At 48.4% G+C, this 71812-nt stretch overlaps 2 protein-coding genes and 1 long non-coding RNA gene across 3 annotated transcripts in view; 1 reads left to right on the plus strand and 2 right to left on the minus strand.

Annotated features, from left to right (window-relative positions):
• The first annotated feature begins 27040 nt into the window (after window positions 1-27040).
• Window positions 27041-34510, plus strand: utp11 (UTP11 small subunit processome component). Its single transcript, XM_049004837.1, has 8 exons — window positions 27041-27231; window positions 27405-27466; window positions 30151-30253; window positions 31229-31345; window positions 31538-31631; window positions 31762-31892; window positions 33698-33808; window positions 33975-34510. Exons 1-8 carry the CDS (start codon window positions 27172-27174, stop codon window positions 34056-34058), a joined length of 762 nt encoding a protein of 253 aa, XP_048860794.1. The 5' UTR covers window positions 27041-27171; the 3' UTR covers window positions 34059-34510.
• Window positions 34511-47523: 13013 nt separating this feature from the next.
• Window positions 47524-71812, minus strand: part of LOC125727862 (uncharacterized) — a 27068-nt gene continuing 2779 nt past the window's right edge. The window contains exon 3 of the long non-coding RNA XR_007388873.1: window positions 47524-49185. This is a non-coding gene — a long non-coding RNA (uncharacterized LOC125727862). The remainder of the gene's footprint in view (window positions 49186-71812) is intronic.
• Window positions 55594-59975, minus strand: pou3f1 (POU class 3 homeobox 1). The gene has a single exon (XM_049004839.1). It carries the CDS (start codon window positions 58966-58968, stop codon window positions 57838-57840), a length of 1131 nt encoding a protein of 376 aa, XP_048860796.1. The 5' UTR covers window positions 58969-59975; the 3' UTR covers window positions 55594-57837.

Consider the following 71812-nt stretch of genomic DNA (forward strand, 5'->3'; position numbering starts at 1 on the left):
GCCGCAAAGCCATCACTCTGTTTGGGTTTGGGGTGGAAGGCAGTGAAAACACAAATATGCTGGGTCACTGGCACTAACTCCAGTGGAAATAGGCTTTAAGTCCACAAAGCCCCGGCCTTCGTTCCACTCTGAAAGCTGTAGATGACGCCGACGGAGTTTGAGAACCTCAGCAGCCATATTAGGCTTTGAGTCTGAGCCTCTCTGCCACCGGACGGTTAACGCGCCTGAGGACCACGGACACCCAGTGCTCATCATGACAAGTCATCACTGGGGTAAACACTGCATCCTGTTTTCTTCACTGGGCACTCGTCCCCCGGTGCATGCTGGAAAACAGGAAGACCTAGTAGATACCAAATAACGAACCTTACTTTTTGAAATAGAATCCATGGTTATTTCATGTTTATATATTTTCCTATGGAAATATGGTAAGAACTTCTGTAACTGACAGGGAGCCCCCCCTCTCGCCAGCCTATACCTTCAAGCAGCAACAGAGGGACAGCACTGACTTTTGGTGCCCCCCCCTTGGTCTCCCCCCTTCCTGTTTGATAAAGTCAGAGGGAGGAGAGGGGGTGGCAGTAGCCCCCCTCCCAAGGTCAAGCAGACGGACGATGAGCCACAGTTTCCTGCTGAACTCAAGGCAAGGCCACCTCCCCCCACCAGCTCTGGACCCCTTCCATATAGCACCCCCCCCCTCCCCAGAGCTAGAAACGTGGTATTGATGGTTTGTCCCACAACTGAGGGCAGAACCACACAGCAACCTTCACATGTGGGTTTCTTACTTCTGCCTGTTTTTTTGGGAAAGCAGTTGAAGTCACGGTATCTTTTACACAACAAACAGCTTAATCAATGTAAACAATGCAATAAACCACTATTTACTTTTTTTTTCAGACCCTTTTATCCAAAGCGATGTATCCTTTTATGAGATACCGACTCCGGTCTCGGTCATCAAGTGGGAGGCCCCCCCAGCATGCTGCCCATGCCTGAACTGAACATCATATCTCCCGTGACTGCACATTTTCGCTACCCCCCCCCCCGATCCTCTTTGCTACTGCTTCTGGAAGTGTCAGTAACAATGGTCTTCCTTCCGAGTGTGTGACCTGCTGTGTTTGTCTATCCCTGTTCACCCCCCCTCCCCCCCCCCCCCCCCAAAACAAACACCTCATCAATTATGCAGCACCGGCAGGGCTTAACTCCATTGTGTCTGATTTTTTTTTAGCAAACGAAGTATGTATTAATAACCTCAGATGGCCCAGGGGTGTGCGTGCGAGTGTGCAGGGACCCCGACTCCACCTTCAGCTGGGTGCGCAGGTGTGATTCCAGATGCCCCCCCATTACCAGCAAGCCAATATTGACACTTCATGCCACCAAGCACTGCGCCCCCATTTAAGTGGTACGGGTGGAACAAGAGCTTGATGAGACGGTTCCCAGAATGCTGAAGTTCCCATCGGAAGCCAGGGGCCCTAAGGTTCTGTGTGGAAAAGCTGTGGCGGACACACACACACACACACACACACACCACACACACACGCACACACACATACACACACACACGCACACACACACACACACACACCCACACACAGGGGCTCCTCCTGTGTTGTTCTGTTGCTCTCTTTTCCCAGCATACATCAAGCAGATAGATTGAACTGAACACCAGATCTTGTGCTAAATCAAAGCCTTCAAATAAACACCCTCCACCACTTTGTCACCGCTCTGCAGTCTGGACCACCTTCCAGGTCCTGAAAGTCCTCTGTTTGATGCAAAGGACGCTAAAAAACAAGCCAAAGGACAGTCGAGTTTAACATTTTGGCCATCTTCCTCAAAAAGAGGAAGGTGTGAAACAGAAAACAGAGATTTCCTTTTATGGTCAGAGTTGGGCGACATGTCCCTCCTCCTCGTGGTGGCCAAGCTGGACTGTCGGGGTCGTGGGACGGTGCCCGCATCTGGAACCCGCTGAATTCTGTATCAGCCCGCCTCCGCGGACTCTGCCGATAAAATCGGCAAAGTCCCCCATTTGACAGGGGCTGGACGGCGCCCGTGAAACAAGTCAGGCGTGTGGGCGGGTGACCTGGTATCAACACGGGAAGAGGAGCGGCAATTGAGCATGAGGAAGGAAAAATAAGACTTGTTAAAAGGAGACGAAGGCCTGAAGACTTCCACAAGGACCTCTCCGGCCTGCAGTCACCCGGCCACCGCATAAGTACGTCCTGCATGCAGCCTCACCCCGGAAAGCAAGGACTTCACGGCTCTGTGGTTACACACTAACTGCAGATCCAGCTCCGCAGAGAGTTCCAGGAGTGTGCAATGCCATGCGACCCACTGTGGGAAGCGGGTCACACGTCAACAAGACGAGGAAACAAAGGGCAACTGATACTGTAAGAAGGTCCACCCCTCAAAAATCGCCCTTAGAAAGCTCTGCTGCTTCAGCCCTGGGGGGTGGGCTTCCTCCAAACACCCCTGATGGAAGTTCTGTGACCTCCCTCCAGGTTCCTGCTCCTGCTACGAGGAAGTGGCCCCACCATACCTCAGGGGCCACTGTATGGCCGCGTTCCTCCCCACACGCTTTAATGTTCAGGAAGCTCGGCAGAAGCTGGCGAGGAACATCCACAAAGCGCCTTTCCACCGCCGACGACCTCCGAGAGCAAAGCGACATTCCTAAGTTCAGGAAACAGACACGAATAGCTAGCTGGGGGGGGGGGGGGTGAGGGGTGCCATGTAATTCCAGAATATATCCCAAGTCCAGCTCCTCCTCCTTCTTCATTAGTCTAGGGCCTGCTCAGTGGATGCTGTTGTCATGCCCTAAGTGAGCACAGTTGGACCGTGGTTGTTTCCCGACCACACACACTGTCAGAGGGTATAGTAGGGTCATATACAGGGGCGGGGCCATGGGGGAACTGGCCCTAGCTGAAAGCTAATTGGCTACTAGAGTGCCCCTTCCCTGTCACTGTTTCAAAACATATCATTGGCTAATGATAAGGTTAGCTTTTCTGTATGAATTATGGCCTCTCTTTTGCCCCCCACCTTAAGGGAAACCCTAAAACCACCCCAGGGTAAACCATCTGTATCCTTCTCTAGAGAAAAAAAAAGCCCAAGTCATGACCTGCAGACCTGGGTGATTTTCATAGGATTTCCTTCAGCCTGAATGACAGCAAAGTCTTCTTCATGAAACAATCATGTCTATATCTACTGGCAAGGCTTAGTGCTCTATGCTTGCTTTGTGATTTTTCAGGCTCCAGCTGCAAGGCTAGTAAATGTTTTACACTAGATTCCCAGCAGGAAAAAAACACTGCATACAAGGAAGGGTCTGAAAATTCCTGTTAAACTGTCCCAGATTTAGGTGCAGGTACAAGACAATTGCCCCTTGTACCAAAGTCCCACATGAAGATACTGGCTGGTGTGAACACACTGGTCATGGTTTAGCCCTCTGGCAGTGGAACTGAATGACTGTGTGGAAAATCAGAAAGACCAGGCAGCAATACCTAAGCGACACTGGCGTGAAGACTCACACCAGGAAGGGTCACTGCCTCCACGTATTTGAGCAAGGACTCGAGTCTGAGTCCCGCATAAATGATCCAGCCGGCAGAGTCACGAAGAATCAGATGCACAGCTCTCTTCCGGTCATTTGCTCTCATTCATTGGCCCCCTGAATACACTGCACACCGGTGCTTGCAGTAAGAGGAGCACCGACATAGTTGAGGCTGCATTCTCATGCAGCTGAAACTGCTAGCTTAGCAGTAATGGGGAGGGACTGGCCAGAGACATCAGCTTGTGTAATTTCAGGCCTTGGAATTCAAGGCTCCTCCATGAACAGGTGATGTTAGCGCCCCAGGCCTCTCATGCGGGTAAGCACATAAGTATGGCCCTACGGGAGGGAACTACCCGCCCCAAAACAAGGGAATGGTAAACATCAAGGGGTGCCAATTCTACTTTGTAATTTTCAAGAGCGCGTAGGTGGGGTGTAGTGGAGTTAAGTGACCATGTGGGTTGTTTATAACGTAGCGGTCGACTCCTCCCAGGGCTGCGTCTTTCGTAGCTAATGTGACAGTTCCTCCCTCAAGAGCCCTGAGGTGACGTTGCATCAGGGTCGCTGAAATGCCGCCAGATGTCATAACGATGCGTCCAAATGCATGCAAATTCATTCCAATGGAATGTGGGGTGTAGAATAGATTAAGAAGAAACATTTCACTGACCCTCCCAGCCTGTACTTGCTGGCCATTATCCCCAAGATGCTCTTAGCCATTCTGGTATTATTCAAAGCCGGGACCCGAAGCTATCTGCTGTTCCAGGAGGCACTGGGGAGCCTTGGATCGCTGGACCTTAAGGACCCCCTGGAAAGCCTGGTCCAGTGACAGACTGCAATCTGTTCTCCATCACGCCAACTCATCAGTGGGGCCCCCGTCTATACCCCCTCCCCAATGGAAATTCAACAAAGATGACTCAGGAATGCCCCCCACCAGTCCTTCCTCCCCCTGCACCAGGTTGACTCTGGTAAGCATTAAGTGGTGCAGCGTCAAGGACAGGAAGGAGAGGAAGCAGGATGGCAAAGTTTACATGGCGAGAGGCTGAGCCGACGTCTGCACTCGTGACTATAGCCAACATGTGATGGCTCCACTAAGAGGAAGGAAATGCTGTTTATATGGATGTAAAAGCACGGCAGTCTGCTTCAATAAAGCGAACGAAAAAGCTACTTATCGTTAATGTTAAATGAAAAACACAGTCGCTCGCTGACTTCTGCGAAGTGAAGCTCCATTTGACCTCTGAAGGGGTACTTAACATCAGCCTAGCTCAGGTCTTCTAACCAGCGCCCTCTGAGAAGCGTCCCACCTTCACGTTACATTACCACGGCTATGATTTATGCCCACTGGCAAACTTTGATGTGCTAAAAGGCAGCAGAGAAGATAAGATCGTGCTCCTCATGTGGCAATGGATGATGGGATCGCTAAAGGTATAGGTGTGGCTGAAAGTCGCAGGAAGATGACATCGTCATCACGGGGTTGCTGTGGCATTTGGTATAGATGACCATGCAACTCGGCTGCTTCCTGTTGGCACCAAAACAGAGGGTTTGATAGGCAAAAAAAGAATACATTGTCTGCATATAGGGGTGTGTGTGTGTGTGTCCCCACTATCAGGGCTTCTGTCAGTGCGAGGTGCCATTATGAGTGGTGAGCAGTCATATATTAAACTGCAGTAATTCATGAACCAGACGCTTTTATGAATTGTTCTACCTAAGGCGTGTTTGTGTGTGTAAATGTACATTTGTTTATTTAGCAGTTGACACCCTGTAGCGCAAAAAAAAAATGATCCCCATGTTAAATATAGACTCCATGTCAGTCCTCTTCTCTTTGGCCGAGCTCTGCATTCCTCACAAGCTGCACTAAAAAATTACACTTGTCTCCGACACACTCCAAGCAGACAAGAATTCAGCACCCGCGTGAAGCGGAAATCGATCGGGATTTATTGTTTTATCACCACCGGTACTGCGAAGATGCATGACCTTGAATATACTTTTTTCCCTTTTTTGGAAAGACAAAAAAAAAAAAAAAAAACATACACTTGAGTTTCACATCTGGTTTGCATTCACAGAAGTATGCACATCGCTCTCGTAGGCCAGAGGAGGGTTTGGAGAGTAACTGCTGCCTGGAAAATACTTAACGGGGAAGGCCTAGACTCGGCAACAGCGGAGAATCCCAGAGAGAGGGGACGCGTGACCAGGAGAGGTATGAGGAGGAGAGCTGGCGAGAGGGAGCCGGGTTTGGGGACAAAGGAGAACGGGATGTAAATAATTACACAGAAGAGTCACGGATGGGAGACATGGACACAGAGGGGAGGGAGGGGGAATGAGGATGAAGAGGAGGGACTCGATGAGAAGGTACCTAAAGATCAAGATGTGGTGAAGGAGAGAAAGAGAGGAGGAAGACATAGAGAAAAGTGTGCTTAGGAGATGCTGAGGGGGGGGGGTAGCCAAGTGTGTGCTGGGCCCAGGGGGTTTCAGGGGGCCACGGTATAACAGAGAGAGAGTATATTATTTCTCTCTGTGAAAACAAACATGACTATAATCCCAAGAGTCTCACTGCCCATTTCCCACTGACCATGGCACGCAGACTCATGACCAAATATGGCCTTACCGGTCACTGCGCCACCCCCCCCCTCCAATGACATCATCTACTCCATCCACGTTACATTCTCCTCATTCGCGTTCTGTGATGTTCTAGATTGGCCGCATGTGGTGGTGATCGTGAGTGACCCTATGGGGGAAGCTTCAGTTTCAAAATTCATAGGTGTGACATGTTCATTCCGGATCGACGACACATTCTGCAGGTGAGCGGCTGATGCGTGTCATAACCTACAAGAAAAAAAAAAAACTCTCTTGCAAGTTACGCAAACAGAAGCTGAGAGCGAAAGGGACCGGAGATGACTCAGGCAGCATATCACCCCAGAAGTCTAACCGCTTCCCAGAATTGCGCAAGCCGTGCCTTTTGTATTTCTCAGTCTTGGCTTACAGCCTTCTCAGTCCGTCTCCGTCTTCTGTTTGAGAATGCGGCTTCTGAGTGAGCAGGAGATCCATCTCCTGCCAGGATGTTCGATCTTTTCCACTGTTCCATCTTGAAGTGTGAACTATGCCAGGTCCAGTCCAGTGCACGGGCTGCTGTGAGTTTCGGTCGCGTGTTCAAAGCCGTAGGGTACGATGCCCCAATGAAAGGATCCCGCATCACATTCTGCATTTCCTGGGATCAGACCATGAGATCTTCCAACTGGCCATTTGATTGTCTGTCCAGATCAAAACGGACTCTCTGACATCCACATGTGTCTGCAGCTGGGTTGTGGAAATTGGGGGAGGAGGCAGAGCTGGGTGGTTCTGCGATATTTTGGTTTGTGCACGGGTCGACCCTGGATGGGTTCTGCAGACATGGCGGTTTGGCAGTCCCAGTCCGATCCCACCCTGCTGCTCATCTTGTGGGAATCAGTCTGCCATAATGCAGGAGAACTAAGGGGGGGGGGGGGTGGCTCCAGCACCCGGCACATACCATGTGGCAGCAGGGAGTCTCTTCGGCACCCTAGATTATGAAGCAAGACCACTCATGGAGGGCGATGTCAGCAAGCCTCCCCCCCACAGCATTACACTACTGCAGAAGATCAGGGATATGAACGGCACCCAGATCCCAGTTCAGACAGTAGCCTTGTAGTCTTTTCTCACCAATCCCTCACTTGTTGCATCCCTCTCTTCTGCTGCCATAATGCTGATCAGTGGACAAACCCAGATAAGATCAATGTTTAAGCTCCATCTCTACCCCCACCCGTCTCTCGCCTTTTTCAGTGATCAGAACAAACTCCACGCAGTACTGCAGCCAAAATCAAGACCATCATTGTTTTTGCAGTGGGTTTAATGTGTCTTAGTCGCTCAGACCAGGCCGTTAGAGTTTACTCAGTGATCTGACCTTGCTGGGAAGAGCCTCAGTGATGTATGCTCTGGCCTGGAGGCTGTCTAATCCCCCTCCATGCTTTCTCTGCCAGAGTATGGGTCCGAGGCAGATTTTTGAGCACAGCACCAGACACAACAGTTCCCTGAAACGGGCCTGTTTGCTCTTTTCAGCCAAGGTCTCTAGACTGGCCGGCTCCAAGAACACCCGGATGGTCTCTGGGAGGGTGTCGCACATAGGTGTGGGATGGGGGGGTTGCCTAGAACCTGTAAAGCTCTGAAAAGGGGCCAGGCAGTTCATTCTTTGTCGGGAACGAGGAACACCATGTTAAGCCCCCAAATTCCTCAGCTATTTGATGACCTGCAGTTCCCCCAGAACCTCTGACTCAGCACATTCCTAAGCAAGGTTGCATCCTGTGTCAACTTCGTGTCCCTGCCCAAATCGTTCTGGCAACACGTAATTTTAGACAAAGAAAAAAAATAACTACGGTGAACTCTAGAGCCTCACTCCACCTGGCGGGTGGCACCTCTGTGGTCATGGAGAGCAGCCCGGTCCGTTCGAATGGGCACTCCAGCTATCCATGTGTATGAGATGGTCTTTCTGAAATGTGGTGATCCAATACCACAGAAAAAAAACCAGCAGCTGGAAACGCTAAGGAAGACTCACCATTACAGTGTAACTCAAAGCAATTACTACCCCTCACACTCACATGGACTGTGGATATCATGCTGGACCTATCAAATAAACACACCCGTCGACCAGGAAACAGGAACGTGCATGTCCCACATTACAGGGCCCAAAACACCACGGCTCCATTCTGAGCTTGTCGCTCATTATGGCAGCCAGCGAGGAATTGCCTGCTATCCTGACGATATGTAATTCACGGAGGGTGGAAGACAAAGACGAGGATAAACTGAACAGTAGACTCTGCAGAGGCAGTAAATTCCCCTCGATAAACACATTACTTCCTTATTTCCATCTGTACCATTCCTCGTGATCCTCACCCAGAAACAGGTTTGGACCCTGCCATCGTTCTTAGCCTTTGGCAGGAAGGTGCCGTTAACAAAATGCATTATGTAAGTGCGCGAACATAGGGGGTCTGCCAGATGGGAAACGATGGGAGCATGTGGTATATATATATATATTTTTTTTTTTTTTACTTATCTCCAAACATTGCCCTTGTTCCTTGGTTCCATAAAACACTATGTCTTCCCTGGCTTGACCCCACAAGCTTGGTTGTAGCATTTTCGCAGGTGGCACCATCCTTCCCGCCACCCATTAAATACACCATATCATGGGAACACCACCCAAAATGTTCTCAGTAGGATCCCAGTCGTAACAATGGGTGGATGGCCAGCCTCCTAAAACATGCGAACCCTCCTTGCCTGTGGGTTCAGATCTCTAATTTAGCCGTGGGGCATCCTGGGTAGGACTGCCATGCTGTCCAGGGCGCCCAGTGCCCCATATCCTTGGCTTCCTGGGGTTGACTCCAGACATGCCTCAACCCCCCACTGGATTAGCATCTCTGGAAAATGATGCAGCAGTCAGGCCCTTTTAAAAAGGTCAAAGCCTATAAAACAAACCAACAGAGCTTCGTGGATGACAGGTTACTAGACAAACCCGCTATTATCTGCAAGTATTACAGCGTGTTTATGGCGCTACATTAATTGCCGGTTTTGCTGACATGCAGTGTAATTCAAACCCAGGCTTTAACCGATTGAACCCAGTGCACTATAAGACAACGATTGCCACCTGATGACGGACACTAGAGGGCTGCAGAGTGGGACGTGACAGGGTTAGGGTGATGGCCAGACTATCTTGGATTCTACTGCACAAGGATCGCCAATTTCCAGCGTCGATGATCTAATGAGTCCTTTTCCTGTGTCCCAGTGCCTGCTCAGAGGTCGAGCGCGGATTCATTTCCTGCTGGACAGTGACCCGCACGACCATGATGGAGGATTCAGAGTCAGGGAGGAGACGCGCCAAATTACTCACATATTTGCCGTTTTCATCCTCTCCTGGCCCATGGGGGAAAAGACGCACACACACACACACACTATCCTCTGCTAGTTAACAGAGGGCCAATATGACAGACGGAAATATTTAGAACAATGTGAGAGAGACTGCAGGAGGGGAAAATGAACTTAGAAAACCGACCGAGGCAGGCAACCTACCAGACAGGGGATGAGAGAGTTTGTACCATGAGTGTAGGCTTTGTTTCAGCACTGGTAGGGAGCAAATCAGGCCCGAGCCCCCCACCCCCATAATCACACACAGACACGTCCCTACTGTCCATGACCCAATCTATGCCCGTGGTTTGCACGTTGCGAAACCCTCATATTAGCCATTGCTCGTTTGGAGTGTCTCAGCTCATTTGAAGGGTTAGTTAACTACTGAAACCACAGGGTTAAGGGTCATCCACAGAAGTATGATGGCATTTCATTCACGAGCAATTCGACCAGCATCCACACAGTAACATGGTACATGCTGCAAAACCAGCAACCTGGTCAGCCCTCATGCCACAACTGGTTACTCTTCCAGAATTTCACAACAAGTAGTTAAGCTTCTAAAAACTAATATTTATCCTCTGTGTTCATCTACAGGCACCAAGTTGTATTATGCAAGCATCTCCATCCACCTATCTGCCGATTAACTCCCCAAAAACAACCAGTGCCTTACACTCCTGACAGGCCCTCCTGTTCATTTGCTTGACACTACTGAATGTCCAAAGTGTAATTAATTCATCTGGGGGGGTTTTACAGGTGAAGCGGAGCAGGTCTTACCCACCAAACTTTCATTTTCTAATTAAATAATGTGTGGAATAAGATGGATTTGACCCAAAGGGTAAAGAGTTTCTCAAGAAAGACTTTCATAGTAAGTGATGACATCTTCACAGTCTGGACCACTTGCAACCAATCCAACTGATATTCAACAGATCTTATTAACCGGAACAGAGAAGGATGATTTGCTATTATTAATGACACAATAATTGCTCACATTAAACTACGGTTTAATGCCACTCCTGTACCATATGACCCTCCCTTTTGTGGATATGATTATAGATGCAAAGATGATTATACAGGCAATTTTCAGTAACCACTTCCCCCCACCCTGAAATCTGCATGTGGCCAATGCAGCAAGGTTTCAAGATGTGCTGGGATGGTCTAGGTCATCTTGTGAGTGAACGAATATGTTCTTCTGTCATAGACAGAGGCAGACAGGGAGACTCGTGGTAGAATGATTCCCCCCCCCAAACGTCAATGGAGTTTCCACTCTGGAGTCGAACCCCCCACCCCCAGGAGAGAGGATGTCCCCTTTTGAACCACGTTGCTTTTTCCCCTCAGAAAGGCCATAAAATTTTTAAGCGTCGCCCTTCTCTAGCTGTATGGAGCAGAGGAACGGGATAGACGTCCTTCACGGTGAAGTAAGGGCCGCCTCGCAGCGTGCCGGCATCATGAAGCGGGGCCTTGTTGCATTTACTTCGCTTTAATTTAGCTTTCTCACATCGGATGCGGTCGCCAGTACCCGCGTCCCCCCCCCCCATTTTTTTTGATGACAGAATTGCTAACATATGGCAAGGATGACGGAAACATTCAAGCACCGCACAGCTGGTTTATAGAAGGCAGAACCCAAGTTGGGACTCTCAATTGCCCGAGATACATGAGATGGACAGTCACCATGGACGCCTTATCTCTCGGCCGGGCTGATGCTATGCATTCTTGCAAGTGGGGGTGAGTGGGGGCAGCAGTAAAATGAGCTGCAGAAATGCTGTGTGTATATCTACGAGTATATGAGCTCTCTCATTCACATGTGCTTTTTGGAGGACATCGGAATTTTCCATGGGCTTCTGCGGGCCGCAGATGGTCGCACTGCGCAGCCACTCAGAACCCAGCGATGGAATTTAAGTCAAAAGATGAGGGGTCGGGCTTAGGGTCAGGGGTCTCCTCTAGGTCAGTAGCTTTAACTCATGAGGTCATCGTCTCAGCACGCCGTAAATGCGGGAAGCGACTCTCCGCCGCCGCATCCGTTTCAGACTCAGTCTTCCCGGCCTCTGGTCCTTCCATCCATGTGCTTGTTTCACCAGAAAATGAGGGACTTTGCATTCGCAGTCTGGGGGATGCTAGGTATTCTCCTGCACCGTGGCACAGGTCTGCCTTGCCGACCATCAGTGCATTTCAGCAATGTCCTTTAGATGGGCCCATGTAATGACACCGAGGTCGGGACAAAGCAGATACCGGCTGTGCCTTTTTTTTACCTCTTCTCTTCGGAGACAGACAGCCTGTCGCCTCGCTAAAAATCACACTAGTTACACCCCATGCGTCCCCTCTCTTCTGGAGCTGATGAAACACAGGATCACGGATCACGAAGACTCAAATCGCCAAATGAAACCTTTTTGGGACTTTGTAGCAGCGCAATCCTAATTACGGGAAAACCACCGAAACAACAACAGCGACGATGACCTTGCTCCAGCCAACCTCATAAACGATTAGTCTAATACATTATAATTGTGGTCTGACCTGCCTTCATGTTTTCTGAGTGATTATTAGAACTGTTTGTGCTTACAGGGGACTTCAAATGAACATGTTTCCTTAGAAATGACAGTGTCAGAGGTACTTACGATGAATTGAATATTTAACTACTTTGATTACTTAATAGTCAATCCAATTTCAATTAAGTAACAGAATATCAGATGGATGTTAATTAAGTTAAATATTAATTTGCCATACAGCCATGGACACAATATCTTCTCCAGAATGTCTGTTGTTGATAGTTACTAGGTAACAGACTTAAGACTTAATTAATAATGAGGTTTGTTTATAATGAGGAGGGGGCTGAACCCATTTAGATGGCCCTGCACGCGTTCTGACAGGGTCCCTATCCCATTGCAGAGACTGAAAATGCTAACCAAAAACAGCGTGACAAATGCCGCCTCTGTGCCCAGACCCCTGCTGACATTGTCGAGCCCCCGCTAGTTAACCTAGTTTATACTCCGCTCTCTGGGTTGTGTTGTTCCTGTCTGTGTTCCCAGCCTGGCCTGGACTAATCAACGCTTCAGTCTTTGGTCCAAACTGGGGTACGAGTCACTGACGCAAATTTCAGTCAGTAAGCTGTTTTAGTGCCATCGTCCCACCGGCAGCTAGGGTGGCAATGCTGTTGGGGTCTTTGTTAATGGCCCTCCACTCTCCCAATGTCACGTTGAGGCTCATCCAAGTTCCCCATTATAAACCATCTCCATCGAGACAGAATCCCTTTTATAACAAATGAAGCGCGTGTCTTCCGTTTAAGGGACTGTGTTGGCGAGCCTTGTCACCTGTGTCACCCCCCCGACACCTGTCCTAAGAGCTGACACATGACCAGCCTCAGATTCAAGTGTTATCACCGTCAATCCCCCCCCCCTCCTCTCCCTACATACTTGTCTTGCCTCTGCTTGCTAGAGGACGTCTTTGCCCGAATCCCGATATGATGACGCACGCCTGATCTCTGGCCGGCTCTGTCATGCAGCATCGCATTTGTGAGCGTTCACTGAAATAATGCCGACGTTTAAAATGCAACACTCAGTCGGAGGTAGGCAAGCGTTACACAAACAGCCTCAGGTCCCTCTCCCCTCGTCTGCCTCGGCTTGCCGCACGAGCCTATGTGTCCCGCATCATTACCCATGGCCAGTCTCCCCCGCAGGCCTGCGCTTACCTGCCCACGGTGATGTCACACTGCACAGGTGATCCACATAATTAAGCTTCCGTACTAGCAGAATCAAACTGCTGACGTCAGCCAGACATTCTGGAAAAGCGCGTTTGCCAGCCGGCAGACTGAGAGCAGGGCAGCCTCCCTATGCTCAGATGGTCTCCACCCATCACGGGACACCAGAATGATCAAAAAGCATTGTTTTTTTTTTAACTACAATTGTGGTAAACAGCACTGATCATGTTACCAAGCAAGTCAGTGAGACGCCAAACAAAAACCTGGGAGCTGAGGGACACGTATCCCACAATCCTTCAGTGCCATCTGTTACCTCTTCAGGGTGATTTGTATGTTCGTGTCACCCTGACTGCTGCAGTTTAACCGTCACTTCACTGCCGAAACTTAGTCTGAAGCCCTGCCCAGCACTATGTATGAACAATTACAGCACAAAACTAACTGGGAATGCACTTTTGCCTCGTGTGGGCTTTCCTGGATTTTTCAGGAGCGTGCTTCGGGGAAAACATCTTCTAGCATTTTTTAGCAGGACAGCCATTCTTGTAGGCGTGTGCGCGCACACACACACACAGAAACACACACACACACACACACAGATGTCGAGAGGGAGGCGCCGTGCCAGCGATCCCATCCAGCAGCTGGGAAGCGTAAATCTCAAACGCTTCAGCGAGACGCAGAGATGGCACAGACAGCCCTACAAGTGATACAGTCATCTAGTTTTACTGCCTGCGATAACTCAGGGTGATGGGGCACGTGCGTTTCTGTGCAGCTCCATCCGTGCATGGCACGGGCACCAGGGGCGGGGTGAGGCATGGTGATTGTTAAATTTCGCTAGAAACTGAGCTTCTCTTTGCTTCGTTGCTGAACACGCATGGTGGAGTTGCGACACAGCTATGTGTTCACTGAGCGGAGATCAGGGTCTGATAACGACGCGCATTTCTGAGGAAGAATGTCAAATGGTCGCCGTGGTGATCATGGGTCGCCGTGGTGATGACGGGTTGCCAGGCCTCCATAGCCAGATATTATACCTGTGATTCCGGCTGCCCTGAGTTTTTATAATGGATTCAGGTGGTATTCATATCGGCCAGCGTTCTTCTGGCATGGCGGATAACTTTCACCTCTCTGCATCTGCCTTGCCTCTTTCTGGACATATAGGGCTGTAATTCCGCCACTTTGGTAATGGAATGTAACCCCAGTTTGTCTTCCCGGCTCCCAGTATGGATTCCATGCAGTTATGTTTCCGTTTTGGCAGTTTATTTGTCTTTGCGATTCAGCAGAATCTTCATGACTAAGTGATTCGGGTGTGGGGGCCCACGGAAATGCCTTTTGTTGAGCTTTTGATCCGGCTGAAGTTCTCTGTAAAATCACTCCTTCTTCCCGATAGCTGTGACCCGAAAGACCCCATGAAACTACGCTGGTTGAAAAACATCCCTTGGACCGTAGAAAGCTACATTCCCATCGCTGCTGACGACCCAATAAGCTATGCAGTTAATTTGCGTTTTGTTAACCATCCATCCATCCATCCATTTTCCAAACCGCTTATCCTATTGGGTCGCGGGGGGTCCGGAGCCTATCCCGGAAACAATGGGCACGAGGCAGGGAACAACCCAGGATGGGGGGCCAGCCCATCGCAGGGCACACTCACGCACCATGCTCTCACACATGCACACCTACGGGCAATTCAGCAACTCCAATTAGCCTCAGCATGTTTTTGGACTGTGGGGGGAAACCGGAGTACCCGGAGGAAACCCCACGACGACATGGGGAGAACATGCAAACTCCACACACATGTGACCCAGGCGGAGACTCGAACCCGGGTCCCAGAGGTGTGAGGCAACAGTGCTAACCACTGCACCACCATGCCGCCCCCGTTTTGTTAACCATTGGTTTTAAAATATATTTATTGTGCGTCAGATGGCATGAGCCCGGAATCGAAGGAGGAGGGGGAGGGGGGTGTATGGCGAGGAGAGACGTTCCAACACGTTCATGTAGCAAAGCAGATGGGGCAGGCAATCTACTCGATGCCGATACTGAACGGGTCGCGTCCGATCCTGTGCAGGCCTCCCATTTGCCTGTGGATATTTGCGTTGGATGTTCCCCTCTGACAACAAACAGCTTGAAAGAAAAAACACACGTGCTGTACCTGCCGTCTATGTGACGGGAGGATTAGCGTGAAAGTCGCGGGCGGGAATGTGTGCCGTCGTGTTGCATCCGCTGACTGGAGAACTGGAACCAGTAAACAAGTGGAACCCACCTGGTTCAGTGTCATGGAAAAGGTGACCCAAACGCACCCCCCCCATCCCCTCGGCTAATGGGAGTGCAGACGTTAACGTCACCCGCAAGCCGGACATGGATGACGGTGCAGTGAGGACACCACACCCCCACGGCAAGCGGAGTTACCAAGATGCTCTCCGATCTACTACACACAGATGGAGACAGAGGTGGAGACAGACTGGTGCACATATAAACCAGATTACATACCATTAACCAGTACGAACCCAGCAACACCCATTTCATATCTTTCTTTCTCTCTGGCCTTTCTAAAGGCTTGTGGTCAATCATCCCCCCTGAGCACCATCAGCTGTTGTAAAGCCCCGGACGCCCCCATGTGTCTTTGTGGGGAGGGGGGACTGGGACTGCCCTCAATGTGGCCTTTGTCAGCCCGAAGCTACGTGTAACCAACAACAAAGGGCTATAGCGGGCAGAAGGCCTGGGTAATGTAACCCCGACTGCTTGGGGGGGGGGGGGGGGGGGGCAGAGGGCGGGGCTTAAAAGGACAAAACATCAAACTGGAGGAGCTGCAAAAACAAGGGGGAGAGGGTGTGAGACACCTGGCCACTGTGGGGAGGGGCACCGCGGTCCCGGGGGGGGGGGGCTTGGTAATTCGAGTGAGAGCCGTGGTTTCAGAAACGGCACACAAAGGCAGAGGAGAAACAGCGCCCCTCTGACAAAAGCCGGAGCACCTGGCCAGGCTCCGGAGCAGGAAGTGGCCTGCCGTTTCCCACAATTCCTGCGTAAGCCACATGGCCTTCGCTCTATTTAGAGAGATCAGAGTTCAATATGCACGTGGGCGGGGGGGGGGGGTGGGTGTGTATAGGGTGAGGAAAAACAAAGCAAGCCAACCCACAGCCCCACCCTGTGCACTGGGTGCATCCAGGCCTCATAACAACACAACCCAGGCGTAACAGTCCAGTTATCTTTCCGTCCTTCTCCGGGTCCATGAGCAGCAGCTGGAATCCGTAAGGCTTTCCGAGCCCCCAACGCACTCCCAGATTGTGAATGGAGTGTTACTCCGGAATGTTACCGGAGTGTGCCAGAGTGTTACCAGAATGTTACCGAAGTATACCGCTAGTATTAGCCTGTGCCCGTCACAGTGTCATGGCGAGTACATCCGCGTGAGTTCCGTTTTCGTCCAGTGCTTTCATCAGCCAATCAGCCACAAGGGAGGCAGCCTGAGGATCAGCTCCATACGTTGGTGGGGGGGTGGGGGAACAGTGGAATTAGCAGGTTAGGCTGTCTACACAGTAAGGTTGGGGAATGTAGTGTGGGGGTGTTCTCATTCCTCACCACCTGCCAAGATCAGGCCGCGACCCCCACCAACACGTGCTGCAGGGGCATAAAGATCCAGTTGCTCCCCCCTCCTCCAGGAATGAGTTTCCATCAAAACACAACTTGGCCCAAGGATGGGGGGTACGGCGAGGAGAGACAAACAAACATATGCATTGTCTGCTCCTGAGCCTTTCAAGGTCAATCGCTAACATTTTTAAACACTTCCATTTATTGCATCTTTTCTTAGCCATCCAAAACAGGCATTTAAAGGGGCCCTGGGGCAACAGGCTAACAAAGACAGCAAATTACGTGGACTGGGGCATGTAATTAACATGATAAACCGGACTGGGGTATGCTGAGGCACACAATTTACCAGGCTGAGGCACGCGGTTTACTGGACTGAGGCATACGGAGGCACGCGATCTACCGGGCTGAGGCAGGCGGTTTACTGGACTGAGGCATGATGAGGCACGCGATCTACCGGGCTGAGGCACGCGGTTTACTGGACTGAGGCATGATGAGGCACTCGATCTACCGGGCTGAGGCACGCGGTTTACTGGACTGAGGCATGATGAGGCACGCGATCTACCGGGCTGAGGCACGCGGTTTACTGGACTGAGGCATGATGAGGCACATGATCTACCGGGCTGAGGCACGCGGTTTACTGGACTGAGGCATGATGAGGCACGCGATCTACCGGGCTGAGGCACGCGGTTTACTGGACTGAGGCATGATGAGGCACTCGATCTACCGGGCTGAGGCACGCGGTTTACTGGACTGAGGCATGATGAGGCACGTGATCTACCGGGCTGAGGCACGCGGTTTACTGGACTGAGGCATGATGAGGCACGCGATCTACCGGGCTGAGGCACGCGGTTTACTGGACTGAGGCATGATGAGGCACGCGATCTACCGGGCTGAGGCACGTGGTTTACTGGACTGAGGCATGATGAGGCACGCGATCTACCGGGCTGAGGCACGCGGTTTACTGGACTGAGGCATGATGAGGCACGCGATCTACCGGGCTGAGGCACGTGGTTTACTGGACTGAGGCACGGCCAGACATGCAATTTACTGGGCTGAGGCACGCAGTTTACTGGACTGAGGCATACGGAGGCACGCGATCTACCGGGCTGAGGCACGCGGTTTACTGGACTGAGGCATGATGAGGCACGTGATCTACCGGGCTGAGGCACGTGGTTTACTGGACTGAGGCATGATGAGGCACGTGATCTACCGGGCTGAGGCACGTGTTTTACTGGACTGAGGCACAGCCAGACACGCGATTTACTCGGCTGAGGCACGCAGTTTACTGGACAGAGGCATGGCCAGACATGCAATTTACTGGGCTGAGGCACGCAGTTTACTGGACATAGGCATGGCCAGACACGCAATTTACTGAGCTGAGGCATGTGGTTTACTAGACTTAGGCATGCGGTTTACTGGACGGAGGGGCGTGATTTACTGAGCTGAGGCACGAGATTTACTGGACTGAGGCATGCTGAGGCACGTGATTTACTGAGCTGAGGCACGTGATTTACTGAGCTGAGGCACGAGATTTACTGAGCTGAGGCACGTGATTTACTGAGCTGAGGCACGTGATTTACTGAGCTGAGGCACGCGATTTACTGGACTGAGGCGCGTGATTTACTGGACTGAGGCACGTGATTTACTGGGCTGAGGTACACAGTTTACTGGACTGAGGCATGCTGAGGCACGCGATTTACTGGTCTGAGGCACGTGATTTACTGGGCTGAGGCACGCAGTTTACTGGGCTGAGGCACGCAGTTTACTGAGCTGAGGCATGGCCAGACATGCGAATTACCGGACTGAGGTGCATGATTTACTGGATTGAGGTGTGTTGAGGCACGTGATTTACCGGACTGAGTCATGCGATTTACCAGATTGAGGTGCATGATTTACCGGACTGACGCGGGTTGAGGTACATGATTTACCGGATTGAGGTACATGATTTACTGCACTAAGGTGCACAATTTACTGGACTGAGGAAGTTAGACAAGGAAAAGGAAGAGGAAAAAATAACTGCATTTTGTGGTCCTTGGAGGCTAAAGCCGCTTTACGACTACAGAGCCTGTGGAGACAATGGATCCAGCTGCAGTGGGGGGGGGGGGCCAGGCTAACAGCGTGATGCTGTTGGAGGACCTGGCCGCTGTGCTCTGTGAGCGGTGCAGGCAGGTTTCTCTGTGTCTCCATTGCTCTGCTGATGGCTAGCAACCATCTCCCCTCCAATGTGGAAATTTTTCTAGCACTGCTTCACTGATGCTACAAGAAATGCTGTCAGTACTGGGGGACTACCAGGCACACAAACTTAAGTGGCAGAGAAAATGTAAACATCTGCTTCAGTAGCCTTCCAATGCAATTATTTAATCCCTGATGCACTTTACACCACTTTTTCTTTGGGTGGGGGGGGGGGGGTAGCTTCTCAGCACCAGCTGGCCTGTCCCACCCCACAAATACGGAAAAACAGGTTCCTCAGTTAAATGACCGCTTCCTTTGCAATTGTGCCAACCTCAGTAATCACACAGTCCCCAGGTGCCGCGATGTACAGACTGGAAAGTATGGAGACTAGAGCAGGGAAGAGTCTACAGGACAAAGAGAGGCAGGCTGGGAGAAGACACCTCTCCCATAACAGAAATAACCCCTTTCCTGTTGTCCCAGGCCAGCTGCCGGCCGTGTGGCTGTCTCTGCACAGAGCCACAGCGTGTAATTACTGGGGTGCTAAGTGTTAAGGATGCTTGTTTTGCTCCCTGTCATCACCAAGCATGTTGTTTTGGTGAGAAAACGGTCCCAGGCTCTCTCCCAGTAAATGAAAGCATTTAAACAACCCCCCCCCCCCCCAAAAAAAAACCCAGGGTGAGAAAGTACAGATGAGAAACAAAATCCTGCCTCAAAAGACAATGCCTCGGGTGGATGGAGATTTAAGCGCAGACAGGGTCATATTCCGTCCTAAATCATGGGGGCGGTGTGTGGCGGCTCCCTGCCGAGCCTTATCTGCAGTACAGTTTACCTGCCGCTCCTTCTTTAGCAAGACAACGCAGCAGTGTTACAGTTACAGCAAGCGGGATCGACACCGGTGCGGCTTTGGGTTACGCTTCACAAAAAGTTCTGCAGTGCATATGGCAATAAGACCCATGAACACGACCGGACACATCACAGGAGTGGCAAATATATGGTGATCATGGAGCTACTTTTTACACTTATACACGATAATAATAATTAGAGGTCTATTCCGGGTGCCTGCAGTTAATCCTTCTACATTTTGATGCATTATCCTTCGCCAGAAATGCAGTAAGGTACAGAAACCACAAACCTTCCATTCATCACAAACCTTTGCTGCCCGAAAGTTTTTCATGCGTAATTATGCCATAGTTAAACACCTACAACATATAAGCGTGTCACATGACCATGGAGACAAAGACACTGAAAAACAATACATTAGGAACAAGGAGATTTAAAAGAAAAGTGGAATAGCTAGGATGAGAAGCGTGGGAAGCTCAGACGTGCGCCGCTTAAACGGGAGCTTTCTGCACCCACCTCCTGAGATCTTCAGCTTCTGGTCGGGACCCTCCTCCAGCTGTCGCGCTGATCACCACCCCCCAAACGGCAGCTGCGATGCGGCGTGTGGCAGCTCCTCGGCTCCAAAAAATGAGAAAAGACGGAAGACTCTTGATATACGGAGCAAAGTGCGCTGCACCGCTGAAGAAGCCGGAGACGCAAGATCCCTCCCCACATCCAAACTCCCCCTTCCACTCCACCTCCTCTCTCTCTCTCTCTCTCTCTCTCTCTCTCTCTCTCTCTCTCTCTCTCTCTCTGTAGACTCTTTTTTTTAAATCTCACCCATCACACTTCTGCAGCCATGGGTAAAGTGTGATTGCTTATTTGCATTAAATTAGTAAAAACAAATCCCATATTCACCTGCCTCCGGACAAATCCCCTTAAAAAGGAAAGAAGTCATCAGTTTTTTTTATGCGTAGGGAGTGATCGTCTAACTTCGCGAAAACATCGCAGTTCGTTTTAAAACGTAACACCAAGAAAAAACATACACAATAAGCAAAGCTATTAAAACAAAAATGGCATTTTTAAATCGAGAGTATTGCGTGTTATGTTCATGCTTTTTTAAACAAACTGGAGCTTTGAGATGTTCATGCTTTTTTAAACAAACTGGAGCTTTGAGATGGTCTCGTGGTGGTGGTTCTGATTAATTATGGACGAATTCGACGGGTGGTGTAATGTAGAAAGTCTAATAGAAAACAGTTGAACCTCAGGGTTTACTGTCTTTGATTATCAATCTTAAATGGTATTTAATTTGCGTTTAATTACTATTAATTAGTCATTTTTAATTAATCTTGTGTCAGTGGTGGGGTTAGGGATACAGATACCGTGTCTACCGTATATAGATCCCTCTAAAGATCTAAGCCAGATGAAGTGGAGATTGATGGCATAGGCATGCTTACTATTACTGCATTGCTGCATTAATTCGGAAAATGTTTTGCTTCTGCCAGTAGATACAGAAAATTGCTGGGGCGGAGATAAGGTGCCCTTGGGGGATGTTGACCGAATACAGGAACAGTGAGGTATTGTGGTATGTGTAAAGAGTAAACAGCGCTACACGTGGGATTAAAGGACATTAATGTCCCAAGTGAGCCGGTGTCCTGCAGGTGACAGAAGGTCAGCTTGGGCAGAGGAAAATCAAATGAAAAGAGTAGTTACTTCACACTCGTGAAAGTCAGCTGAACACTGAACGCCAAGCCCGCAGATGCTGGAGACCTTTCGTTAGCCTAATTACTGACCTGCGTCTTCAATCAGGTATTTCCTTGCTATCGTAAGACACCCTTTGCCTATTAAATAGGACACGCGTTTCCCTGTGTCCCCCACCCCTGCAGATCACGATAATTCCCAGACGTCGCCGCCTGTATACCTGGCTTTGACAGCGATCGTTTGCGCTAATTCCTCTTTTACGCACGTTGTCTGGTGGGTGTCAAAACGAAATATGGGCAGAAAGAGGCTCTATTCGAGGAGAGAGGGGAACGTGGGACGGTCTCATGAATGCCGACTTACATTGCAAGGGGACAATCACAATCGGGTCTCTGGTTCTGAGAACAAGGGGCAGGGGTTGCATTCCTAACGATCTCACTCCCAGAGCAGTTCTGGATGCCCAATTCCAGCCCAAGGGCATGGCAGCACTGAGGTCGCCGGTGACCCCCTGGCTGTTGGGACAGTGGTCAGCAATCCCCCCTTCCCACAGAAACCAGACTGAAACTTTATTTGTTGGGCCCAGTTCCTGAGCGGCGGGGTTGCAACGTAGTGTTTAAGTTCGCTATTTGTTTGGTGGCTGTTTCTGCAGGGATTTTTTTTTGGGAGCAGCTGGGTATAGTCATCTGGATGTGTAGCCTAACTAATACTAATAAGGGCAAGAGTTAAGTTAAAGGCACAGTGTGGAGAGGACATGTCAGAAAACCAGAGAGGATCAGTAGAAATGAAGGCTTTTTCAGGGTTAATCTGTCAAGGCTACTGAGGAATTCAGAAACTTGTGACTAGATTGTATAAACACTGGCAAACACCGTGGCCCATTAAATGGGCTGTAACGGGTTAACAGGAAAACTGCAGACGTAAATGCTATCTTCAGGAGGCTAATGAATACATCCCAGAATCCACCGGATTGTTAATACTCTCCCTGTCTGTGTGAGTCGTGGTTAATTATTGAGTTCAAGCTGGACCCATGCTTAACCTATGGTTGTGTCAGTGGCAAGTTCTTAAGTAAATCCAGGAACGCTTTAGAAACGTAAAGTCTGAGGAGCTGAGCTTCTCCTTCTCCCACTTCCACGACTCGCCAGGGCTTCGGACATCCTCTGTGTTTTATGATGTATGGCAGGATCCACACTGGTGCAGTCTGAACAGCTGCTGGCCGGAATGTGTGGTCACCAACCGCCCCCCACCCCCACCCACACCCCAACCCCCCAAAACATGAGTATTTGACTTTCGGCTGAAAACCGCATTCAGGTTCCCATTTCAAGAATCGCTCCGCCTATGTGCACTTTGACAAAGCAGGTAAAGACACATCTACTGGAAGAACAGGCCAGTGTGCGGAAGCTCGCAGGTTCTCGTCTCGCCCTCGCTGCCTCCCGCAGTCCTGCTTGCCCGGGGCACGTATCTGCATACCTCTGCTGCTTATTAATGTTATGCATCTCTAATTCGTCTGTTGCATGTGTGCTGATGTAATGGAGGGCAAACTCAGCGGAGGCGTGTAATTGGGGGGAGGGGCACACACAACAATCTTCCCCTGCCTAGGTGTAGTTAGCCCCCTCTTCCTGTTATTTGCTGGTTACTTGCTGTTTCCAATAAAACAGGCAATTTCATATTCTACAGCACGGGCTCACGCAGGGAAAATAAGTGGGGAGATTGTTGTTAATTACTTCTAATTTGCATTTTACTGCTTTTTGTGGTTGGAGATTCCGCCGTAGGGGAGCTCAGCTCCCTGCAGTTATTAGCAGTGGGTGAGAGGGAATTAACGACAGCCTGGCGAGTCTATCCATGCTGGTCTGGGCTCACTGGCTGGTACGTGGCCCAACCCAGCTCCACTCCTAGACATGCTTCCCCAAAAATGAAAAAGCACCATCTCATCACATCTTCTCGCTCTGCCTGCATCTCACCTCGCCATGGCGTCACCCCCCTCAGCCTCCATCTAGCCTCCCTATCCTGTCTCTTTACTCCGCCTCCCTGGCCTGCCTCCCCACTCTTCCTTGATAACATACCTCTACCTTCTGCCCCATTCTCCCCCTTCCCTCCCATTCGCCCTGGAAGCCTCTCTTCTCCTTTGACATGGTGCTGAAACTCTGCCTGAATGTGACATCTGAAGTCCATATGGGATTGATCTAATGACAACTTTGCCCCCCCCCCCCCCCCCCTAAAAGGGTTATAAGAACCCCCCCCCCCCTTACTCCAAAGCCAAAATGACCTCATTTTGATTTACTGGAATCGCTTCCTGCAGTTGGTCTGAGCTATGCTGCTCTGGAACACAAACCTTCTCCTCATGCTCCTGCCAGACAGTGATTCCTGTGCAGTTCATCTGTGGAGCAATCAGTTGGCACGTTCAGTTGTTAGCAGAAACGTTGGTGGTTTGAGCCCACCTGTATGTGATAAAGCCACTGCAAGCTGGACAACGCACCATGGAAGCTGCAGAACTGACTCTGCTCCCGGTTCCCACGGTACGCGTTTGTGACGCTGATGTCAGCTTTTTGCTTTGCTTATGAGCCCGTGCCAGTCCGGACCAGGCTGAGAAATCCATGAAAACCAAAAGCTGTCAAACCTGGGGATGAAAAGACAGGCACAGCCAGAGGCGTAGCTACAAGACAGGCAAGGCAGGCAATGTTCTGGGGCCCCCGAGCCTGCGGGGGGCCCCCGAGGGCAGAAGATTACATAGTACGTTGCAACAACGGATACGCTTTATTTGCATTTTCTGTTTTTCACCAACTTGAAAATCAAGGATTTGTGTTCACTAAATTCTCTTTGTTGATATCATTAATATAAACTTCACACTAAATATAATGCCGGTAAATTATACCAGGCCGGGGGAAGGGGAGTTGGAGCCCCAGGAATTACCTCAAGGCATATCCACATTTGCTGAATAAATGTGGCAGGACCTTCAGTTTGCTTTCTTGCCGTTACAAATGGGAAGAATCTGACAGTATGACACTTTAATACTCGTGTAACTAGCATTCTTTTCAAGAGTTCCCACTGGTATTGGCCTGTAGCGATCCTGCTATCTACTTCCACCAAACGTCGTGGAACGGATGAAGTAAAGGTCATGGAAAAGCCCAACAAGTCGACAACAACAAGGAGACAAATGTCAATGACTTAATGAGCTGGTGTGGAAACACTGATTCCAGTCTGGCTTTCGTCATGCACTAAGTATTCAGTGCTGCTGCAGACTCGCATATATATATAAAATGAATTCTCTTTGTGGTCACAAGAAGCGACGGGGCCACAGACTTCTGGCGAGGGTGGGCTTCTTTTCCTCGCTGGAGCCGTATTTTCCACGACTCCGAAGGCACCGGAGCCTGGGCAGGATTAGGGATGCGGTGTCGCCCGAGGCCTCTTCTCATTCCTGGATTAGGCCAGATGGAAAGGCCGGCGAGGGCGGCGTGTGATGCAGCGGACCGAAGGTCGCAGTGGCAGGCCTGCGCTGCCAAATCACTTCGCTCTTCTGATTTGTTTTGGGCCGCAGCATGGACAAGGTCGGACGACAAGTCCTCACCAAAGCAGCAGAGATTGGCTCTCAGTTTTAGCCGTTACCCTACTTACCACCCTGCGTGAGTGTACTGCCTGCGCATTTCATACCTCCACTCCCGGTGCTGCATTTTGGCTTAGATGCTGTAGCGCCCACTGCATGCTCTGTGCCTGTGATGTTTCTTCCCAGTCGTGCGTCTCGTTGTGAAAAACCGCCAAGATTAGTGCGGGGAAGACAGACAAGAAAAATAATTCGGGAAGTTGCAAGACTTGTCATTGGATTAAAGCAGAGATAGTGTCTGTCATTGCGGGGGGAGGGGCATGCGGGTGCCGGGCACGACGGGGTCGGCAGGCAGATGGTCTGGCTGAGCCACAGCTGCATACAGAAAAAAAGATCATATTTAGACAATTTAGAAAACCAGGATTAATTATCTGTTAGTGTTAACCAGTCTCTCTGGCAGCTAAGCTTCTCGTCACAGCATCCGAAGTGATTCGGACCAGCTGCACCGTGGCAAAAAAGGATAAACGGAATATGCATCTTGTATCTGATACAGATCTCCTTCCTATGCTGGCCGTATCCCGCTTACCTGAACCTGACTGGAGACCTGAAAAACAGGGCACTTCATGCATTAATGTTGAATAAATAGGATTGTTTAAGCATTTACATCTTTGTAAAAAAAATTAAATTGTTACTGCCTGTAAACTCTGGATGTTCAATGTTATATAATACAGATACAGTAAATACAGATGTAAACTGAAGTACTCTTTGAAGAACTTTGTTGGTTTTATTATTATTTTGTTGTAGTTGTAGTAGTAAAATAAAATGTAGCCACCAAGCTAAAATGAAGCTAACCCTTCTCTCTTTCATGTAAATAACATTTGTTCTTTAGTGAAACAGATGGCTTATGTTATCATACTTGTGTTATGATTATATCAAGCTTGACGGAACAAATCCGCCTTCCTGTTAAACTACCGTGAGCTCACCGGTGAAAATTGCAGAAATTTAAACGATATCGCCACCTGCTGTCCGTCTGCAGCCAAGGCCTTTGTAATGACTGAAATCAGAAACGACGGAAACGACATCCAAGTAGGACGCTCTGATGGGACACCTGCTGGAGCCTTTCGGCGAGCCCCCATGGCGTAGCTTTGCTGTGCCGGCACTGCAGAGGGCGCCAGACCAAGTGAAATTGATTTTTTAATTGGCACCCCCTCACTTAAGGTATGTTCACACTAAAGAAACAATGAAAAGCGCAAGGTGTTGTACTGCGTTTTCATCTCGCGTTTGTCCATGTTCTTGTGTCTTTTTGACGCCGCGTTGTATTAGCCGTTTCTATGATTGTCTCTATTGTTTGTGGGTAAAAAAGGGAATAAAAAACACATACAAACATTTTTGAACCTAGAATGAACGTGGCTATAATGGAGCCACACCCTGAGCCAGCAATAAACAGTTTGCAATAAGGCAGAATACCATATACGAAACATGAGTCAATAAGTGTCATACAACATGCGTATTAAGCAGAAAACCAGACAGAAAGCGATTACAAGAAAAGGTAAAGGCAGACATCGCACCCATTATCTGCTTATCGTAGCTGTCCATCACACATATAATTCAGTATGTATACATTAATGTAAGATATACATCGACAGTGGGTCGACACGGCTGGTAGCCCTTGAATCTATTGCACTAAACGATACATCCTCTGACGACCTACTACGTCTCGGTTAGTGTATATTTACTATGGACTTCGGACGTTTATAAGATCGGACGTAACTCGACAGGACGTAAGTCGACAGATACCTGTAATGAGATCAATATCTAATAGACAGGTGGATGCGTGGGTCTGAGGTGGTCCCCAGACTCCCTCTTTTGGCTGAATCTAGACACCACAATACAAGATGACTCACACTAGTATATTTTCATGATGTACAATGTACTATTAACCGCGCAGAACAGGGCAAGGCCACCTAATCGGGTTGACCGGCACTACAACCCACTAAAGTGTGTAAAGCTAGCCTGAACTTTAACAAAGGGGTATACTGATAATCAAAACACATTTTAAACATCCTAGAATATCACAAGCAACCACATAAATTCAAAGCTATTTGTACGCATGCGCGCGGGGGTCGCTTCTTGATTACGTCAAAACGTCGCCATCCGTCCATACGTATTTGACGTATACACATTAGACTCCCTACACGTTGAAGCTGTTGCGGCTGCTTCGATATTCAGTCAAACTTGCATCGGTTTGTGTAGGGTTGAACAATGTCTTCATTTAGAAAAGCGCTAAAATCTCAACAACGGAACCACAAAGAACGGTCTCAGGTAAGCTTAACTAACAGCTAAGTTAGTCGTGTGGTTTTTCTAGGTCGCACAGAACGCTTTACAGCCATATCTGCTTTTCGGAATTAGCATTGCATTTTCTCTTATTTCGTTGTATATATTTTATATTTCGTTTTGTCTGACTCAAGTTCTTTCCTTTTCCATGTGTTGACCAGCCCGGTTTCAGAAAACACTTCGGTATTTTGGAGAAGAAAAAAGATTACAGACTTAGGGCAGAGTAAGTAGCTCCCTTTTTGTATTATGAGGCCCAACACTTGTATTTTTTTGTATTATCTTTTATTGTGGTATCGATAGCTGTTGAAGCATTTGTACAAGTATTATCGACTGCAACGTGGGGTGCCAGAAACAGTGCTGGGGCGGTCCTTCATTCAAAGAATTGCTTTGATTGGCTGTGTGCTTGTTGGGACGCGCCCACTCCGAATTACCTTTAAAACTCGGGTGCGTTTCCTCGTTAACGGGGTGTCTTATTTACGATTACTTGAAAGATATACCTTACTAAAGTCCTTTTACGTTTCCACGTGAGGTTGCTTAGGGGACAGCTTCTCACGTGGGACGTTAGTAAGCGCTATGCTTGGCGAGATGGAGCTGAATTGGTCGTCGATGGCTGAAGAATCGATTATTTTCTCCATACAGCCAGTGCTTGATTATGTCATTAGAGAAAGAAATAAAACACTGCATTAATCAGAACTGTTCAGAGAGGTGTGAGTACTCTGACACTATATTTTGAAAGCTACTGTGTGGGGTCTATAAGCATCCCAGTGACTGAGAATGATTATTGGAAAGATGGAGTGTAGCTATGAAGTGCAAATGTGGAAGAATGAACACAGCTATGCAAAGTTGCAAAAAACCAATGTGCCCCAAAATAAATGGTAGGGAGAAAATGTGTAGGAGATGGGTAGCGATGGCATGGCTCCCTGTATGTCAGTTTATGTTTTAGCACGACTACACGCTGAATCACTACCATAGTTCAGCCTTACTCGCTACCATATCTTCCTATATATTGACTCCAATTCGTAATTATTTGTCAGCTGAGGTCATTATGGGAAATATTTAGAAGGTAACTACATGTTTAGGAAAGTGCGACATTATGGTGCAGCATTAAAAATAAAATACCTGCGCTGTACTTGTATTCACGTTAACAACTTCCAGCTTCACATTTGGACATACAGATGCTACTTACGAATGAGTTGCGTTCCGAACGGCCGTCCGTAACTTGAAATGTTCGTAAGTCGTTATTCAGCATCATTGTAAGGGTATATGTGAGTACAAAGAACTAGGATGCTGGGAGTACACACGCTACGCTGCTGCGCGGCGGGGAAAGCGGCCAGAAGTCGTACGAGGCGGAATTGGTGTGCAGAAAATTTGATGTTGCGGACAGGAAACGGGAGCCCAAGGAACACAATTTAGACTTACTGTCCTCTTCGTTCGTGAGTTGAAAGTTCATAAGTAGAGGATCGTCTGTACATGCACGTTCTTGGGGGAAACAAACGCACAAAGGTTCTGCATTTACTGCATTTCTTGGGTACCGAACCAAAAGACCCGTAGCGAAAATTTTCGTTACGAATACATGTACCGTTATACTCTTACTTGATATGATGGCTGAAATCATACATATGAGTGTTTATTGCCTACATGTGAAATGAATGATTCCATGACTGCAAATTCATTAAAGTGGCAGTTCACCCCAAAACTGAGAGAGAACATTTTAGAGGTTTTAGTTCTGTCTTTCATCTAGGTTGTTCTGCTGGAAGTTGCCTAGTTTTGAAGATATTGGCCATAGAATATAAATATAGTATAATTGGAGTGAATGGCATTCTTTCTGTGCTAATTAAAGTACAAAAAATACATTTGAAAAAATCCAACAGCAAAGTCTCTTACCAAAATTATTCATGATAATCCACCGGCTTTGTAGTGAGTAGGTTAACCAATGGTATCACTACACGGAAGATACGAGCAGGCTGGCAGTTATACCGACTGAATATGCAATATCAAACCTTTATTGGGAAATCAGTGTTATCACTCTGATAGCTGCTCTTTGTCACTTTGGCACACTTCTCAGATCAGGAATGAAATTCTCATTACCACTAGTACAATTATCACGTCATCAAGTCAATTATTTTGCTGAAATTGTAAATGCTTTAACATAGTCATGTAAATGATTATGTACAATCATCCGCCGATTCCTGCATTTTCAGTTGTATGTGTCATGCTGATCAAAATGTATTATACTGGAACCGCCACTTGAATAGTCTTACAACTAAAAACATCTGGGCGTTAGTTCATTGTATAAGTCGTTACATGCAAAATGGTTGAACCAGTTGCCATAATCTGTCAGTCATATTTCTTTTTTTTTTCTTTTTCCTTTTTTTTTATATAAATGTGTTCTGAATTGATGAACTGCGCTCAGTGGAATCACCACTTTCACCAGTAGGGGAACTTTTAAAGTGTTAGATCGACCACTGATCAGCCAGTTCTCTAAAATAGCTCAGAGATGCATCTCATGAACCTTTAGTTGGCAAGGGTATATTGACAGAGCACAACACAGTGTTACGTTGTCGTTCTTCCATTGTAAAATTAACAAGGAAATGAACAGGGTAAACAGTCAGTATGCATTTGATATCAGGCTTTTACAAGCTGTTTTGATGCTAGTTCAGCTGGTTTTGGTGTATATCCTCACCTGTTACTGGCTTATTTAGAAACACTAACGTATTTATGGTGACTCTGGAAGATCCCTTAGCTTCCTTTTCCTCTGCTGTGAATTGACTACAAGCGACTCCTGCATGTATAATGAATACAGCCACGCGGAGATCGGCACGCTGTGGATTATCAGCAGCGTATCGTGTTTGGCAGCCTGGTTGGGTGAGCTGTGCCGACGATCTGTGCTCTGTTTTGGGAACCCAGTGACTACCACAAGAAACAGAACACGCTGCTGGCTCTCCGCAAGAAGGCGCAGCGGAAGAATCCGGATGAGTTCTATTTCAACATGATCAATTCACGGCTGCAGGTGGGTGGCAGGGTCTGGAAGGGCGGGCCGCTGACTGCGTGGATAGTCAGCTGTATATATGACTGCTGGCAGTTTCCTCCACGATGCAGGTAGTTCTGGGGCCATGATGTCTGTAGCTAGAGCCAGCCCCGACTGTTGGGATATACAGTGTGTAGTTTGTTATTTACCAACCTGCTAGTGGTCCTGGGGGTGGGACTCGCCGATGAATGGCAGTGGGGGGTGTAGTAGTTTAGATGATAGACTTCTTGGAGCCCCGACCGATACAAGATTTTCCAACACCTACACCGATTTTGATATTTGAGAATTTAAAAATCCGGTAATGATATATGATGGTTTTGTCCTCTCTGTATTTTCTTCTTTTTTTCCCCCCAGAAACACATAATGCATGTTGGGGCAAGTCTTTGTTATGTAGAGACGTCCTCATGACGATAACATGTAGTTTGCAAATAAATGTTTGTCATAAATAACATTTGAACAAACTAACGTCAAACAAATAAGTTTTGGTGAATGAGTTAAATGTAGAAAAATAAAAATGTTTTGCTGATTCGGGCATTGCTGTGGGCCCTCTGGTGGGCAAAGTGTGCACCAACAACACTGGTAACGGCTGAAGTCTTAGGCCTCATTGTTTTTTGATTGTCAATTTTCGGCTGATAATATCGGCCTGCCAGTTTGTCAGTCTGGGGGTCGAGGCCCTTCTCCAGTATCTGTGTGCCGTTGAATGATCTACGTAGTGTACATTTAGTACGAATGCTCAAATGTACAATTGGTTTGAATTATAACTAACATGGTAAGAATCAGGTGATAATTCCATGTTCACCCATGTTGAATGGAGACCCGTTTGTTTCCACGTCCCACCATCTGGGGAGGGTGGCATTGAGTAGGTTGGGGGGGGGGGTGATGATTTTGAGAATTTTCAGGCAGTGAGATTTCATTGTGTTCATCCATGACCTTTCACCTTCTGCTATGAACCAATAGGATGGCGTTCACACAAAGAAGCCGAAAAATGACGACACGATGACGGAGGAGCAGAAGATGATGATGAGGACTCAGGACATTGGCTACGTGAGGATGAAGAGGGTCGCCGAGGCTAAGGTAGCCATGTCGCTGCAGAGATATTCGCTTCTGCGTTTGAGACACGTGATTGGTTTGTGCGTTGAGGCTCGTTAGTCCCAAGCCGCTCCCTGCCCAACTCGTTAATCGTTTACGCAAACCGATATTTGACAGCTGAGTTGGTGAGAAGCCTGCTGCTGACCTATAACATAATGCATTCTATCCCCCTCCAAGAAAATCGAAAGGCTGAGATCAGAGCTTCACCTCCTGGACGCCGAGGGCAAAATGAAGAACAAGCACACGTTTTTTGTGGACACTAAAAAAGAAGGTGAGAGGATCTGCGCTCGCTTGCCGTTCATGGGCGTTCGGAGGCCGCGGGGTGGGCGACGCGCCGCTGGCTGTGTGGCCGCTGTGACGCTGGAGACGTCTCTCCTTTGCTGCTCTTTGGCTCCCCCTAGTGGACAACTTTGACCTGGCAACACACCTGGACACGGCCCCTGAGTTGGTGAGTCGAGTCTTCAACCGGCCCACTATGGAGACGCTGGAGACCAAGTCCATCCAGGGGGCCACGAATCCCAAACAAATCGAGGTAAGCTCTGCAAGGGCACACCCCCCCCCCCCCCCCCCCCGCCCCCAGTGCCTGACTGGAAAGGCCACAGTGGTCCGAGGTTCAATTCCATTTTATCACGAGGGGCATTTAGTGTCCTTCATTATAGGACTTGCAATAAGACCTCTTAATTATTTTAATCAGAGAAAGAATGAGTTCAGCTGAGTGTTCTGTTGGCAAGAGCACCTTTACCTTCTCAAGCACCAGGATTACACGTGCGTTCGGTCTTGTTAACAAATGATTCAATCAGGACAGCAGCCGAGGTGAGCCCTGCCCTGGGTCGGAGGGGGGTCTGAGGCTATGTCCGCACTAACGCGTTAACATTTCTTACAGGAGTTTCTGAAAGGAAAAGATCTGCGTTCGCACTACCGTTATCACTAGTGTTGAAAAAAAATGTCTGTGTTCACACTACTCCGTGTAAAAGGCAAATGATAGCTTTTAATTAGCGTTAGCATTTGTGTAATTCTCTATTTGTATATAAAAGTGGTTGTTAATGCATGTATCTCTGACAGTCTTAATTTACACATTTGACTAAAGCTTTACGTATTTTTAGACGTGGAGCACTTTGTGTCATTTGCACGTTTTTTTTTTTTTTTTTTTGTCCATCCAAATTTTTTTTTTATAATCCTAGAAGTGGCGAAATATATTTAGGATCATTTGTTTTCACTCTGATTAGTAATAAAGTTCAGTTTTTATAAACACTCGACTTGATTAATCTCATACACATCTATGTGTTTAAGTGAATGCATGTGTTTTATTTAGCAAAAGCAAAATATCACAGCACTGTAGAGTCGCAAACACAAAGCTGTACATAAAAAGAATCATCACAGCAACGACACGGCCTTTAGTCTCTACATGCCTCACTCTCTTCCCTTAGGGTGCACTGCGCACTTGTCTTACTTTAATGTTCGGTGGTTTGGTGTCTTTATCATAAGCTAGAGCTGCACTTAAACTTGGCTCCGGTCGCGTTTTGAGCTTCACAATAGTTGTAAGCAGCATACAATGTACACAAAACACAATTTAGCTGCACACATGGAAGCAGAACAACATGCCAGGGAGCGAGAGGAGAGACCTGTACATCCTCCACGTTAGTGGCTTACTTCCACGAAAACAAAGGCAAAGCAAATCTTCGTTCCCGTGAAGAATAACCAATTAGGAACAGAGGCTTCGAAACGAAGAGAGCGAATCAGGAAAGGGTCACGAGCCAAGCACAAACCAATCGGAGCTCGCCGATTTAGGCGGAACAAAATTTTTACGTTCATGAGCGTCTACACTAATGCGTTTACAGAAAGATCAGTTGTCGGACACCTATGAAAACTTTCTCCCACTTCTGGGGAAAGAAAGATCTGCCTTAGTGAGGACGGAATGTTAAATTGTAAGAAAATGTTTGCATTCCTAAATGAAAATGTATTAGTACCCTAATTGGCACGTAGACTCCATTGACTGAAACGTAGGCCTAGAACTCTTACATAAATGTCAATAAAAAAGTAAACGTATGAAATATGTATATTTATGCCTCATATATTACTAACTCTTCCAGCCGATTTGCGTAGTGCATTCAGTGTGGATGTAAATGCTGTAAACGCGCAGTGGCGCAGGTGATTGGCCGGCATGTTTCTGATGCGTTATGGGCGTGGTCCTGCTCAGGACGGTCTATGGGGTGGTCTGTGGGACTGTGGTCTGTGGGACTGTCGCAGAGTCTCCTCCTGACCTAAGCACAGGTAACAGGCCTTGGCAGGGTCTTCCTCTGCTGCATGATTAATTTCTTTTTAAACTCCCCCACCTAGAAACTGGCCAGGCAGAGGCGACACCAGTACAAGATGCTGGCCCAGCGCATGGCAAGAGAGAAGGAGATGTTTGTTATTGAACAGAAGATCCAGACCCGGAAGGATTTGCAGGTAAGCTGGACCCCACCCAGCAGTCGGGGATGAGGACACATCCCGTCCAACAGGTGGCTGTGGGCTCAGTGCTGAATATTACACCTACCTCTGTGGCATGTGGCGTGCAGAATGGCTGGTACTGTCTAACCTGACCCACCGGCCTCATCTCTGGATTCCTCTCCAGGAGAAGAGCAAGAAAATAAAGGTGTGCAAGGAGACCAAACAGACCCCAGCAATCTACAAATTTGATACCAAGAGGAAGCGCTGAAGTCTGACAGTGACCACCCTTCCCCCCCCCCCCCCCCACATGATGGGTGACCTCAGAGTTCCGGTTCTTCTGGAATAGTGTCACCTTGGTTGTGATTTGGCTGCTCAAGAAAGAACAATTTCCGACAGATGATATCTGAAGATTTTTGTATTTATAAGATGCAAGAAAAATGCTTAGTAAGGCCTGGATTATGTATTAAACATTTTTGAATTTAAACTCTGTGGCCTTTTTTTTGTCGTGCTGTGCTTATGAGCCAGCAGGGGGCGCTGGTGGGCTTTGCAGTGATTCACAGTGGGGATCGTGCACTTGCAAGGAATCTGTTATTTGACAAGTAATCGGATGCTATCTGGATTTATTAGTTCCCATTGTCTGCTCTCTGTTGAGAAGTGGGTTAATTGCAGTTGTGAGATTTGCAATCGAAATAATTGATAATAAATTTCAGTCTAATTACAGTTTCATAGTGCTTATTTTTTATGTCAATTGGTTATAAATTGTCTATCGGTGGGATACTTAATACAAGCCATTATAATATTCATGTTAAAATTTCATATTCATGTTCTCATACATCTATAATCTCTCAGTACTTCTTGGTACGATGGTGGCTATGAATCTACAATTACTATTCAGACTTTTAATGTTTGCAATTAAACCGGTAATGATGAAGCTCTCCAATGCTGTCTTTGCTCGGATTGGCTCATTTTGCCGATATAAACTTTACTGTATCTTCTTTCTCAAAGTTATCAGACCCCTTTAAACAAACTATTTTTGTTCTTTAGGAACTGAAAAGACCTGTTTTTCGTCAGGACCGGTGTAAATGAACAGGGCATTGTGTCAAAATAGGCTGGATTCTCTTCAAAGCCGAAAGTTCTGGAAAGACCGGGACTAACGCCCCATGTACGTGTCGGTTTCTGCGGCTCTCGCCCAGCGCGGGGGGGCAGAGCCAGCAGATTCTCTTACACGATGCCTGTGCTAATGCACGTAATTGTAAATGCAAAATAGGCCGTGCGTTTTGGCAAAACAAAACGGGCGCTGTGGCAGGAGTGTGAAACCCTAACCGTGCTGCGTCCCGATTTTACACCCACAGGCAGGAGTGAAACCGCTGTGAACGTCTGGGCTGACGTTCGGGTATCTGAGAGTGAGAGCGAACCCCGTCACCTCACACACACAAAAGCACGTGTCCTGTCAGGATGGAGATGTGAGGAATTTGTTTTGTCCTTAATCCTCGGCTGAATGTATGCCTGGTACGACGGGAGTGTTTTGTGGGGTGTTAGCCAGGCTATTTTGGGGTTAAATTATAGGTGACATTTTGGTCTGTAGAAGTGTCTTATGAATGGACAGACAGGCTGAGGGAACAAGGTAATGTGGGTGATATCTGTTATCTGTCTGTCTGTGTGTGTGTGTGTGTGTGTGTGTGTGTGTGAGGGGCGGGTTTGAATAGATCACATTTGGGACCTAAATGTCCCCAAAGTCCTTTTTTAGGTCCCCCTTTGGATAATCTTGCATTTTGTTTGGTTACTTATGGTTAAGGTTAGAGCTGGGTGGGGGTTAAGGGTGTTGTAACTGGGATTAGGGCTTTTCCCATAGAAAAGAATGGAAGGTTCCCATTTTGATGAGTACACCAACATGTGTGTGTGTGTGTGTGTGTGTGTGTGTGTGTGTTTATACATGTGTGTGTGTGTGTCTGTGTGTGTGTGTGTGTGTGGCCCCTCCTGGCACATGTCTTCCCTCCCGTCCTGATTGATTACACTGACAGCAGCCGCTTCATAAAGGAGCCCATCCGTCAAGCCCTGAAGGACCTGGGGGAGGAGTGGGTACTGGTGGGGGGTGGGCAGGCGCCCGGGGAGAGCTGTCTGCGGGGCCCCTCCCAGGGCGAGATTCTCCACCTGCAGGGAAGCAAAAGGTACCTCACTCCGGAAGGCCCTCTTTTTTAATTAAGGGAGTCGGATTATCATTTGGGATTTGACATATTAATTAGGGTGCAAACATTAGGTGAAAACAAGTGTAAATGTAATTAGCTGGGCAAAAGCTGAACTGCTTAGAATTCATTATTGCGTTGCGATTAATTACCGCGCGGCACACAGCGCCGTTATGGCTGGTGACCTGAATGATGCCGGTTCGAGTCCAGAGAGGGTACCTGCTGTTGTGCCTTAGAACAGGGTACTTAAATGCTTCAGAAAAAATGAAATTGGCAGTACACCTGCATGTACTCATATCATACATCTGTCTTCCAAATGCATGTACTAGTTCGGGTTGCATGGGGGTGTGGCTCACTCGGATGGGACATGTCCAATTAAGAAATTCTGTTTCTGTTAAATAGGGTTAAAAGGGAGATGTTTTTGCCTGGATTTCAGTAGCTCGGATCTGATTGGTGATTTTCCCCCAGTGCCAAACAACCCATGCTGGGCTGGTGGCCTGTGATCCTGATCGCTGATTTCTGCGTCAGAGCTGTAGTGCCCTCTGAGGTGGGTGGGTGGGTCACAAAGCCGGGCCTCCAGGACCCTTGCAGGATACAGTCAGCTCACTGTTCTGTGTGGAGCCCCCCCCAAGTCCGGGGGTGGCGGAGGAGCGGGTGGTAGCAATGTGGATGGAGCCGTCCTGCAGATTTTCAAGATACCGGCCAGAATTCTTCTGTGCTGTCCCTCCTTTTCTTGCCGTCCCAGGGACGCTAAAGGCTTCCTCTGCACCCCTGACCCCCCTCCCCCCCCCCCAAGGGGTCCCTTGCCTGTGATGCCCTTTCCTACGGACTTTTGGCTGGACCCACAGATGAATGTTTGGCCCCGTCGTTGCCCCTCGTGGGGAAAAGAGTCCCATTGTGAGGATGTACACATCTCTGTCATTGATATAAGTGAAGTCGTCCGTTGTTAAGCAGGCCTGCGATTGCTGCCTCAGTAAATAGTTTGCATTTGTGGAGCAACGTTTGCATGAAGGTGTTTTATACATTTGTTATACGTTTGTTATACGTTTGTTATACGTTTATTATACGTTTGTTATATGTTTGTTTGTTCACTTCTGGGGTCTGGTGGTGCGTTAAAGGAGTCTGTAGAAGTATGGTGTGAAATTACAGCATTTCACCCCAGCTTTGGGGTAAAATGAGATCTCAGTGAGGTCAGCTGGGTCAGTTTTGCTTAGGTGTGGCTCAGGGTCCAAGGCAAGATGGAACTTTGTCAGTAAAGCTGGAATAGACCATCCCCCCTCCCTCAAACCAATCCGGGGGAGCCAGAGAGTCAAAATCCAAACTTTACTCAAACCCTTCTGCTGCTTATTCAAAGATACACCAGGAAATCATCTTCAAACCGACAGCCCCCCCCCCCCCAAGCCAACACTGCACTTTCCCCCAAGAGGAATAAATCGTGTGTGTGGATGTAGTCGGAACAAGCTTACCGCTCCTGCGTGAAACACGCGTGTTCCGGTCGGTTGCTAAACACTTCGGCGAGCTCGACTTTGATCAGTCTCGCTCGCAGATACGGAGCGGCTCGCCTCGCCTTTTTGCCCGTGCGCGGTAAAGTCAGGAGCATAGGGATTCACAGGGGGCCCCAGAGGCCCTGGGAGTCGGGCGCTTTGCATCGACACAAAGCGGTGACTCCGGATCCCCCGGCAGGTAATGAAGAGCGTGACCTGATGTCTGCTGGAGCCGTCCGAGTGCATAGGCTGATCTGCATGTGTGTGCCTGAAGGATTCCCCCACCCCCCACCCCCGCCGCTTCAATTAGAGGGGTAGGCGAGGCGAAGACTAGCAAAGGGTGAGTTCATTGGGCTTAGATCCGTCCCTTAACTTTAATGTTTTGTCATTCCGCTTTGAAGCTGGAAGCGGGAGGAGGTGAGCTGGGTTTGTTTCTGCACCAACAGAGAAGCAACTGAAGGAAGATCTTTACATGCCTGACAGCGGGCATGGGGGGGGGGGGCAGGGTGGGGGCGGGGTGCATGTGCTACAAGGTAAGATCGCACAGCTCTCTTAAATTGCCACTAATGAGGCACGACGCTGGCGGGTGAGAGGCACTCGAATTGATTAAATTTGCATGGGAGCCTAAATCATGGTTCACCCCCACCCCTCAGGAGTAGAACAGCCCCCTCCTTGGCTGGATTAAGGGGGGGGGAGTGCATCTGCCTGCATGTCATCAGTCCATCAATCGCCCCCCCCCCCATGTTTATTATGGTTTAACTGCGGCACATGTCTTGTCTCCATGTTTGCACGTCACTTCCTGCGTCTGATCATGCCGCATGGCCGGTACCAGCCTCCCTCCACCGGGCCCGGCTGTTCCCCACGTGCGATGATTTCCTTCTCCAAAAATGCGGCTCTGGTCCCGATCTCCCACGCCGGCATCTCCCTCAATGGGCCCCTTATTCGGGATAGGCTAGCCTTTATCCTCCCGTTGACAGCTGTGGTTGCCGGAGCCTCCCCCAGCGCCGGTTCTGTTCTGCGGCGCGGGTGGAACGGGGCTGTTGGTGCTGCCCCGGCTGATTGGCTGTAATCAGGTCTGGGGACTAATCAGCGCTTTTTGCCACGCAGCCGTGATGAACTGCTGGGGATTGCGGACGTGGAGCCCAGGCGCAGATCACAGCAGGGCCACCGGGCGGCGCCCCTCACCCGGCGCCGTCTGACCCCACCCCAGGGTGACAGTCCGTCTCATATCAGTTAAAGCACATGAAGTGGAACACCCCCCCCCCTCGCTTTGGATCTGCACATACTGAAGTCCCTTTTCCTCCTCAGAACAGATGTCACATGACACTGGCCACCGTGTGCCTCCCCCCTGAGCCGGGGGGGTGACGGGTGCCACCCCGGCAGCACTGCACACCACCAGCAGATTCTTATTATTTTTTAATTTTTTTTTTCTTTAACATGGCGGGGCTTGGGTGCTTCATCAGTCGTGTCCCTACAAGGGTTCATACAAATTAATTAACCTAATTAAAGGCTCTGATTGCAGGCGTGATTTCGGAGGCGGGGGGGGGGGGGGGGGGCAGTCAGGGGCTGGGGCTATAATGAGCTGGGAGGTATGGGAGAGATGCCAAGTGCTGTGCTTTTTTTTAATGAACCCCCCACCCCACCCCCCCGGTGTCCCTCTTTCTTCCTCCCCTCCTCTTCCTCCCCATGTCCCTCGCTGCTCCTGTTTGCCGCGATTCTCATGTCCTCCATCACGTTCCGCTTTATTATACATCATCACTGAGAGTGTAGCCCCCACTCCGCGATCTTCCTCATCCCGCGTCTCTTGTTCCCTACGACTAACTTTTCCTTTCCTTTCTCTTCCAGGTGATCGTTCTCCCATTTCCCATTCACTTCCTTGGTAAGTCCGAATGTCGGACTTAATTATTAACCAATTAACAGTGGACTTTTTTCTTTACCCCAGTCTTTTCTTGCTACATTCTCCTGCTGATGTTGAGATGGTTTAATCTCTCTATCAACAGAGCTGCTGCAAATGAAGCCTACAGTCAGGCAGGTGTATGTGTGTGTTTGTGTGTGAGAGAGAGAGAGAGAGAGAGAGAGAGAGAGAGAGGCAGACAGACTGTCTGTACTGATCCTCATTTCTGCCTCTAGCGGTCTGTGAGCTATATTCTGTTTGATCCACCTGGTACCGAGGTCCTTTTGGGTTTAGGGGTAACACACATACTCACTCACACAGGGAGAATTATTTAAATCCCCCCCACCCCCCCGTATTTGTACAGGATCCGGAACAAAGATACTTCTGAAAAGAAGCAAAATGTCTTTTTTTTCCGGCTCGCATCAGCGAATCCAGCGATGCCTGGAGAGAGAAATGCGGCACAGCACCCGTGACGATCCGGGGAAAAGTTTCGGCGAAACGCACCCCACGGACGGCACAGTCTGCTGTAATGGTCTGGCACTCCCCCATACCACAGTGCGGGCCGGCGAGGATTTGGCCATAATGATTTCGTACCTGGTGTCTCTGAATGTCTGTAGTGTCTGTAATTCCTGGGTTGAGCTCTTGGTGCAATATTTCATTGCACCGAATAAGCGGTTATGGTATATGAGCGCAGGGATGGATCATCTGGGAATATTTTACAGGGGGAATTCCGGGGAAGCACCTGGTTCACAGGCATGAGATCAAAACCCCTCTGGAGGGCAGGCAAACATCCAGATGGATGATGAATGTAGCTGCTACTACGTAACCTTCCTGTTATTGTTCTTTTGTTATTGTTGCTGTTGCGTCTGCATTGTTTTCTGTATCATTGTTTGCATTGTAAAGCGCTTTTGAGTGTGAGAAAGGCGCTATATAAATAAAACTTATTATTATTATTATTATTATGTCTTGGGGAATCAAAATCCACAGCAGTGAGCTGAATGATATGGTGAGCACCTTGAAACAGGAAGAAGGCCATCTTTGCGATTGCCATTCCGCCTTGTAACCGGAATGTTACTGGTTCAAGACCCAGCCATCCCCCTGCTGTGAAGTACTTAGCTGAATAGGGTAAAAATCTCAGAGTAGACTGTTTAGGGAGGTGGGACATGCAGAGCATTTTCAAAACATGATGCTTGGTGGGGGGTGGGTGATTAATCTTGATAATTGTTTACACATCTTCCCTAGGCAAAGGTTGACCTCTAGTCCTCATGTGGCGGCAGGGGGGGGGGGGGGCACAGAGCCCAGAACAGAAAATGTGTAGATTCAAGAAACAAGTAAATAAACCTGGAAAGAGCCGGGGAGCTTCCACACCTTCCATCCTCTTCTTGACGCCCTGATAAGCACGAAGCTGCCAGGGAAGAAGTAAATACAACACTTAGCGATTCCTCTCTCGCCTGACGGGCATACTTAGCGTCTAATTACGCCGCCAGCGATATGGCGGCGGCAGGCTGATGCGGGTGGCGATAGCGCCCCCTGGCCGAGTGCCATGCGACTGCGTGCTACACAGGCGTGGCAAGGCTCACATTGCATATTTATAAGGGCTCATGAATATGGAGGCGGGCGAGTTGGGACGGTAGCGCCGCGTGTCCTCCAGGAGCAGATCAAAGGGGGTTCGCCATTGGGGAGGGCTGGGGGGGGCTGCGTGTCCTTCCTGACAGAGGTGCATGACGCTTCCATGTTGGTCCTGTCCGTGGTGGGTTGTTCGGGGGCGGGGGGTGGGATGGAATGAAGAGGCTCTGACTGACTGGCCTCGTCCAGCGGGGACGGGCACCAGCACCCCGGTAGATGGACTGGAGGGGTGAACCCATCCGCTCAGACGTGGTGCCCGAGTCACAAAGTGGCTCATTATGATTAATCGTGAGCACGGCTGGCCCCGGCTTGCATTAGGGTGGCCCAATTTGCATAATTGAGAGATTTTTAATGTGGTGTATCGGTAGATGCGACCTTGTCCGTCCACTCTGCACGTCAACCTGCTGGAGAGGCCCGTCGGGAGTGGGGGGGGGAGGGTGGGCAGGGGCGCATTTCGGTAATGAAAATCGCTTTTTTTTAAAAACAGGATGCAGAAACGTTAATGGACGGAAGGAACATGATTGCGTGTTGGGAAAGGGTGATATTTTAATGGCAAAAAAAGAGAAACAAAATGGCACTTGATGACCAAGGCTTTGACGCAACCTTTTAAATACCTAGCCGGCGGCTGCGGTGGGGGGGGGGGGCGGCACAAAGGATGGACGGCCGCGTGGGCAGGCGCTAGTAGCCGGGACAGAATTTGAAAAATGCGCCCAAAAGATGAAGGGTTAATATTTTGGTTTTACTCCTTTGTGAAGTGGACAAATGTCCCAGGGCTCAGACAATAATGTTTTTATGGCGCTCTAAATCTTGTCCTGAAGCGGGTCTTTGTCGGGGGGCCCCGACGGTCAACGCGTGGCTTGTGTTGAACTCCCGTAGCCCCTACGCCGGGCTAGGGGGACGAGGAGAGGCAGAGAGCCCGGAGACCTGCCATGTCTAACAACCGCTCACTTTGTTTTGTCGGGGACAAGGGCTACTCACAGCATAAATTAGCCAGGGGGGCGCCGCGCCCCTGCCTGTTTCGCTTTGCCGGGCCCTGAGAGATAATGTTTCCCTCTAATCTGCGCTTGCCGCCCACGGCAGGCGCCCCCGCCAGTAATTCCGAGCGAACAACACTCCTTGTTTCCCTCGCCGGCTTCCTCGCTCCCATTCCCGCTGAGAGCTCCTCTTTTTTTCTCCTCATTTCCCCTCCTTCCTCCCCCCACAGACCCCTTGTGGTGTAATCGCTGTGTGTGACGCACGGTAATGGCCCCCGCACGGCACCCCAGTCCACAGCCTCGCCCCAAGGAAGCTGCCCCCGCTGGCCGGGGCACCATGTACTCCTTCGCCCCCTGCTAGAGCCAATCAGCATGCAGGGCTGATTTATCGTCCATCGGCATTCCGGCGACGCTCTCCGTGCGAATCGCTCGCACGTCTGTTTCCATTAATGTCTCACAGTTTACTTCCCTGTTTTTACTCCCTGCTGGATTTTTAAGTGAGCATCTCAGCTACCGCAGCCCTCTGGATGAACAGTCACGTTGAGTCACTAGGGGGCAGAGTGGTTAGGGTTAGGGTAGGGTGGACAGCTAAGCAGAATCTCAGGTAGAGCAGTGCTCAGGAAAATGGATATAGTACAATGTAGCTAAAGATCAGTTATTTGCTTCTGACTGGCAACCTTTACGTTACCTGTTACCTGTTACTGATGTGCTATCTTGGTTATCGATCTGAACAAAATAAATCCTGTCATCACTTCCTGTAGCTGACATATTCTACTTATTATTTTCAGTACAGTTTTTTGTGTGCACCAGTTGCACCAGTTGGATGATTCGCACAGACATACTCTTTGACATGCACATGTGAACTGGTCCTGCCTTCCGGTACTGAGTGAACACAGCCAAGTCTTTAGTTACTGGACACAGATTTTCGATCCATTTTTGATAGGACACAAGATCTTGTTAGGATGGACCATTTCTGACGGCCCCTAAAGGTGTGTTGGTATAATCTATTTATGACAGTTCGTAAGGATAAACCATTTGTGACAGGACATGGGGTCTGGGTTAGATTGTGTTTTGGGACTGGATCACAGGTGGATTTTTATGAAAAATTTGTGGAAATATTTACCCAGAGATGCAAGTAGTTTCTAGTTTTATCCCCCAAAAGTAAGTTAATAAGGTACATTTTTATCCCACATTACATCTTAGAAAACACCACAAAAGAACTTTCCGGTGTCAGGTGAGGTGTTTACCTTTGCCCCCTCCTTTAGCTACAAGGATAAACCAAGTACTGTTTGGACAAGCAGCGGTCGGCAAATGGTCCCTAATTAACCACATCGTTAACGACGCCGAACCTTTCACCTCCCTAATTAGAGCTGATGAACACAACACAAAGGGCAGCATTTGCAGAAATACATATTGCATATTTAATTATTTTGGTAATCCTGGTAATTTTATTTTTTAAACTAAATAAATGTTAGTCATTGTTTCTGTTTCTGTGTGTCAAAGTAAGCGTTTGGTCATTAGTCAGCTGTCGAGTGTGTCGCGTTCAAAGACACCTTCTGGGGTGTATGTTGCCAGTGTGGACTGCAGCTGGGATTACTGGTGTGGGAGTGGTGGCAGTCACGCCCGGGACAAGGAAGAGCTCTGGGACTCTGGGAATAAGGAGAAACCAAGCAGGGGTGCCCAGGTGGTGGGGTGGGGGTTCACGCTCGAGGCACTATGTCTAATGAGCCTGTGGCATGATTTGTGAGGGCGTCGGGGGGGTCGGGGGGGGTCGGGATGGATATGGAGATTTTATAGGTTTCACCTTCGCGCATATTACTGCCCTCAAAAACCATGTGGTCAGGTGACTGCTGGTGTGTACCACAGGGACGGGGGGGGGGGGGGGGGGGATGGGGGGGTGGGGAGAGTCTCTATTGAACATCCCCAAGAGACCTCAGAAGCAAACCTTAGTCTCGTCTTAAGAGGGAGTGCGGACGGACAGTCAATGGATCAATTGAATAATGATTATTCCCAATCAATTTCCGCCTCTGTCATTTTAGAGGGACCTCCTGTGGTAATCGAAAGCTGGTAACGGAATCGTGGACGGTGCCTGCAGAGAAGAAGAGGAGAACAGAGACGTGGGGGCGGGGGGTGTCCTTCACGAGTCACGTCACGATGTGACTCAGGGCCGTCCCGCGCTGACGACAGCATGCGTCTGTCTCACTGTTTTCCTGCGTCTGTGGTCCATCTCGGTCGCTACAGGAACGTCATGGCGGGACAAAAGGGGAAGGGGGGTGTCCAGGAGGGAGGAGTAAAGGCGGGGGGGGGGGGCAGGAAAATGGATCCCGCAGTGAAAGAAATGCCTTTATTGCTGTGGGCACGCTTGTCTCCTTGACCATTTAAATGCCATCAGCTCAGCGGCAGCCTGTGCGTAGGCCTGCCCCCCCCCCCCGCTGAAGAGTGGTCATTGATGGGTCAAGCAGACATCTGTGCCCTGGGTGCCCAGCCCCCGCCATGCCTCCCCGACACACTGGGAGCCCTTTGTCTTGTTCCAATACGGGGAAGGGGGGGCACCCGACAGAGCGTTCTCTACACAGGGGCCCCACCCCCACCCCGGCCACAGTCTACGTAAGGGGGACCCAGAGTGGGGGGCCAACAACGAGGCCGGGGTGCACAGGAGCGTGGGCAGCCGGAGTAACCTTTGACTCCCCCCCCCCCCCCCCAACAGAGAGCTCTCTCTCATAAACGGTGCCTGTGACGGACATTGCGGAACTAGCTGTTTATAGGCTGTTTAAGCTGGTCACAGAAGAGGGAGAAAAGCATTATGGGAACCCTGCTCTGCCACGTATAACACTGATAGTGCAGGCAGGCCGCCTGCATGTTTTTAACCAGTTGGGTGCTGCCTCTTCATACAGTCCATCGGCTGCATGCTGCTAGCGTCTGCAGTGTTCTGCGGCTGGGGGCCAGGCAGGGGGGTGTACAGGAGTGGGCCACTTGTCAAAATGTCACCTTTGGGTCCCCCATGGTAGAATTTGCCAAGGCCCCCTGAATCTGCCTGGGTATCCAGGCCCCGCTGATGTATCTGCACGCAAGTGTCCTTACCTGGGGTCACGCGTGTTAAGTGTGATGCAAATTCTTAGCCCTTGTGTGCCTCTGGTTCTGGGTCACATTTTGACAGCCACCCTCCCCCCCAAGTGGTGGACAACACAGCTCGGCTCTTGGCCGGCGCTTGACCGACCAGCAGGAGCATGACCGTCGCAAATTGGCGGGGAGCGCCTGTCACTGTCAAATTTAATTGCCTTTGCACCCCCCCCCACATAAAAATCTTACCAACCCACCCTGGGAGCCAGTGACCAGCATACCGGATGGTGGGATGCGGGGGTGTCACATCTCAGCTTTCAAACTCAGAGGAGGCACCCAGGGAGGGGCCGGTGGTGGGGGAGGTTGCCTTTATGAGACGAGGAGCAGTTAATTGACAGCCACGGGGGGGGTGAGAGCGACACAGAGAGGAAAATATCAAAGCCCCCACCCCACCCCACTTCCAAATATCCTCTTCAGATGCACACGCTCTTCCGTGGAGTGTCCGTTTATGAACACGCGGCTTAATGGGCGATGGAACGCCTCGCTGGTGTCCCACCCCCCCAAAGATGCCCCCGTTTGTCACCATGCTGCTAATGACTGCGCCATGGGTTCCCGGGAACTGCTGCTTAATTGCGCTGGGGTGAGTGGAGAGCCAGTGCCCGTCCATCTTTGATACGCCTTGCCACGCCCCCCCCCCGCTGCGGCATCTTTCTGCCGTGACTCTTCCTGGCCGCGCACAGCCTTTGGTGGGGGGCATCCTGTTGACTCCGTACTCACTGTAGGAAAAAACTCTAAACCCCAGAACGAGAAAACTGTGAAAGAAAGAGAAGAGAAATCACCTTTCCAGGGCATCCCTCCCCCTTTACTCCCCGACCCTCCCAGTCTATCCATTTTTCAGTGATTGATCTGTTTATGGGGAAAATTTCTGAAAATAAAATTTCTGAAAAAAAACAGCCATTAATGTGGTCGACGTGTGGACCAGCAGGTTTGGCCACTGCACTTATCAGAAGGTTGTTGGTTCAAATCCCTACATTGGCAGAATGACGTCACTGTTGGCCCCTGAGCAAGGTCCTTAACCTTCAGCTGTTTCAAATACTGTCTGATGCTGCTTTGGATGAAAGCATCTGCTAAATAAATAAGATGTAAATGCTTATACTGTAAGGCAATATAAATATTATAATGAAATTATATGACAGGTATGCAGAATAAAACATCAAAGACCAGCCTAAAGACCAGCCCAGCACCTCACGCTCGGCCCAGGTGATTCGGTCTCTGTATCTGTCTGTCAGATGGCCATGATGACAGCTACAGACCCGACATCCATGCGGTCTCCTCTCAAGCTGCCTCCTGGACCCACTGGTTTCCGGGCCGTCTGCTCTACGAGCTGAAGAACGCAGCGCTTTGTAGGGTCACGTCCTGACGGCTCTCTGTAATCTCGTCCCGCTCCATTGCCTTTTTCAGGCCCAATTAAAATGCGGCACGCAGCCCCGTCACGGCGAGGACGAGGAGCCGAGTAATGAAGAGGAAGTGTCAAGCGGATGCCCGCGCTGGGGTCACCTGACCTTTCTCTGATTTAAAAATCAAAGCGAGTTCCTGCCGTGGGCACGGGGCACCTGGGAGGAGGGCTGGCTCATCTACGGGCCGCCGCCGACCCCTGACCCCCCGGACCCCAAGGAGGAGACCTGCCAGCCAGCAGGACGGAATGTCAGGGTCCTGGGTGGCCGGCCCCCGCGCCCCTCTGGCCCCCGTAATGATTTATGGGGCAGCGGAGCGATCGACACACTCACCACCCCAGGGACGGCTAAATGGTAGCTGTGACACCAGTGAAACCAGAGGTTAAAGGTGATCAATAACAAAGGGGGGGGGGGCGGGGAGGGGGTGCTGGCAAGCCTTTTAATTGGTCTTACCTCGTTACCTCACTTTTAATTAGTCTTGCCCCGTTACATGGCTCATTTCCCTGCCTGCCTGGTATGTTGGATGCATTGTCTTTTTCCGGGGTTAAACAGACCCCGCTTATGTCCAGATCGACTCTCATCATCCCTCCTCTGCTTGGCTCGCTATAGAGCCATATTTGGGGCTCCCCCCCCACCCCCATTCTCCCCCTCATCCCTACTCTAAGTCGTTATTGTGCAGTACGTCGCCTCCCCCGATGTTCCAGCTGCTAATTAAATGCTACTAGTCACACGAGGAGACTCAAATAAAATGATGCTTTATTTGCCATTTTAAGAGGTACATTGGATATCCCATCTTGCTCTCCTTTGAGACCTGCACAGCTGAGGGCAAAGTCTGGGATACGAGTGCAGGGGCTGCTGTTTATCTGGCATCTTGAAGCATTTTAGGGGAGTTAAGGGCCCGACAAACCCAAGGGCCTGAGAGCAACGTGATCATTCTGCCGAGGATGGGATTAAAACCAGCAACCTTCTGATCCCAGGCAGAGGCCTAACCACACATCGTCAGGGCTGAGGGGCTCATAACCTGCCTTTGCTCTGTGCGTGCCTGTTACATGTCCTCCCCATGTCCTCCCCATGTCCTCCCCATCGCGAGCTTCCTCCTGCAGTCCAAAGACATGCTTTTGTCCCTAATGTATCATAGCATGGGTCCCTAATGAGTTACTGGCATCCCATGTAGAGTCTATTTGGTAATCAGTGTCCTGACTCTTGAATGCAATAACCCTCACTGCATTGTCAACATTTTCTTTGCCAGTTCGGGGTTAACAGAAAGAAAAACCAACATATCAATGTTTTCTTCGGTCAGTCCGTTGTGGGGTCACAATAAAGCACACAATGCTGAATATGCTCTCAGACGGCCAGCTGGATGCTACAATACACAGACACTTTCTGGCAAAAAAACAAAAACGTGGATCCTCCACAGTACTGATTTCAGACATTCTGTTGTATAGCTGAATCTCACCCTTTAGCTCGTCCCTTGGAGAGAGCTCTGCGGGAGCTGATGTGACAGCATCTGTTGTACTTGTCTTTTGCTCCTTGTATCGTGCAAAGCAGGTGTTTGAAATCTGTCTCGGAAGTCTGTCTTAGACCCTGACTCGAGCCTTCGGTTTCCTCTGGCACGGGGCTTTTCACTTCTGTCACTGGGAACAACCTTCACTCGTTCCAGGAGACTTACTTTTACGTGAGACAAAGCTGTCTTTTAACCTCGGATCGAGGTAGGCTGCAGTGTTCAAGATGCATCTGTAGCTGCCGTTCATCATTTCAATGATCCAGGTACTCTGCAGTCACGTTTTTCATCTCTTGCCCAAGAGCAGAGTCACCTGCTTCACCAGTGGCAAGATTGAGAAGATACTCGTGGTTTTCTCACCACTTAGTGCATCACTAAAATGACCCAGCAGTCGTAAACCCCCCTTCAGACACCCCAAACCGTAATATCAGAAGCTTCAGCATTAGGTGACATTTCTCCCCGTCCTCTGACAGCACAACACACACACATAACTGCTGCTCCATCATATCACATGGAGAATTCCAACAAGTGCATTCACCATTTATTTGGTAGAGAGTTCCTTCTGCTTTTTGGCCAGCTGACATGAAAGCTACACTGATCCTGTGAAGGTAGACATGGTTTTACAAAGCTCTGTCAATGCTGATAGCTTTGTTCACCGTAAGCTGGAGATTGTGCACAAAACATGGGATCCAGCTTTAGTTTTCTTTAAAGGCTTTCTTGCTGTTGAAGGCACTGCCGTTCTTGAAATGTCTGACCTCCATTCCTCTTCAATCTTCTCTTCAAAGGCCAGTGTTCTATGTTCAGACGCCAACCGAGTACAGCTCCCATGATGTGGAAACATACCATAGAGTAACAGATGTAAAGGTGAGCTCACAAATCAGGAATTATGCAGGAATAATAAGGCATCTCAGTGAAGTGGTAGGTTATGAGCTCTTGTACATTTTAGGAATCTATATACATGAAATTATTTCGACTTGGTAGCCAATACCTGGGATTGAACTGCTAAAACATCTGCTGGAATCCACTTCGTTTTTACCGCGTTGATGGAGACTGGATCTATACAGAAGGATTCAGTCACTGCCCCGTCCAATTTCTTAGCTTCCTTTGAGTTGCTCTCGCATTTTCTCTGCCTCTGAAACACTTCCGTGATGGTCGGCTGTATCTGTGACTCTGCTCGCTGCAGTCCTTCACCAGGCACAGCAACTTCCTCTGCCTCCGGCTAGAAAAAGAAAAGTCTTTATCGTCAATTCCGCCGTATGTGCAGGACACACGGAGGAATGAAGTTACGTTATTCTCAGATCCATGATGTCTGCACTAACGATGACAAGCAAGACAGACACAAGTTTCAAGAATAAAAATACATTAAATACTCTGTGCAAAAGACAATAAGACAAATATGCTGGATCCACATTGCAAAGGTGGACAGTAAGAGTTGTTTCGCTTTTCAGTCAGAGCTACAAACACACACCTCTTTATACATTTTGTACATAATTGGTTGCCTAGTCAAAATTTCCTGACATGCTGACAGACAACTGTTGACTGTAAATATCGATTTATATAGGTTGCGGTTATAGTGACACATTAACGGCAAGGATGTTACAACATAATACAGCACAAATCATTTAGCACTTACCGTTTACCATAAACAGTGTAAGCTAAACCAAACAATGCAAGTAACTTGTACATTCTAGGTGAAACGAGCTAATGGCACCTGAAATCACTATTTTTTTAACACAACATGACCTCGCAATGTAACTCATCTGCTTTAATTCTCTGAATGAACGGGGTACGTGTTGCTTTGTTTAGTTTTAAAAGATTGCCCATATCTTTTGCAAACGGGATTTTCAGTGTCTTTGATACATTCCTTACCTGTTTTGAATGCAAAGTATTGGTTTGTCAACAAGCGTTCCTTGTAGCGTCTGTTGAACCACAACTCTCCACCATTTTGAAAGTTTGTTTCTGAGGGCAGCGCCCTCTGTGTGTCGTTCACCTGCATAACACATCTTACATTTTATATGCCTAATATCCCCGTTAACGGCGCATCTTGGCCTGTGCCATCGACAACCGTGAGAAGATGCTTCGCTTTGAGTCCTCCATGGCTTGAGCCCCCCAGCCATTTTCCCAGTCACCCCCCCTCTTTCCCAATGCCCGATGCTCCTGTACAAAACCCCAAATATGTAAAAACCCTTATTATGTAAAATTCAAAATTACTGAATTGTTGAGACAACCAGAACGCCTTAGAGACTGCGTGACCTTGACTGCTAGTGAAGCGCTCTCCCCCACCTTCCTCAGGGCATGGGGGCCGGCATGGGGATGCACCCTGGAGTCACATTAGAGGAAAAAAACGATAAGTCATATGACCCAAAACGGAGATATTTCAAAGGCTCCTAAGACTAAATGTTCAAGTTGGTCCCTCACCACCTGCACTTCTTGACAAGAATGACCTCATACAAAAACGTAAAAGCATCCGGTCTCCTGTAATCTGCACCCACCCGTCCCCAAGACTCCATGGAAGAAGCTTGGGGAGATTCCACCATATCTGTAAATGTAAAGAATAAAGAGTGAGGAGGTCTGCTCTAAGAGCATCTCGCTGACGCCCATACTGGCTCTCTGACGGGGGAAAAAAGAGAATCAAAGAGATGGAGGAGCAGAGAGGAGGTTTTTGAAGCCGTGTTTAACCCCTGGATGTCGGGGTGCGTGCCGTCGAGGAGTCCGGAGAAGACTCGCCGTCATAAATAAGCCAGGGGCCGCTTCCGCTCGGCTCGTGTGGAGAAACCGCTGGACCTTTTTCATATGGAAAGCAGCCCTTCGCCGCATGGGCGCACGGCCACTCTACCGCCTGCCTTTCAAGCCACTCCTAGCGGTGAGAGCGAACCTGGTGGGAGGGTGAAAAAGGAATTTTAGATTAAAAAAAAATACATTATTCCTTCCTTCTATTGCCCCCTCACAGTGAGGATTAGGTATTTATCAGGAAGACGGTGCTGGGTTGGGGTTTGAGTGGACGCGTTTCCCCAGATGACATCACCCTGCCGGACCTCGGTGTAAGTTTTGTCCCCCTCCCTCATCCCCATCAGGAGTGATTACCCCTGGCTACCCCCATAAATATAAGTGACCACTGATGGCCAACCAAATGGAAATTTTCTGCAGGTGCCACTGCCCTCGGTTTCCCCAAAAACACGTGCCACATTCACCCAGTCACCGGTGCCCATGCGCTTATCCGGGAGTCGCAAATTCTTCCATCGCTACCTCGGCACCCCATCATACCCGGGACCCGAGCTCTGCTCTCATTCGTAATTCCCGACTGCTGGACCGGCGGAGCACCAATCTCAGGCTCCGACTCACGGCGACGGGAAAATCTAATTAGGCTTCCATTCCTGCTGAGAGACCCGACAGAGACATTACTGTACTGTTACGTTTCTATTCAGGAAGAGTGATTTAGCTCAGCACCGTGTTACACCTTCCAGCTTCTGTGGCAACCAGATCAGCATGAAGGCTGTAATTGTGCCCTGTTATTACAGCAATTACCGCTGCTGTTGTACTGCGTGTGGGTTTATTAATAGCCACAATGGAAAATAACGTGCTTTGCGTTGTTTATCTGTTGACAGATAGCTGTTGCTAATCCATGTTTATTTGCCGGGGATCAATGCAAATCCACCGGGCAGAGAAATCCCTGGAGCTTGCAGATCCTAATGCATTTCCCTGCCATTAACCAGCCATAATCCGCCACTAATCATTGCTAATCCACATCTTCAGCGTTTGATGGTGCTCTCCTATGAAGGATGTATTACAATGTGTGTGTGTGTCTCCAAATATGCTGCAGCCGGAAGAGAAAAATAGGTGGGGCAGGGGTGGTTGACACGTGCCCATGTGACAGGAAGTACCCCAGTCACCTTTCTGCTGTTTTTGTTAACGTCTATTAGTGGCACCGTCGTTGCGTCACCCTGTCCCCTCTCCCTCTGTCTTCAGAGTCTGAAGGACTTTTTTCCAGCAAAGCTTAAACGGAAGTATGACCCTCAACTCATGGTGAACAAGACGACTATAGTAGGTTTGTAAATCACACCCCAGGGCTCTGCCTGTATTCCTCATATGGGACAACAGGGAGGGTTAGTCTGCTTATATACACCAATGAGAGGGAAGAAGAGGACAGCAACCTCACTTAGCGCTGACACTTTGAGACCATCCCTGTATCAAGGTGCCCAGCCTATGCAGTCTGACCAAATACTACTGAGATCTAACGTTGCATGTTACAATACAGTTGGTGTTTCTGTTCCTTATTTAAGGAAATGGAATCGTACCTTAGGTACACGACAGGAAGCCATATTGTAGCGGGCTGGAATGTAAACATACATTAAATTTTTCCCATTGAGGGTGGTGGGGGGGTCTGGAGCCTATCGAGGAAGCTACTGGCACATGGCAGTGAACTACCCAGTATGCGGTGCCAAGCAATCGCAGGGCACACTCACACATGCACACCTATGGGCAGTTTGGTAAGTCCAATTAACCTCGGCACGGTTTTTTGGACTGTGGGAGGAAAGCGGAGTACCCAGGGGAAACCCAGCACTGACACGGGGAGAACATGCAAGATCCGTACTCGTAGAAGCAGGGCTGGGAGGTGAGCCTTGTTCAGCAAAGGTATGCTAACCACTGTGCCATCGTGCCGTCCCAGTAAACAGCCTAATCACACTCATTTCCCACGGATACAGGGGATGGACACAGAGCAGATGCTCAGCTCATGATTGTCGTGGCCAGGAGAGTTAATAACACCGTTTGACAGAGGAGAACAAGGATCATCAGGCATTGCGGCCACAACCATTCAGCTGCTTTCTGGAGCTCACCTGGGACCAGACTCACAGCAGCTCTGCTTAACTGCCGCTTCACCTGCCGAACCTTCGACCTGCCAGTCGAAGGGACTGACGTTTCATCCGAACGCCAAGGGCCTCCGACACGACACCGTGGAGGAAGGTAACTATGGCGACTGAGCCCAGTGCAGATTAGTTTTCCTCCTGCTGCAGCCTTAACGTAATTAATCAAAATGATAAGAGCAAGCGATGCCATTGTTCACGTTAAAGGCGTAACTAAAAACCAACCTGCTGCCATCTGATTTTTATGGGACTAAAGTGACCAAACACATTTCCTCGCAGCAAATAACAGCGTTCATACATTCAACACAAGTAAATTTGAGTGTCAAAGTAACGATCATTTATATAGCGTACATGTCATCATTTTTAATTTGTTGATGGATTTCCTACTGAACTTAAAGGCCTAGGGGTCTCTCTCCGTAAATTTCTATAACCCAGTAAAATCGCTTGCTGTCAGTAAGATTTGCCTGATGGTCTGGCGACAAAAAAAAGTAGTTTTTCAAGCGCTGTTACATGTTACAGGTTAGGGTTAGGTGTGTTCAGTAAACAAAAACAAAGCCAGGCCTAAACGATAGGTTTGCAGCATCTGTCGGACGCGCTTGTTTGGACGCGCCTGATTAATGGCTGTCATTAACGGCGCATGTCGGAATGAGAAACACCGCAGTGCCGCGATGTTCATCAAGGGCTTCCTGCTTTCGCTTTACGAATCTCGGTAACTTTGTTGTATAGTTTTATGGCATTAAAATATGTTGCGCAGACGATCAATTTCATTTTCTGCTTGCCAACTTAGGTCTCTGTCCAAGAGGTGCGGAGAGATTGGCTAATATACGGGTTAACAAGCAGCGGTTGTGTAAGCTTTACGAGGGAAAAAAACGGCACGAGAGGACTACAGGTTTGTGATCTAGCTGATATCGTTCCACTAACTTATTAAACTAGTTGACACGGTTGAAACTGCAATGAGTGGTTCTTCATTTTCACGCTAGAGGGCGCCTGTGTCAATCCAAACAGCCTGCGCTGCTATTCACGCGCTCGGTGATATCACCAATTTAGCCCTTTCTTTCAGTCGTACAAAAGTGTTACAAAAAATGAATTACAAAAGTGTTCCTATCCCAGTGTAAAGGGGTGGCTATGAATTATCCCATAATAGAAATAATAGAAAATGTGGGATACTCACACAAACCGGCACTAGTCCCCTGAACCTTGCGGAAAACATGCGCTTCTGAAAATTTACTTTTGAACCAGTGAATTTTGTAAAGACTCTTCTCCGAGTTGTCATAAATGAAAACATCAGAAAAACTATTAGTTTGTTATTTACTAACCGCAGACTAATGCAAACTATCGAATTATTTGTATGCCTATGTTACATATCAAATGGACCAAAAACGGAAATTATCTTGAGTGTGTAAAAATAAACCCTCCAAAATATTAAATCATTTACATTTTGGAGTTGCATACACAACATGCATTAGTTTTTTTTTTTTTTTTTTAATTTAAACTGGAAAATCGTTACAGGGTCACAAAAAGCAAAAAAATAATTATACAAAAGACCGCACAGATTTTAATTTAAGTTTAATTAATCATGACATTGCAGTACTACTACATACGTAAGGATACTGTAGTGCACAACACAGTAATTTACTGAAAACAATAAAAGCGAACTGAAGAAGAAATCGGCATATACAACGTCAAAAATTAAGGAGCTGAGAATTATGCTTACGAATCACACCGCAAATCAGCCGCAGACCACACAGTTGGGGTCCAGTTTAGTCCTTCTGATTGGCCACTTTCCTTCCCGACGGGCCTGTACTGTGGGTCAGATTTACCAGAGATTCAAACTGCTTTGAAACTGTTAGAAAGTCTCCCATCTCGTTGTAGGGCTACGTCCAGAAATGTATGTGCCATATTGTAAAATGGCATATCTAGCTTAGAATCACACAGCAGAAGACTCTTAATTTGAATTATTCTTCTAATCTCCATAACGTTTATCGTGCTGTTAGAACAGACTAAATTATCATAGTGTTGTTAATGTATTTATGCCTAAGTCGACAAGTGGGAAGCCTGTACAAATAAAAGAAACGTGGTATTCTGATTGATTAAGCAAACCCGTCTAAATCCTTCTTAACCGATAAAGCGAGATAAGTAAACAAATTCACCTATTTAACATCTGCAAAGACGTATGACTCGTTCGTTTTGATTTTACTTAATAGCTATGCGGCGCTTATATTTGAATACATTTGTATTTTAAAAGGACTGAATTTTTAATTTCACACAATTTGCAGAGTTTTGGGGTAACATGAGCGCCCCAGTATTTTGTTATAATAACCAGGGCCCGATAATCGTAATAAGTAACTTATCGTAACTGACGAATGAGACGTATTTTCCAGCAGACCTCAGATTTTTATGATCGGTTCTTCATCTTTGCTGTCAGGTCGTAATTTAACTGAGCCATAAAGCCGTGGTAGGAAATCATTAAGCTCCGGAAGGGCGCGCACCTGTGTTCAGGTGATACAGAAAGAAGGCAAAACACATGCTGTACCGAGTACAGTATACACTGTATGTTCCCCATGCTGTGTACTGATTTTTTTTCGCTGTTTTGCGGCGATGGATGGATGGATGGATTAAATTAACCAAAATGCACACATCTTTCTTTGACCGATTGTATGAAATTAGTGCGCTGCTACACTTTCAGGTAAATTTATACCTTGCGTGCTTCTTACACTTCAACACTCTTGTAAAGAATAAAGTAAATAACGACACAATATATTTTCTGCATTGGGTTGTTTATATAATTAATGCAAGGCTGCATTAACACTCATTTCCAGAATGTATTATAATAATAGTACCTACAAAAGCGGTCCGGTAAATGACAACAGTGTAAACATTTTCATATTAATATTGCACAATTTAATACTGCGATTACACAAGAATGTGGAACAGCCTTTGGCGGCCGTGTGAATTTGATACGGAATGTCTGAGGTAAGATTTCGGTTCCCTTTAAAACAGTACATCAACACAAATTTCGATTAAAGCGAATTCTCACATGACGGATTACCAGTTTAAATTTAACACATTTGGTCTGACAACTGCTGAAGGGGTAGAATAGACATTTTACATTTGACATTGGTCAAATTTAGAGTTTCTAGAAATTGTTTAACACACATTTGGCGGTGTCACGATAGATAGCGACACACGTTTTGGGTGAATTAGTATACTTAAGAAAGACAGAACACCTTTTCGTGTATATGCGTTTTATGTAAGTAATAAAATATTACTAAAACATAAATATAAATGTGACTTTGCAGTCTACATTTTGCAATCAACATACAACCAATGTAGTAAACAAAACATTTTGTAATTCACTGCAACATAATTATTAAAGAGCTAAACAAAAGCTCCAAAACACATTTAGGAAATAAATATATATGTATATATTTATAAACGGCAAATTCATAAATGAAATCATATTAAAATATCTTTTCGGAATTAGTAAGTGTACAAAACTGCCCAGAAAGAAAAAGAAAAATCAAAACAAATTCATAAGTTTACATATTCGACATATTTACATATTGGAAATAATCCTGGCAACAGTATCTTAAAATGCGTTTCATAAAAAGTAGTGGTATCGCGTTGTATCGGGTAACGCTGCGGAATGAATCTGCCGTGGGTCTGTCTATTCGAATCTGCCGAACATTTAGCGGAAAAACACACAAAAATGATAAACATATCCGAAAAGCCTGTCTTCATTACCTTGCTATGAGCATTTTCCGATGTTATCAGCATGTACTGAATATGATATAGTCAAACAATTATTTAAACCAAGGGGGATAGCCTTTTTACTGATAGTAATATGATAAGTCGATCATTTTTTACATAATACAGCGAGAGGTCGAGCTGGGGTGAATGTTACCTGAGACTTAACATTCTTCCTGTTGTGTTTCACTAATCACTTTTACAATATTCTATTGTAATTGTATGATGGTCAGCGATTTACTTGACAGCGTCAACTACTCTTTGAAACTGTAAACACGAACATTTTTGCACAACTGAGAAGAAATTCGTTCACAATAAAGAATAACTAATTAATGAATGACAGCAACAACACCGTGACGTTAAAAAATAAGTGCTACACGCAAAAGAAAGGGAGAAAACAGACAAATAAAAGTTGAACAATCCGTTTGTTGTCCTGTGTGATGTGTGCTTCTATATGCAGGTTTGGCCATTGCCGTCACTAAGCCTGGTTTTTGCGGCTTTGCCAGCAGGCGATATCCTTACAGAAATGCTTTCGACGAAAGTGTCACTGTTTTGCCAGTGTTGTCACGCTTTCCCTCAAAAATATGACGCCCCCATCCCGCTCACGATTTCCCCCCATTGTGGACTCGTAAAGGAGTAAAGGTTGTTTTATGCTGTGTTAAATAGCATTATAATTAATAGAAATAAACAAAAATGACATACTTTTAGTTCTGCAGTACAGTAGAGACACTGATGCTAGGGTACTCGAAAAGCAATACATCACAAGTAATACGTAAACGAAATCAATAACAATAATAATTAATAATAATAGATCCGGTTAACCAGAAAAAAAAACAGGAAAAACGCGACGCTATTTAGTGAAAAGGCCGAGTTTGTGGAAATTTCTTTCGGAAATAGCTTCAGCAGTTAAAGCACAAACGGCCCGCGATTTCTCTTTCAATAGCACGAAGGTTCATTTGCCTATATGTTTTTTTTTTTCTTACTCATCCTCCTCCACATTTTGGTACATAAAATCTTTGATTTATTTAAATGCACGTGGATTTTTTTTCATAGAAATAAACCTATTAAAACGAACAAAAATTTCCAGCACGCCTACATGTTTTGTACCATAATCTTCGGTTACCGGCGACCAATCACTTGCCATATCTCTTTCTTTTTTCTTTTTTTTTAAGAAAACGAAAGCAAAATAAAATACTGTAAATTCCACAGTCCCTTTTGTAATTATTTTCTCTTTTAAATAATAGACTAGTTCATTAAAGTAGTCACTGGACAGGACTCTGTAGCGTGTGGTGTAGCGGGGGGGTGTCTGCCTGTGAGTATACATCCTCCATACTCGGGTGAGGTACCCCGACCGGGGTCATCCGTTTCTCTTTCTGTCTTCTGTTGCAAAACCAAACGCGGACAACTTCTTTTTCCAGCTGAAGAGTTCCAGCTAAGCTGGTGATCTCGTGGGCGGAGGGTTTAGGGCATTTTAAGAAATGGTTCTCCAGCGCGCCTTTCACCCCGACCTCAATCGAGGTCCTCTTCTTTCGTTTCCTGCCCTGAGCGGCGATCTTGTCCAAATTGGTTGGACTGCCGGTGTTGGAGTCTGTCTCCTCCAGCCACTTGTTAAGCAGCGGCTTAAGTTTGCACATGTTCTTGAAACTCAGCTGCAGCGCCTCGAACCTGCAGATGGTGGTTTGGGAGAAGACGTTACCGTACAGGGTCCCCAGCGCCAAGCCCACGTCCGCCTGCGTGAAGCCCAGTTTGATCCGTCGCTGCTTGAACTGTTTAGCAAACTGCTCCAGGTCATCGGAGCTGGGAGCATCTTCGTCTGAGTGGTCTTGGTGGTGTCCAAAAGGCTGCTGTGGGGACTCCATCTGGTTGTCGTGACTGCTTGCGTCTTCGTGGAGTGGGTCTCTCATTCCGTGGTGCAGGGATGAGGGCTGCGGGCTCAGCATGGCGTTCAGATTCGTGTAGCCCGGCTGGGAGTAGACAAGGGACTGGTGGCCGTTGGAGGCAGGAGACAGTGGGGACAAGTGGTGAGTCGTGGTTGGCGCCCATGACCCGTGGTGGCTGTTCTGCGTCTGTTGGTGTACCAGGTGCGACCTGTGGTGAAAGCCGCCGTTCAGGTCCTCTCTGCTGGCTTGAACGCTTGATTTATTGTGCTCGGGCTGCCCGATGTGGGTTCCGCTGGTCCAGTCGGTGCTGGAGGTGGGTAGCCACTGGTGGTGCGTCAAACTCATCGGATGCCCAGTGTTCGTCGCCGCAAGTCCTTGCAAATACTCGTGGTGCATCATTTTCTGCACCTCTCTGTAAGTTGTCCCCTGATGCATCCTATCCGAGTCCGGATGCATGAGTGGATTGGAAGGTAAAGAGTTATTCCGAGGAATATACTGAGCTGTTGTAGCCATGACTTCTACTTCGAACACTGACGGCACTTCGGAGATCTCCGGGCTTTAGAGCCAAAAATGCAACAATCTTCTCAGGGAGGTCTCGAAAACGACAAGACACTCCTCCCCTTCGCTTGCATTGGCTCGTCACTGACTCATGTGGCCCGATATTCCGCTTTCCCCCTTGCGGGCCGCTCGGTTGGCTGACGGCACGCCGGTCCCGGCTCCTCGCAATTGGCCGTCCCCGTGTTTGTTTTCTCCGTTTCCACCCCCCCCCCCCCAACTAGATAAGGCAGAAGGGGCCGGGAAACAGTAAGGAATAATTGGGTTTCTCCGGGTTTATCCGAGTTGTTTTGAAAATAACCACGTGGGGGAGTACAGAGATCTTTTTGCAGCGCTGTAAGAAATATACGTCTCCCCACCACAGCCCGTTTAGTCACTGCAGCTTAAACGTGGCTCCCTAATAAACTAGATTAGCATTCTTGTTCCATTTCCGAAGAATACACCCTCCTTCACAAAAGAAACGGGCGTAAACAAATACGATGTGGCATTAATGTAAGGTTGTCAGTTGCGTGGGTTTTGTCAGCAAGAAAATGACGTTATAATCAGTGCCTTCGCTAAATATTAAGGAATTTATCATGGTGCGTGGAATTAGTCGTCTGTTCATTCTGTAATATTTGCAGCTCATGCGAAGCGGATGTTATTTTAATCGGCTCTGCCCATTACAGTTTCTACGATGACACCGCCGAGCGACTTGTTAACAGACATTTCGCTCAAAGCGCATTTTATGCGCCGATGTCTGTCGAGTATTGTGCAGTGCAGTCGCCTGAACGTACAAAGTCAGGTGCATTGGCTGATTAAAGCTTTGTTAGCTAACATAGCCGATCAGTGTATGACGAAAGTATTCGAATATGAGGCGAACTTAACCGCTGTAGTGTAACTTTTTTTGCGATCCGAAGAATCTGCGCTGCGGAGTTTAATGTCTGTTCATTACACCGGTACCGCAACATTTATGCAACACAGTTAATGGTTAATTATGACATTATGACGAGCCGTGGCATTTTAACCAAGTAACCCATTGGTTCATTAGTTTTAATAATCGTTATTTAAATAATTTAAGTAAAACTCAGTATGATATATCCCATGAAATCAAACTCATTATGACACAGTGTACAATGTAAGGTAGACAGCACCTACTGGCAGGATCACAGCAAACAAAATTAAATCTGATTATCTAAAAGTGCAGTCCACTCCTTCACCTTTCCCATGCATACACGTAAAATGCGTTTGCGTTGTAATGTCAGAAATTTGGTAGATATATTTGGATTCACCGCTATCCGAGGAAGACTTGAGTGTATATGAACGCGGGCGTGCATGTGGAATTTAAACACAATTTACATCCAACGCCGAGCAGTATAGTCGCTGATCGTGATAAAAAAGACGTCTTATCACTAACGCTACACAAACCCCATCCGAACTGTAAATATTGAACACTTTTTCTTGCATGATTTTTTTTTCTGAACAGCAACTTATGGAGAAATCCGGCGCTTCTCTCTTCTGGTTTCTTCTGCACTCCTTCCCCAGTTTATCTGATTATTTTTCCCTTCACGTTCTGTCCCAATAGCAAATTACCAATTCCATGAATTGCAAAGCAGCTGCAGAGAGGCTGAAGGCTACAGAGGGGGAGATGGGAAGATTGAAAGGGATCTTTGCAAACACAATCACGTTCTTAAATGGAAATTCGGGGCTTTAAACAAATCTTACATCTCTCCCTTTCCAGTCGTCTAAAACTCCGCAATCAGACACACATTCCAACCGTTACATAAAACCGCAGCGTTTTACTATCGTTAAAACGTCACCTTAATCTGATCGTTTATTTTAATATACTTTATATTCGTATATTCTTCTTAATCTTACACCTTGGAGTTCGTTTTTATTTTTCATAGGTTTTAAAAGAAGCCAACGAGGTATCCCAGAAACCACAAAAGACCCGAAGGCAGCCGAACGGTAAGCGTCCTTGTTTTATGTGTAATCAGCATCCCTCTGGTTAACTCATCTATGAGACTGAGTTGCGGGGGGTGCGATAGACTGGATGTTCTTGGGGGTCACAGGTGCTCGTCACAGTCTCAAGAAAGGCGTGGTTTTGTTGAACCTACATTATATATTTATTTAAAGATATATAAATAAGCAGTTAGTGATGTTTTATGAATTCGTAAATAACAAAAAGGCAGCTCGAATATGCACCGCAGCGGGGCTGCCCGCAGACTTTATTAATAAGCTAACTTTGTGTCCTTCGTGTTAAATTGACGCTGTTTGAAAATGTACTGCGTTCGAGCAGTCTTTATTTCTGAATGAATATCACTTGTCGTCTTATGTATCCAAACTCAATTGTAAAAATGTGCATGTCGCTCGTTGGTTCATAAGGTATGTAAATACATAAACCGTCGAAAGAAAAAGTTGTCGTAGAACATCGGAAGTAAACTATTAACTGTTGGGAGGGTTAAATAAATTTGTTTTAATGTAAGCACGCGACCGCCACCCAGCCCTCTCAAAAAAAAAAAAATAATATATATATACATAAAACACTGGGATATAGAGTCGCGCGAAGGCAGGCACATTGTAGCGCGCACACCCTTAAGGACACAAACGCGTAGGAACTGTTAATGGGGTTCATATGTACTTCTCAGTCCTGCGCTTTTGTTCACTGGAAGCAAAGAAAATGAGGGGAAAAACATCAGTCAGTAGCAGGTTATTCACAATTTGCCCCTGTTTGTCTTTTTATTTGTTTCCTGTAAGACCGCAGATGTTGAACATTAAATCTGCATTTTCGTTCAAAATCAGACATGCAGTTATTAAGCATGATCAAACGTTGCTCTTCCTTTATTACTCGGGGGAGCAGGGTCGTGTTGTTGGGGTTATGTCGGACATGACTTCCTTTGGCACGTGTGTATGTGTATGTGTGTGTGTCGTGTGATATAAATAACGCGATGCACTGGGAATTCAACAGAAAAACACGATTGCACAACGCACAAAAAAGCATAGTCTTATTTACCCTGTAGGTTAATATGCTACTAAGCGGAGTTTTAATTCAGTTTGCCTTTTGTTTACACGCATATATATAACCAAGTGCGTAAACGTCAAGTAAACGTTAAAGACACGACTCAAGTGAATTAGAAGTTTATCTAAAAAAATGTTTAAATCTTTAAAATCTGTAATTTTAAAGTAGAGAAACTCAAGTTCGTATTATTTCATTACTCAACGACTCCCACCCTACTCCCACATTTAGCAGTTAAACCGCAAACTTTACTGGATTTACTGTGTTCTAGGCTTTTGTGTCGTCTGCCTTGCGCCAAGAGACTGTTCTTCCGCGAGTCAGTAAATTAAAATGCGTAAGTATTAAGTATTACTGATTTTTTGTGTCTATAAAAAGACTGGTCATTTTCGCATTAGGGAGTGAACTGGGCGGCTCGAAACAAATGCACTGTTGTACTGTGAAGCCAGCAAAGAGTGCTGGTTAAAAGAAGCACCAGATGCTCGGCTCGCTTTTTGTGGAGAATATGGCCTTGTCTGAACGAGGTGAATTTTTGCGAGGATGTAGAAGGTTGCTATGGAGAGCGGATTGAAAGGGGTCACAGATCTTACGGCAGAAACACAGTACGTCGAGGAACCCACAAATAAAAGACCCGTTTTAAGATATAAAGGGAAAAAAACCAACGTCGAATACAATCAAAGTGTTTCATCGCTTGATGTGAGTGATATGCTGACACACAATAAATTATAACTATCCGCTTTCAGGGACTGAGTACTTCACTAAAAGTCCTTCGGCCTCATCCACTCTACTTTTAGTGCACAGTCCCGGTTTCCATATTTGTCCTTTAATAAATCCTCCCTATATATATCGGCTCTTAAAAACCAACCTTCCTATTTTGACAGTAAATTGGTAACCCGCTTTTTTTGCAGACATTTGTAATCAGCGTCGTCAAAAGAAAATCAAAATGAAATCTTGCACGTGAAACATTAGAACGTCTATGTAATCTAAAACCGAAGTTTTCTTTTGCTTTATTCGGGTTTATCTGCGGCATGGTACATTTTAACGTGCCTCGGCATTGCAGACAGCGCCTGCGTCCAATGTAAGCGTGCTTCTGTACCCGTCAGAAAAGTCGCAAGTTCGGAGCTCGTGCTCAGTCCCCTTTCCTACTCACGACCAACGCCTGGAGCCCCGCGCCTGTCACGTGTTAGTACCTCACCGGGGACGTCCTCCACGGTTAACATGCCTCAATGCAATTAATGCACAAGTGCCTCTCTGCTGATCCGAATGCCTTCATTTTACATTCTACCTTTAGCACTAAAACAATAAATTATTATTATTATTACCCTCGTTATTATTATTATTCCTGATAAATGCGAAGTAAAAACAAATATTAAATCAAAAGTGCGTACGAGGATAAGAAATGCTATTTTTATAACGATCAGTTTTACTGCAGTATCAAGTCTAATACATATAATGAAATGCAAGACTCACGCTTTAATCGATAGTTTAATCTTTTTAGAGAAATATGTTATATTCGTTCTCTTAATTACATTTCGAAATTAACGTTAAGTCTATGACATGATAAGTAATTCTGCTTCCGCCATCACTTTACTCAGGTATTGTTAACTGACACAATAACCTCTGGGGGAAGAAAACCTGTCCAAAATTTTAGGTCTATTTAAAAATAAAACGGTTTGTTTTTTTGTAGTTGAAACAGTAATTAAAGCACCTAGATTCTACAGATAACTTTGCAAAGTGATTGTATTGAACGCGAATATAAAATGAAGTCTTTTTTTTACTAAGTATCCTTATCGATTCAACATAGAGAAAATTATGCGTCCGACGGAGGAGGCGTCCTGTCAGTAATAAGTGTTTAATTTACTCTGACAGGTGTAGCAATTGTAATGGGACACGTTATGTGGTTAAGTGTTTATCAATCCGCGTATTCTAATGCGACAAACCCATGTATAATCGTTTTACCTTTATAAATGATACAATTTAAAAGAAATGAGTAAATAAAACTTTAGGCCTATATCCATGAATTAAAATGTTTCGCTTTTCATAATGAAATCGGACGCGATTTTTTTTTACTGTTGTAATTATCGAAAGATTTTTTTCTTCATAATTAATAATTGTACTAATCATGTTTAATTAAGAAGTGAACCCGAGCGAAGCGTGTGACACCTTCTGCTTAGGAAAGTGTCACACAGGACGCTTTTAAGCGCTTGCTGTTCCGTTTACTTGTGGCAGAGTTGTTTGCAGACGCGTCCCCGTTTTTGCTTTGCATGCAGAAATCGACATGCCGCCCAGGTGACGTCACTTTGCAGAGTTAATTAACCGCGACTGCGAGCTGGGAGATACGGCGCTGCGACTGCGCTCACGATCACCTGCGCTTCACAAACTGACTAAAACTTATGGAGTTTAATAAAAGAAACCGGTTTAACCGAAAAACACGACAGACTCTTTTCAGTCTGTAACCAATGATTTTTTTTGGCATTTTTCTTCAAATTAGGCTCGCCCAAAACTTGACTACAAAACAACCCCACCCCCTTCCTGTAATCATTCAATTTTATTCAAGTTTTATTTACTTCTGACTATTTCTTTTGACAGACGTACAACAGGCACTTAATGCTGGAGAGTAATAGCGCGAAGCTTCAAGAGCGCCACTCCGCTACACTCTCAGGTGTCTTTTCGTTCTTTCTTTTTTTGGCTAATGAACTCGGGCTATTCCGCCAGCATCCCCCAGGGGAAAGCAGGAGGAAAGTGTCTCTCTTGTAAAAAGGTGCAAGATTTCTCCCTCTTTCTCTGGACTAATTAGGCGGGGCTCTGAAGACGCGGCCATGAATATTCATGCGGAGCACCGGCGCGCAATTAGCCGGAGTTGTCGCTTCAATCCCCGGCCAGCGCTGCGCCGTGAGGCGGAGGTACCGCACGCTCCGAGGATGGGTGTGTGGTGCTCAGCCAGGCAGCCTTTGAACACCGCAAGAAACGGACTTGGTCTCGCTTCTCCGTAATGAGAAAATAAAATCGCCACACTGGCATGAAATAATCACCCCCCCCCCCAGAAAAAAAAAAAAAAAAAAAAAATTTACATTGCAAATAATCTTTCGCATAACTCCCATAAAATGGTCAGATTATAAAGAGTTTAACAAGTGAATGAAGTGGCGTGTTTGGAAGATACGCGTAAAATATATGGGAAGTTTGTGCGGGAAGTATGAAGGGGAAATGCCGGGATGGAAAGGAGGGGCGTGCGGAAAAAGTGAACGGAGGGAGATTGAGAGCAAGGCTGGGGAGCGGTGGGGAGCGACCTGGACCTCGGCTCACCTGCAGCCGGGATGCCAGCTGTCTCTGGCTGTCCGGATGAGACACATTTGTACGCGCGGGGGTTCAGGGACGGGTAAGGAGAACAAAGTGTGCCCATAATGAGAATATCTGTCATAACAAGTACAGCGTCCCCAATAAGGTTTAAAAATCGACGGGATGATTACAATAAATTCAGCACATTAAAATCCCCCTTCCCAAAATACCCACCCACCTCCGCGTGCTTGCGCGCACTGCGGACATATGATCCTTTACTTGGAATTCAAGGTGATTCTCCACTACCCCTCCAAGTAACACTACCCCTGGCCAGGATCTTGCTCCTCGGTTACATAAAGATGTGGTTACTTATGTATGTATGTATGTATGGGGGGGCATGCAAAGGGTTTACCAGGTTTGGTGCGATAAGCAGTGGAATTTGTGCTTCCTGAATATGGATGGCTCGCTCTCACAGTCTGACTGATGGATTGGTAAACAGCCACCGGGCTCGAGGGCTGCAAGCATGCACCTGAATTCGTTGTTTCCCCCCCCCCCTCCCCTTCTCCTAGAGCCTGATATTATTTTTCATATTCCTGCAATGAAATTGTCTTTTATTTTTGAACTTCTTAAGAGCACTCGAAAACAACTGGTGGGAAATGATATCGGCAGAGAACGATGGCGATCTCGGCGTCACGTGGACGGCGGGATTAGCGCGTGTAGCCGCAATGAACGAGGCATAATCTCTGCGTTCGGGACGCGGCGTCGTGTCTGTTTAGTTTTTGAACTCGGCAAAATCTCGGACATCGGATTATGCGCGTTTGTTTCATGAATCCACTCTATGTACTCTGTTGTGTAAGCAGACCCTTTATTGAAGTATGTCAACTTCAGGGTTGCAATAAGATATGAATTCTCTCAGCACCATTTTGGACTCTAACCAGTATGCCCCCTATTATCTATGTAAATGCAGCTTTTCAAATTAGTTTCTATTTTGTCTTTCAGTATTTGTACTTCCTGCATCCGCACCTCCTTGTTCCCATGTTCATCATCAGCATCACCTCCTCCTGGCCTCCCTCTCATTTCTCCTCTTTTCCTCACTGCATTCCCCCTTTAATACTGCACTTTTTCTTTCTAACATCACAGGGCTGTCGTTTCCCACGCCTCCCCACCTCTTTCTCCTTCGGCACACGGACCCACGACCCGTACGGCTCAGCACTGGAGTGAGTCTCCGTGCCCTGTACTGAAAGCCGCCCCCCTCTCCTCCGTTCACAGAACCAGACCCGGCTGCCTCTCCCCCTCCACGTTTTTATGGGGACGACGAACGGAGCAATGAGACCGGAATGTTCCGGCAGGACGGCCAAGTGTTTGCATGGAGACTTTCTGGTGAAATCCAGACCCGGTAACCATATTAGACCCTTAGACGCTGAAGCAAGCGAAAAGCAGCAAAGAGGAGGTAGGAGCGTGTGGTAGGACAGCAGGGGTGAGGCCTCTGGGAGACAGGGTTTTCTTCTGGGGGGGGGGGGGGGGTGACTGCTTTCCAGCGGGGACAAGAGAGAGCCTAATTAGTGGTGTTTATTTCAAAGCATCAGCCACATTTATAATTAGACAAGAGAAAATCACAAGTGGAATAAGTCATTCAAGGTTGGGAACAGATTCATTTCTAAATTTCAGATACCTGTCAATCATCCAAACTCACATGACTCAGTATCGGGGGGGCAGACTGAGGCGTAAACAAGTGGAGTGACACACACACACAGCCAAAGCAGTAATTTGGATCTGGTCGTTACCTGAGTCTGTATCGACGGCAATGAAATTGTACTGAGCCGGTCAGCAGTGGTTCACGTAGAGTTCGCACTTGGTGGTTAATGTCTCCGTATTGCTGTGTATCTACCCTGTATGCCCCCTCCCTCTCACCCAGTTCAGCTGCAAGCAGCTCTCAGTGGATTTCCGGAAAGTGCTCAGCGAGATGTATAACTCAGGGCGCGTGGTGTAACGCCTGCCTGACGGGAAAGCACCACGTCTCCCGGTTACGGTGAGGATGTACATAGCGGCAGCAGTCTGCCACATTAATTATCCTATAAAGTGGATTCAGGGACAGACGAGTGAATCGGTACAAACTAATCAATGCTCAGGTTTCCGGGAAGCTATGACCAGCCCTGGGGGCCCCACAGGGGGGTCCACGCCGGTCGCCCCGGGGCCGAATCAGGTTAGTGGCTTTAGTCGTTCTAATTGCTGATTGACCCGTCTGACTGCGGCAGCTGCCCGGGTCACCGAAGGGACCAGGAGTAAAGGTCTCTTCAGCCTGCTTGTCTAGAGAAGGGGGGGGCAGGGTAAAGAGTTTAAGTGGAGAATCGGGGTAATAAAACGTGCAGCGGGAGCAGGGGGGTGGAATAGAGGAGCGCGAGGGCACCTGGACTTTCGCTAGCTGTCCTGGTCCCGGTGCATGCAGGGAAATCCATATGTTCGCACACATCTCTGGGGCGGTAACCAGCCCACCTGGCACAGACCGAACGCGGCCCTCACACGGCACGTAAGAAGCCGGCTTTAAAGTTCCCGACGCATTCATCCCGCCGCCGCTTTTGATACGTTTTATTTCCGGGCTGGGAGCTGCAGGTCCTTCTCTGACTGCTAAGCAGCTATCCCAAAGCCATAACGGATTACAGGACTCTGTGACCAAGGGCCGCTTTCTAGCCTGTCCGCTATCGTTTACGGCGATTTTAAGGCAATTAAGAGGAGCCGTGCTGCAGGTTTTCTTGCTCCCCCCCCTGTGTGGCTGATGAATAATTCCTGCACCCAGCACACGGGGAGGGACCTCATCCTTTCAAGTCCTCTCCGTCGAGCCGCCATTAAAAGTTCCCGCTGAAGGTGCGTGCGAGCGTCCTTGTGCACGTGCGTACGTGTGAGCGTGTCTTACTCGGTGAGCATACAGTTCTTTCGTCTTTGATTAACTATTTATTCATTTGCTCATTGCGAATTTTGCCCCCAGAGGCCGTGTTGCAGTTTTAGGTTTGAGCGCCGGCGTGGGTGTCAGGTTTCCACACACGAAAACAAAAGTGTTTATAAATTGTGAAATGGGGAGCAGCATCCCCCCCCCCACCCCACAAACATACACACACACACACAACCCCCGAAGGTCATCCTGTAGCAAAGCAGATGCGGGCTGGGGGTGGGGGGTGGAGGGTAATCCTAATGTAGAGCAGAGGTGCTGATGCTGATTTGTGCCCCAAGCAGCAAGTTCCAGAGCTAATCCACACACACACACACACATGGGCATGCGGTGTAACTGTATGCAGACTTATTGGTGCACACCTCACCCCCCACTCCCATGACCCGCACCAGCTAACGGACACTCTGCTGTACGTGTGTTTAATGGGGTGGACAGGGGTATCGCTGCGCTTACACGGGCTGTTACTCCCGCGGCGCCCTCACAGAGACGCAGATGCCATCCACTTTGCACACAGGAGTCATGTTGTGTTTCCTAATCGTGACAGAGAGCTGTGCTGAGCTCCCTGCAAGACCCGCCGCTTTCTGTAATTAGCGTGCTGACAAACGGTGCTCTAATTAATTCACAGTGACACAGTGTGTGATTGGCTCCTCGCCGGCCGCTGCGTGGCATTCTTGCCGCTCCCGGTCCACTGGAAGCGCATCCTGCCCCGGATACCGAGGTCGTGTCACATGCCACTTAACAGACCCGATCCTGACGTGACGCAGCACTGCTGGATGTCAGGCTTTATGGAGCGAGGTTGGAGGGGGCACCAGAGTCCAAGGGGGGCTGGGGTCCGAGGGGGGACCGGGTTCTGAGGGGGGACCAGAGTCCAAGGTGGAGCTAGGGTCCAAGGGAGACTGGGGTTTGAGCGGGTACTGGGGTCAGAGGGGGGACCAGGGTCTGAGGGGGGACCAGAGTCCAAGGCGGAGCTAGGGTCCAAGGGAGGACTGGGGTCCGAGGGAGGACCGGGGTCTAAGGGGGGACCAGAGTCCAAGGCGGAGCTAGGGTCCAAGGGAGGACTGGGGTCCGAGGGAGGACCGGGGTCTAAGGGGGGACCAGAGTCCAAGGCGGAGCTAGGGTCCAAGGGAGGACTGGGGTCTAAGGGGGGACCAGAGTCCAAGGGAGACTGAGTGGGTACTGAGTTCTGAGGGGGGACCGGGGTCCAAGGGGGGACCAGGATCCGAGGGGGAACCAGAGTCCAAGGCGGAGCTGGGCTCCAAGGGGGGACTGGGGTCCAAGGGGGGACCGGGGTCTGAGGGGGGACCGGGGTCCAAGGGGGGACCAGGTTCTGAGGGGGAACCAGAGTCCAAGGCGGAGCTGGGCTCCAAGGGGGGACTGGGGTCCAAGGGGGGACTGGGGTCTGAGGGGGGACCGGGGTCTGAGGGGGGACTGGGGTCTGAGGGGGGACTGGGGTCTGAGGGGGGACCAGAGTCCAAGGCGGAGCTGGGCTGCAAGGGGAGACTGGGGTCCGAGTGGGGACCGGGGTCTGAGGGGGAACCAGAGTCCAAGGCGGAGCTAGGGTCCAAGGGAGGACTGGGGTCCGAGTGGGGACCGGGGTCTGAGGGGGAACCAGAGTCCAAGGCGGAGCTAGGGTCCAAGGGAGGACTGGGGTCCGAGTGGGGACCGGGGTCTGAGGGGGAACCAGAGTCCAAGGCGGAGCTAGGGTCCAAGGGAGGACTGGGGTCCGAGTGGGGACCGGGGTCTGAGGGGGAACCAGAGTCCAAGGCGGAGCTAGGGTCCAAGGGAGGACTGGGGTCCGAGGGAGGACTGGGGTCCGAGGGAGGACCGGGGTCCAAGGGGGGACCAGGATCCGAGGGGGGACCAGGTTCTGAGGGGGAACCAGAGTCCAAGGCGGAGCTGGGGTCCAAGGGGGGACTGGGGTCTGAGGGGGGACTGGGGTCTGAGGGGGGACCGGGGTCTGAGGGGGGACCGGGGTCTGAGGGGGGACTGGGGTCTGAGGGGGGACCGGGGTCTGAGGGGGGACTGGGGTCTGAGGGGGGACCGGGGTCTGAGGGGGGACTGGGGTTTGAGCGGGTACTGGGGTCAGAGGGGGGACCGGGGTCTGAGGGTTGCTCCTTCGTGCTTGTCCTCATTGAGCTGCAGAGTTCCTCCTTTAATGCAATTAATGAGTCGCATCCACACCTCAGGAGGGTTCAAAGCCATTTGACTTTGTGTGTTTATTTTCTGTTTACCAGGATTTTGGAGGATACCTGGCAATTAGGGTGATGCCTCTCAGATGCCCGATTCCCATGATGGCAGGGCCCTCCCATGTGCTCTCTCTCTCTCTCTCTCTCTCTCTCTCTCGTTCTCTCTCTGTTTTTCTGTCTCCCTTTCTCTCTCGCTCTCTGTCCCTCTGTCTCTCTTTTTCTCTCTTTCTTTCTTTCTTTCTTTCTTTCTTTTTCTCTCTCTCGCTCTCTCTTTCTTTCTTTCTTTCTTTCTTTCTTTGTCTATTTCTTTCTTTCTCTCTCTCTCTCTCTCTCTCTCTCTCTCTCTCTCTCGTTCTCTCTCTGTTTTTCTGTCTCCCTTTCTCTCTCGCTCTCTGTCCCTCTGTCTCTCTTTTTCTCTCTTTCTTTCTTTCTTTCTTTCTTTCTTTTTCTCTCTCTCGCTCTCTCTTTCTTTCTTTCTTTCTTTCTTTCTTTGTCTATTTCTTTCTTTCTCTCTCTCTCTCTCTCTCTCTCCCTCCCTCCCCCCCCCTCGCCCCTCAGAGTTTCCAGGATGCTGAAGTTGAGTGACAGTGTCGGACCTGCTGTCCTCGCCCGAGCTGCATGGATGCCCCCGATCTCCCAGCCACCGCCCTCCTCCTAGCGATGTGTGTGTGATATCCACCCCCCCCATTGCCTTTTCCTCCCTCTCAATGCCTCCTAGGGCCTGGAGGAGGGGTGGTAACAGAGCGGCATGGCAGAGCACGTAGCAGTCGCTCACGCGGCCCCCGGAGGGACAGTGTGAACCTGCCAATGGTGGCACACCTGAGCCCAGGTGATAGGGTGAGGCGGGGGCTGTGTGAGGCTACGCCCTGGGCGTCATCAGGCGTCACCTGGCTCCAACTCATACTCCCCCCCCAGGGAGGACTCCCAGGTTGATCTATCAATCTGGAGTATTATGGGACGTCTGGCTGGTTTCACCCCCGCAGTGTCTGTCATCGGGTGGGTGCCCTCGTCTCCCGTCTGATGAACTTTGTGCTCTGTACCTGCACGTAGTGTGTTGGTGACATTTTCAAATTAAAGACGAGAATCAGCCTCTGTGTGTCATGTGATTATTTCACCGCTGAGTCCGCGGGGCTGCCAGAGGTGTCCGGTCCCGGTACCCGCTCACCTCCGCCCACGCAGCTGAGAGCATCATGCAGGCCGTTGGGGAACAGCAGGGTGCCAGGGGGCTTTCAGCTTTTGGAGCGGGCGGGGAGGGGGGGTGGGACACGCCCTCAACCGTCAACCCCCGAGAGCGTCCCAGTGAGACGGCAGTATCCTCGCCTCCTATGGTGCGCCCCCGTGGTGAACGTCAGCACGTCTGCGGCGGTCCGTCACTAACAAATGGGATGCATGGCCCGAGCTGTGCCA

The sequence above is a fragment of the Brienomyrus brachyistius genome, unplaced genomic scaffold (assembly GCF_023856365.1).
Source record: "Brienomyrus brachyistius isolate T26 unplaced genomic scaffold, BBRACH_0.4 scaffold121, whole genome shotgun sequence".
Lineage (NCBI taxonomy): Eukaryota > Metazoa > Chordata > Actinopteri > Osteoglossiformes > Mormyridae > Brienomyrus > Brienomyrus brachyistius.

Excerpts from the sequence above, each read along its gene's own strand:
- pou3f1 (XM_049004839.1), bottom strand. The coding sequence starts at position 58,968 with ATGGCTACAACAGCTCAGTATATTCCTCGGAATAACTCTTTACCTTCC.
- utp11 (XM_049004837.1), top strand. The coding sequence starts at position 27,172 with ATGTCTTCATTTAGAAAAGCGCTAAAATCTCAACAACGGAACCACAAA. Across the intron at positions 31,632-31,761 it reads TGTGGACACTAAAAAAGAAG|TGGACAACTTTGACCTGGCA; the intron begins GTGAGAGGATCT and ends GGCTCCCCCTAG. Across the intron at positions 31,893-33,697 it reads CGAATCCCAAACAAATCGAG|AAACTGGCCAGGCAGAGGCG; the intron begins GTAAGCTCTGCA and ends TCCCCCACCTAG.